This window comes from Apium graveolens, chromosome 6, assembly GCF_009905375.1.
Source record: "Apium graveolens cultivar Ventura chromosome 6, ASM990537v1, whole genome shotgun sequence".
In the NCBI taxonomy this organism is placed as follows: domain Eukaryota; kingdom Viridiplantae; phylum Streptophyta; class Magnoliopsida; order Apiales; family Apiaceae; genus Apium; species Apium graveolens.
Window position 1 is genome coordinate 15,697,880 of NC_133652.1, and position 72,089 is coordinate 15,769,968.

General features: G+C 34.9%; 3 protein-coding genes, 1 long non-coding RNA gene and 1 other non-coding gene across 6 annotated transcripts; 2 read left to right on the top strand and 3 right to left on the bottom strand.

Moving 5' to 3' along the window:
- Positions 1 to 29,249: 29,249 nt before the first annotated feature.
- LOC141664669 (uncharacterized) lies at positions 29,250 to 30,257 on the bottom strand. Its single transcript, XM_074470622.1, has one exon. The coding sequence runs from the start codon at positions 30,255 to 30,257 to the stop codon at positions 29,250 to 29,252; it is 1,008 nt and encodes a 335-aa protein (XP_074326723.1).
- Positions 30,258 to 31,515: 1,258 nt separating this feature from the next.
- LOC141668011 (uncharacterized) lies at positions 31,516 to 33,351 on the bottom strand. The gene is made up of 3 exons (XR_012552860.1): positions 33,027 to 33,351; positions 32,850 to 32,930; positions 31,516 to 31,750 (listed from the first exon to the last, which is right to left on the bottom strand). It is a non-coding gene; the product is annotated as an uncharacterized LOC141668011 (long non-coding RNA).
- A 3,861-nt stretch (positions 33,352 to 37,212) lies between these two features.
- LOC141667135 (uncharacterized) lies at positions 37,213 to 38,620 on the top strand. The gene is made up of 3 exons (XM_074473511.1): positions 37,213 to 37,433; positions 37,529 to 37,658; positions 37,847 to 38,620. Exons 1-3 carry the CDS (start codon positions 37,298 to 37,300, stop codon positions 38,463 to 38,465), a joined length of 885 nt encoding a protein of 294 aa, XP_074329612.1. The 5' UTR covers positions 37,213 to 37,297; the 3' UTR covers positions 38,466 to 38,620.
- Positions 38,621 to 39,501: 881 nt separating this feature from the next.
- On the top strand, positions 39,502 to 43,454 carry LOC141668423 (uncharacterized). Of its 2 annotated transcripts, XM_074475308.1 has the most exons (8): positions 39,502 to 39,646; positions 39,761 to 39,852; positions 39,940 to 40,094; positions 40,622 to 40,821; positions 41,307 to 41,777; positions 41,886 to 41,965; positions 42,051 to 42,085; positions 43,295 to 43,454. In XM_074475308.1, the coding sequence occupies exons 3-5, from the start codon at positions 39,953 to 39,955 to the stop codon at positions 41,499 to 41,501; spliced, it is 537 nt and encodes a 178-aa protein (XP_074331409.1). In that variant the 5' UTR covers positions 39,502 to 39,646; positions 39,761 to 39,852; positions 39,940 to 39,952; the 3' UTR covers positions 41,502 to 41,777; positions 41,886 to 41,965; positions 42,051 to 42,085; positions 43,295 to 43,454. The 2 variants fall into 2 exon arrangements, with proteins under 2 accessions (XP_074331409.1, XP_074331408.1); XM_074475307.1 differs by having other exon boundaries at positions 41,307 to 41,965.
- A 1,659-nt stretch (positions 43,455 to 45,113) lies between these two features.
- LOC141669945 (small nucleolar RNA R71) lies at positions 45,114 to 45,221 on the bottom strand. Its single transcript, XR_012554197.1, has one exon. It is a non-coding gene; the product is annotated as a small nucleolar RNA R71 (small nucleolar RNA).
- Positions 45,222 to 72,089: the final 26,868 nt, after the last annotated feature.

Sequence of the window (72,089 nt, forward strand, 5' to 3'; positions counted from 1 at the left end):
ATATCTGTAAAATATAAATGGAGCAGACTGGAGCATTTTTCTCTGAACAGTGTCAAGCCTAAAAATTCTATCTGGAAGAAGATCAAGAATATCATGCCTCAGAAGAATTATTAAGAAGCTTGGAGTTGAATAAATCTATTTGGTGTAAAACATTCTAAGTCAAGATCTCTACAAGTCACAGAATTAGTGTTATAGAGAAATCATTCAGGAACTCCAGAATGACTTATCGAGAAGTCATTTAAACTCTAGAGAGTACCGACAGATGAGTAACATCTACCCGACGGATGAGCAATATCTACTCGACGGATGAGGAATGTCTACTCGATGGATAAACCATCACTACTCGACGGATAAGCAACATCCACCGGGTGTAGAGAACTCAGGAATTGTCTGTCGAGAACTCAGAGATATCGACAAGTATACATTCATTAGAGAACTCTGAGTTATTGATAAGCCAAAGTCCATTAGAGAACTCTGAGTTATCGATAAACCAAAATTTACTAGAGAACTCAGAGTTATCGATAAGTCTAGGCAACAATGAAGTTTCAGAGATATCGACAAGCCAACATGCCTATCGAGATGTCGAGTTCTCTACGGCTTAATTGGAGATCTCGAAGTAAAGAAATTTTTCTAAGTACAGAATTGCAGAATAGTTCAATATCCAAGGTTGCAAATCAACAAACAATTCACACAGCTGGATTGACAAGTCTACAAAAAGCAGCTTGAGAGATGTGCAAGATCAACGACAAAGATTAAATGACAGAGGAGATTAAAGTAATCACGGGAAGCTAAAGATATACTAAGCCAGAAATGGAAGATTTGCTTTTCTATAAATAGAAATGACAAGTGACAGTTTAGAAAAGCTAATAGCATGTTTATTATCCACCATGTAAACCAGCAGTTAACTGAGTTATAAAGTTAACACTGGTCCTCTAGTTAAGAAGTGAAGAACAATCAGATTAAAAAAGTTGTGTGTTCTCTCTCAAGAAAGAAGCTAAGTTCTAAAACAAGAACTTAGAGATTTTGTAGCAAAACACTACTTGATTTTAAATATAAAATTAAGTGAGTTTTGAAGATCTTTGTTTTACATATTTGCTCAGCTATTTATGTTTAACATCCATTCCACTAAATCATTAACAACAACCAACTGCTAAAGCCTAAGTCAATCAAAAAACAAACATTTAAGCCAAAATACATTCACCCCCCCTCTGTGTTGTATTCATACCTAACAAAGGTGCCTTCCAAATCTGTTCCTCAAACACCATATGAGATATGGAAAGAAAGGAAACCGAGTCTTAAACACGTTAAGATTTGGGGATGTCCAGCTTATGTCAAGAAAGTTGACCCAGATAAGCTGGAATCTCGATCCGTAAAATGTCATTTTGTGGGATATCCTAAAGAGACTTTGGGGTATTACTTTTACACCGATCATCGGGTGTTTGTCTCCAGACATGCTACCTTCTTGGAAAAGGAGTTCATCCTTGAAGGAAACAGTGGGAGCAAAATTGAACTTGATGAAGTTCAAGAAGCACAAACTACTACGGATCAAGTGGAAACACCTGTTCAGACTGAACAACCTTCTGTGGAACAGCCCATTCATAGGACAGGGAGAGTGTCTCGCCAACCTGAGAGGTATTATGGCCTTGTCATTAAGAATGATAATGAGTTGTCAATCATTGATGATGACGACCCTGTGACCTATAATGAGGCTATGAGTAGTGTTGACTCAGAGAAATGGCATAGTGCCATGAAATCCGAAATGGAATCTATGTACACCAACCAAGTATGGACTCTGGTTGAGGCGCCTGAAGGTGTTAAGCCGTGCAAGTGGGTATACAAAAGAAAGATTGGAGCAGATGGCCAGGTGGAGACCTATAAGGCCAGGCTTGTGGCAAAAGGATTCAAACAAAGGCAAGGGATTGACTTTGATGAAACTTTTTCGCTTGTAGCCCTGTTAAAATCAATTCGGATTTTGCTTGCGATTGCTGCTTACTACAACTATGAGATCTGGAAAATGGACGTGAAAACGGCCTTTCTCAATGGGGAACTTGAGGAGGAAGTGTATATGACACAGCCAGAGGGTTTTCTTTCCAAGGGAAATGAACACCTAGTGTGTAAGCTGCTGCGAACCATATATGGTTTAAGGCAAACTTCTCATAGATGGAACATCCATTTTGATGAGACAATCAAAGAGTTTGGTTTTATCAAAAATATAGATGAATCATGTGTCTACAAGAAGGTTAGTGGGAGCACGGTAAAATTTCTTGTATTGTATGTGGATGACATACTTCTTATAGGAAATGATATACCGATGCTACAATCAGTCAAAGTATGGCTATCAAAGAACTTCACCAAGAGGGACTTGGGAGAAGCATCCAACATTCTCGGTATGAAGATCTATAGAGATAGATGTAGAAGAATGATAGGTCTTACCCAGGGTACATACATCCAGAAAGTGCTTAAAAGGTTTAGCATGGAAAACTCCAAAAGAGGTCTCATACCGATGAGCCATGGAGTGTCCCTTTCCGAAAAAATGTCTCCTAAGACACCTCAGGAAAGAGAGCGTATGAGTAAGATTCCTTATGCTTCAGCAATAGGATCTATCATATACGCGGTGTTGTGTACAAGGCCTGATATTGCTTATTCAATTAGTGTGACGAGCATATATCAGTCCAATCCAGGTGAAGACCACTGGAAAGCAGTGAAAAACATCCTTAAGTACTTGCGAAGGACTCAGGACATTTTTCTTATTTTTGGTGGTGAATCTGAGTTGAAAATAGAGGGTTATACTGACTCTAGTTTTCAATCATAAAGTGATAGCAAATCCATGTCAGGGTACGTGTTTACTCTGAATGGTGGTGCGATTAGTTGGAAGAGTTCCAAACAGTCTACAACGGCTGACTCCACAACGGAAGCAGAATATATAGCTGCAAGTGAGGCTACAAAAGAAGCCGTTTGGATGAGGAAATTTGTTTATGAGTTGGGAGTTGTTCCTAGCGTTGAAGAGCCTATTATGTTATATTGTGATAACAACACAACAATAGCACAAGCCAAGGAACCTAGGTCTCATAGAAATTCCAAACATGTCCTGCGGTACTTTCATCTGATTAGGGAGATTATTGAAAGAGGAGATGTCAACGTCGAGAGAGTTGACACACATAACAACGTAGCAGACCCACTCACAAAGCCACTTTCTCAGAGTCACTTTGATCGTCATAAAGACAAGATGGGTATTAGATACCAGAGTGATTGGATTTAGTACAAGTGGGAGATTGAAAGAGATATGTCCTAAGTCTAATCATGTATAAGGATTTAGGAATAACTTTTATGTAATCTGTTTTGATTTCATTGATATTAATAAAAGACTTGTTTTATTTTTATTGCGGGCTCTATCTATTTAAATGTTTAAATAAGATATACCATAGTTTAGAGTAAAGCTTTTTATGGATTGTGACGAGATCATAATAATGAGACCTAAAAGATGATAACTCTAAACTTAAATAGTTCCTGGTCGTAGGATTACTAACTGGTTATTAATAATCCGCAAAGATCGGTACATACTATGCTTGCTTCATTGTGAAGGATGTCTGTTCTCATAGACATTTGTGTGGTGACACTATAGCTAGTATGTAGGTGCTTATTATAAAATAAGTTCACTGAACATGACTCACACAGCTGAACAACTGATGGAGTTCACTCACGTGTCAGCAGTTGTTCACATAGTGATAGTTGTACAAGTATCCTTAGACTTGAGGTCATCATAGTCATCTTGTGTATACTGAACTATGCTTTGGTTTAGTTCTTAGTCTCAAGGGACAATTATAAGGGCTCTACTGGGTAAAGGAATTTGTACACGAAGATAGTGTATGATCAATAAAGGATCTACCCCTTCCAGTGTAGGAAGAGAATGTTCAATGCTGATCCACTTATGTTAGTTCAGGAATCTCTGGCCAGAGTGAATGAAATTAGAAAGGAGTTTTTAATTTACATTAAATAGAACTAAGCATAGTGAATGGGAAAACAAGTGATTAAATAAGATAGGTTTGACACAAGTTCCATGCCTTGTATTTAATCGTGACATTGCAGGGTAGAAGGAATTTATTGTACGGTAACTACTCACTGAATATGTTCTTGGTATTCTAAGCAGTGAATTCGTATTATCCGGATAGTCGCGATATGCTAAGAAGTATCCCTCACGATGTAAAATAAATATGATCAATTAATTAATTAATCATATTTAATGAATTAGAGAATTTATATAAATAATGATAAGATAGTTTTATTATTATTTATTTCTACTACCGGCTTAATATTGAACCTACAGGGTCACACCATAAAAGAGAATGATTTAATGGTGGAGGAATTAATTAATAATAGTTGATAATTATTTATTTATGAAATAAATAATTAATTGGCAAATTTATAAATTGATTAAATGAGATTTAATTGATTATAAATTAATTAAGAAAAGGTTCTTAATATTATTAATTAAGAATTTAATTTTTGGAAATTAAATCAAGTGAGAGAATTATTTCTAAAGAGTTTAGAAAAAGGATTAATAATTAAAAGGTGTTTTAATTATTAGTGAGAATAATAAAGGGTTAATAATAATAATATTTTATGGGAAAATTTTCAGCTGAAAATTTTGCCTATAAATATACTATTATAAACCCTATTTTTGCCTAAACCAAAAAGATTCAAAAAACCCTAATTCTCTCCATCTCCTCCTCCTTCATTACATCATTTTCTTGGTGGATACCGGTGGAGTGCTTCACACTTGAGGAGCAGCTGCTAGGGATTTCCGTTCATCGTTCTTGGATCGCTATTAAAGAGCTCCATCTTTCCATTAACGTAAAGCTTCTTAAGGTAAACATACTGAACTACGAATTAAATATTATTTTTCGCATGGATCCTGCGGAGGGTTTCGGTTTTTTTTAAGATTTAAATTTACGTTTTCGTTGCGTTTATGTGCTAAAAACCCTGCACCAAGTGCATTGCTGGTATTAAGTAATATGCATTAGAAAAGCAAAATAAAATTTTCTTGGTGACTTTTCACATTCTCTGATTACTGGAGAAATACTCTGATAACAGCATAAATTATGATAAGCAGTCGTGACTCACTTACACTGAGAAGCCACTGTTAAAAGGAATTTTAAAAGATGCATAAAATGAGCACAAAACAATTGAGGTGGACTCATGCATGAACTCATTCTATAGTATACTTCAGAATAATGACAGATTTTGAACAAAGTTCTTAGTTATGCCTTATTTCTAAGATGTACTGAAGTGAATCAGACTTTACTCTTTGTCTGATATTTAGCTTAATGCACACACTTACACTCCATATGAATGATGAAAATTACTGTGGTGATAAATGTTGTTTTAGATGAACAGTCTAAGTGTCAGTTGCATAAATTCTGAGGACAAGTTCTGATGGAAGTTCTGATGATTAAGTTCTGATGAAACCATATCAGTATTTGTGTGAAGAATTACAGAAATAAAAATTCACTTTTTGAGTTAAGGAGCCATATTCTGATGACTTTTAAATTCTGATAATAATCAAGTTCTGATGCTGACGTGGCGGTATTTATTTACTTGGTTTATTTTTGGTCATTACTTGAACGGTTATATTTTCTCAGAATATTGGTTTATATGAGATAAAGCAGTAATAATCATTTGTTTAGTGGGAACAGTTTTTTCTTAAAACTGAACGTGCAATGTAATCATTACTTATTTACCGTGCCCATTAACTTTTGCCTTAACTGCTGCATGGCTGACAGGTGTAAAGGTCTGTTCCACTTCTCATTAACTGCTGTCACGTGGGGTGTCTAAGTAAAATAGATAAAAGATTTTCAAATCTTCTATTTTCATTTTTATTCTACTTACGCTCTCTCTTTTCTTATTCTCTCTCACATTTTTTGACGGTTTTCTTTACAGACATTTTCTCAAACACCTTACAGGAATTCTAATTTCTCACTTATTTCTGATGGCGCCCAATGATTTAATTGTTGATGGAGCCAAGTTTGTACCAAATAACTATGCTGCAATCTTGAATAAGGCTGAAGCTCCATCAGATTTGCACTTTGTGCAAGATTTGTTAGCCAATAGTGAGATTGGGTATGCTTTGACCCAACCCCAATCTATTTCAAGCCAACAAGTGCTGACATTTTGGCGTAGTGGGCTTTTTGATGATGGTGGTGCTACTGGTACTTCAAGCATTATTTTCACATCAGGAGATGTTGAGCATGTGGTCACTCCTGGAGCAGTTCGTAAAGCTCTCCACTTACCTGAAGGTTGCAAATTCTCAACAGTGGAGGGTCCTGTCTTACAGCAACTTATGGCCAGTTTGGGCTATGAGAAAAGTTTGGGAAAACTGGGTCAACTAAAAAGAGCAAATATCAGAAAAGAATGGAGCTTTTTCTTTGATTGTATCACTAAGGCATTCGCCAATAAGTGCTCCAACTTTGATGTTATTCCCATCATGAGTCAGCAAATCGGGTATGCCCTTATTCATCAAACTCATTTTGATTTTGCAAGTGTTGTGCTAGGTTTCATAGGGGATAGGATGACAGAGGATAGGAATGTAGTATACTTTGCTAGATTCTGTCAGCTTATATATACTTTCTGTTGTGGTTTGATGAACCCCAACCTACCAGTGATTTAATTCCACCCTTTAAGCTTGCAAAAGGGCTTTTGATGACTTGTTAAATGCTGATAATAAGAAACAAGTACAGAGACCCTTACAGATTCCTTAGTCTGTAAAACAATTCTTGGTAAATGCTGATCCACAAACATACACATATGTTTACCCTGATGTCCAACCCACCAACACATCACAGCCAACACAAAAGCCATCAGAACATACCATCTCTCACCAACCTCAAACTTCTCAACTTCAACCGACTCAACCCTCCATCAGGACATATTTCAAACCAACACAGTCATCTCAACCTCAACCTTCAGCACATCCAGTGAAGCCTTCATCTTCCAAACCCAAGAGGACTAAGATAGTACCTCGGACTCAACAGAAGAGAAGGAGAATAGTTCTGAGAGATGAGTCAGATACTGAGGAACAGGTTCCAATATCAGAACCTGTTGTTATGGAAGCTGAGAAGACCTCTTCTCAGAAAGATACTGAAACTGGGAGTTCTAGGCCCCTCAAGAGGCTTAGAAAGCTAAATTCTGATGATGAAGCTCCCAAAGTCTCAACTTCAGCAAAGAGACTTAAAAAGCAAAGAGCCAGGAGGGCTGTAAGTGAATCATCGCACTCTGAGGAAGTCCTGGAAGCAGCTAAGGAAGGGGTCAATAATCTCTGATCTCAACATAACCTATAGTCATTGAATTACTTCCCACAGCTGAATCAGACTTTACTCAAGCTCAACAGTCTCCTATTCAAGAGCAAGAGGATATTCCAAAGCAAGTGTCTAAACCTCCCGTGCCTCCTATAATTGATCCTATACATGTTGAAGACCCAGGTACAAGTGCTGAAATTGATATTCATAACTTGATTGTGTCTGAGGTTCTGTACTTGGAAGCTCCACCAACTCAACTCACTCCACCAACAACACCAATTCAAGATACTGATTTCAATGAAGATATTCCAAAAACACCCATTCTGAATCTGGATGATGAAAATCAGATTTTAAGTGAGCATCAACATTTGGATGTTGATCAGAACTTAGTTGCATATCAGAATTTAGAGGATGATGTTGAAGCCTCTATAGCCTCACATACTGTTATTCTATCAGAGGATGCTGATACTGCAGGCTCTGTAAGTTCTGATGCTGATAATGCTGAACTTACTGGTGAAGCTGCTGCAAATAGAGATGCTGATGCAGCTGGTCCTTCAGGACATGCTCCTCAACAAGCTCGATGCAAAGCTGATTTAATCAAGAAGTTTGTTAGAGAGGATGCACCAGTTTCTTGGAGTGAAACTCCTAGAGGAAAGGAGTGGACTAAGGAATGGAACTCAGTTAGTTTTGTTCCTACTGAAAAAATTCTTGCTGAGCAACTTGCCAAAGCTGATGAAATGCTGATAAATGATGATTTCAAGGCACAACTGAGAGTTACGGCTATGAGTACTAGGCACCTTCAAGGTCAACACTCAATAACTCATGACAAGGTGAATAAAATTCAAGAATCTCTGATCCAGCAAGATATGAATATAAAATTGGAAAAGAACAGATTTTTCAAGCCAGCCTTTGACAGAATTGGGTATATTCAAAAGACTCAGGGGAAAGCAACAAGATCAGATTTCTGAAATTCTAAAAAATCAAGCTTCTCAGCAAACTCAACTCAATGAGATCTAATCCTTAGTGGAATTGCTTGTCTCTCTTCTTTTACCTGCTGATGCCAAAAAGGGGGAGAAAGTGATTAAGTCCAAATGCAAATCTATTTAGACACTGAAAGGAAAGGATGATGGAAATGATGACCAGGGAAACTCTAACAAGGGTAGAGGTCAAGGTCAAGGCAAAGGATTTTCATCAAGTAAAGCTAGAATTACAAGTCAAAGAACAAGTTCTGATAAATGATAAGTTCTACTGAACATCTGGAACTTGATGAAGAGATTTCAAAGAGATTATTTCTCAAAGAAAATCCTGGAATGGACTTTGAAAGTCTAAATGGAAGAAGAAGCTAGACTTAAAGCAGAAAATGTCAACTCCAAGTCTAGAGCTTCTGTTGTTAAAAAGAAACTTCCAAAACCTAAGGACATTGTGATAAAAGAAAAGACAAATTCTGAGGCAACCAAAGCCAAATCACAAGTGGAGATAGATCCTAGATCCAAGGGCAAAGAAAAAATTGGTGAACCTGTAAAGGTATATATGCTAGTCATGGATCTGAAAGAAAAATCTGATGAACATGCTAGTCTTACTCTGATGAAAAAGAAGATTTCTCAACCAATCTCTGACATGGCTCAAGTTGTTCAGAGTCAAGATGTAGTAAGTTCTGATATGAGAGTGAAGCAAGCAACCTCTGGCATAGCTCAAGTTGGCTTGATATCAGAAGATAAGGAAAAGGAAACCTCTGACATTGCTCATGTTAAACCTTCAAAGATGCTACTACAAGGATTCACAAAAGCTCAACAGACTCAACCTTTGAAGAATATATCAAGTGGTTTTGAAGCAAGAGTTGTTACAGGAAAGGAAGCAAGAGATAAATCAGGATTGGGTAGTTCTAAAGAAAGGAGAGTACACAACACTACCAATGATCCAACTTCCTTGAGTGAACCAGGTGTAGGAGCAACTCCTGAGAGATTGAATCAACTTGCATCTGTACAAATAGTTTACCATTCTGTTTTGAAAGAAGACATCATGTTATACTTTATGACAGATGGAAGGGTATTCTAGATCAGGGAAAATGCTATTCCATTGAAGTATTTTGAAGAACTGGAACATGTGTTATTTCTACTTCAAGTAAAAAACAGATCAACAGATGGTGCTGCAGGTTATTTAAAATCAAATATTCAAAGACAGAAGAAGCTTTACTTTGTAAAGTCTGACATCCCATACTGTCCTAAGTACAGATCTCACAATGGAGAAATTGTTGAAATGAAGCCTAATACTGCTAAAATCATTACTACATTTTCTGGTATTAAGGGACTTGAATTCAATCTAGAGTCTGATAAAACCTATATCATCAGACTAGATCAGGATATAAGGAAAGCTAAAATAAATGAACTCAGGGCTGTTATTTTTCAAACTGGTGAAGATACAGTTGAATTGAAGAATGCTAAAAGGAGAATGGTCAATGAACTTGAATATGCTAAGAGATGTCTTTTGAAGAACTATCTCAAAACAACTCCTGATATCAAAGAGATCAGAAATTAAAGCCAAGTCAAAGATCTACAACTGCTTAAATTCTGAAGGATATACAGACTGAAGCTGAAATCAAACTTTAAGGATGGTAAAGCTACACGGACTGTAAGTTGTAGTTATCTAGTCAAATTCTCATGCATTTGTACTTAATGTATTTGACATCTTCAAATATCTGTTAAACTTGTATATTATGCTAATTTACAAGTTGGGGGGAGATTGTTAGATATATTTGTGATGACATGTCTAATATGATTTGTGTTTAGTTTTCAGATCTTACTTAACAGGACAAATCAGTACTTAACTAGAAATCAGTACTTATACTGAAGTTAGGACTTAAGATATCAGAACTTAAGTTGTCAGAACTTAAGTTATCATGAGATATTTATCAGGAGATAATATCAGGACTTAAGGAGACTTTGAGATAAGGAAGGCGGCTGATTGAAGGAAAGAAGATCGAGACAAACATAAGAAGAGATATGCATGAAGAAGAAGAATTCTATAAGGAATAGAATACTTGGAAGAAAGATAACTGATTGATATATATTAGGAAGCAGAATTATATTCGATATCAATTAGAAATTATCTTGTAACTGTGTAGTATATAAACACAGACATAGGGTTTACACTATATGTGTTATCTTAATCGAAATTAGTATTCATTGTAACCCTAGCAGCTCTCATGGTAATTTGTTCATAATTGAGAGAGAACAGTTCTTTGTAACAGAGTTTATTGTGTTGAATAAAATCTGTGTTCTATTACTTTAGTTCTTATATTCGATTTGATTGTAGTAAACACTGTATTCAACTCCTTCTACAGTGTGTGTGACCTAACATCTTCACAAAAATCATCTCAAGAAGATCTATAAACAAAAGTACTTCATCTCCAAAAAGGAGATTATATTTGACCCAAGTTCATGAGTTATCCAATTATTTTTATTATTGGATCTTGGCTAACAATTATTCGTGCACATAAAATATTACGAAGTAAAGTTAAATCCCTTATAACATCTTTAGTGTTCCGGGGGATTATTACTCGATCTATAAACACTTCGTAATTTGTCAAATATCAAAACAGATTAAGTTCACGAGTTAGCTAATTACTTGCACTTAATTTAATTGGATCTTGGCTAACACATTTCATGCACATAAATTATTACGAAGCATAGTTTTAATCCCTTTTAACATCTTTAGTGTTCCGAGGGATTATAACTCGATCTATAAACACTTCGTAATCATCCGTTAAATTTTAGGACAAATCAAATCCACGAGTTAGCCAATTAATTTCACGCTATTTAATTGGATCTTGGCTAACACATATTGTGTATATAAACAATTACGAGTCATATCGTATAAGCCCCTTCTAACATCTTCAGTGTTCCGTGGGGTTATACTACGATATCTATAAAATACTCGTAATTATTCATCCAAACTTCGAAAGCACAATCTTAAGCCAATTACTTGCACGTAACTTATTTGGATCTTGGCTAAGACTTATAAATCTTATAAACCGTGCTTGAAGTTAAAATAGTATACTTTGACCTTATAATCGTCAATATACTAGTATACCTTAAAACCTTAAGTTATATACTTAAAGGTAAACTAAAACTCCGAGGTTGTAATTAAAGTATTCTTCGATCTATAAATACCTAATCGAAAGAAGAAGAATACTGAAGAAGTCATAAGCCATAAGTGCTTTATATAAAAAGACTCTCATATTACTCCACCTATCTAATTTAATCTATAAAGGAGTAATTTATAATATACTTGAATATCTTGTATTATCCTAAGTCAAGTATAACTAATTAGTTTTAATATTCTTATTCGAATATTATTCTACATGTGAGCTAGTACCGTAACATACTAGTTCAAAACAAACCTTTCACTACTTGTTTTGCTTCGTGGATTGTCTTATTAGTTTTGTAGTGAAGTGAAGTGACGTGAGGTGATTCTCGTTCGAAGATCTAAGTCCTAGACGTACTAATGGGGAGTTAGTAGTCTTCGCACCGTGAGGAAGAGGAAAGACCCAAGACCGGATCACTAAGATCCAAGACCAACAAAAGCTAAGGAAGCCAAGTCCACACAAAGGTTCTACAACAACTTTAAAGAAATAGTGGGGAGTTATTGTCTAAGATAAGTTGTGTAGGTATTACATTTATTTTGAGTTGGTGACCCTTGTGTTACGCACGAAGATAAATACTTGTAAGGGTGTAAAGGCTTCTCCACCTATTAAAGAAGCGAGTTTATTTTAAGGGAAAATCCCGAGTCCGGGAGAGGAGCTCGGGGACTGGAGTAGGGGTGAGCGAATCTATTAGAGCTTGCGTCATCGCGAACCAGGATAAAATCGCCGTGTAGTATTTTCTTTCCTTGCACTTCATTTTCTGCACATATAAACTGCATAATCACTCGGTAAAATTTTAAAAATGGATAATTTATTTTAAAAATGCCATCACAATTTTTAAATTCATAACTAAGCTATTCAACCCCCTTTTAGCTTAAAATAGTCCTCGGACCTTACACAGAACCTTGCGGATAAGGTGATTCCTCAAGATGTGGAGAATGATACACAACATGAATACATGGCTACTAAGCCCAATATAATATCAACGACCCAAAATAACGAGCCCAAGGCTCCAGAGAACAACTTCACGAGACCCACACCAGTGCGAAAACAACCCAAGTGATTAGAAGGGTTTGAAATATGAAACATGAATGTAGCATAAATATTTGTCTAGATTGTATTAGGAGATCATGAATAATTATGAACATGTTGTAATATACTAGTAATAATGATAACTATAAAAGAGCTACTAAATTAGAGAGTAAGAGTGGAGGGAAATATGAGCATAGAAAGATTTGTTCGGTGCAAAGTTTTCATTCACAGATGCAATCTATTTATAGTAAAACAAAGGGAGCAAGTATTAAATGCAAGGCAACAATTTCTACAAATCTATGCATAGCCTAACTATTGCAATATTGACTAACTATATGACAATCAATTTACAACACTCCCCTTTGATTGTTATGATAGTATGGATTATAGATTGCCTCGTTAAAACCTTGTCAAAGAAAAACCCAGTGGGATAAAAACTTTGGCGAAGGAAAAAGAGTACAATCTATCTTTTAAAAACTAATCATTCTCTGAATTTTGTTGCAACAAATCCTTGAGTCGACGCATTCCAATATTATGTCGTAATTTACCAAATGTTGAATTCGGTAATGATTTCGTGAATAAATCTGCAAGGTTGTCACATGATCGGATTTGTTGTATATCAACTTCTCCATTCTTTTGAAGCTCGTGAGTGTAAAAGAATTTTGGTGAAATATGCTTCGTCATGTCTCCTTTGATATATCATTCCTTAAGTTGATCAATGCAAGCAGTGTTGTCCTCAAACAAGACAGTAGGATTTCTTGTGATATCCGGTAATCCACATGATTCTTGAATATTCTTGATGATAGCCCGCAACCAAACACATTCTCTACTAGCTGCATGAATTGCAATGAGTTCCGAGTGATTTGTTGAGGTTGCCACTGTAGTTTGCTTCATGGATTTCCAGGAAATGGCTGCACCGCAATATGTAAATACATATCCAGTTTGTGATTTTCCAAAGTGAGGATCTGACAAATATCCAGCGTCTGCATATCCAATCAGCTGAGATGTTGAGTTTTTCGGGAAGAATAACCCAAAATCAATTGTTCCACGAAGATAATGAAATATATGCTTGATCCCATGCGACCAGACTGTTTCAGTCCATACAATGATCGTTGAAGTTTAATGGAGTATATATGACGAGGTTTTTTGAACTCGTCCATTTTTAACCCTTCTGGGATTTTCATAAAAATTTCACTATTAAGTGAACCGTAAAGGTATGCAGTAACGACGTCCATAAGACGTGTTCCTAATTTTTCTTTAGATGCCATACCTAATATAAAACGAAAAGTAATTCCATCCATCACTGGCGAGTATGTCTCTTGATAATCAATGCCAGGCCTTTGAGAAAACCCCTGTGCTACAAGTCGGGCTTTATATCATAATTTCATTCTTTTCATTTCGTTTTCTTATGAATACCCATTTATTTCCAACAGGGTTCACACCGATTGGTGTTTGGACAACAGGTCCAAATACTTCTCTTTTACGCAGTGAATTTAATTCTGTTTGGATTGCGTCTTTCCATTTTGGCCAGTCTTTTCTTCGACGGCATTCATCCACACTTTGTGGTTCATGATCAGAATTTATGTCTACATCCAATGCTGCGGAATACACAAATACATCATCGATTATGGCTTTACTTCGATCCCATAATTTCATATCATGCACATAATTTATTAAAATTTCATGATTGTTTAATCCCGTATCTTCAGGGACTGGAATCTCTTCAGGAGATAATACCACTTCAGGGATATTTACTTCTTCTGGAGCATGTGCCACTTCAGGGGCAATTTTCTTTATTTTTCTTTTTCGTGGTGCAACATCTTTTGCACCGACCGGTCTACCACGCTTCAGGCGTGGCTTTGATTCTGTAACCAATTCTTTTGTATCTGATTTTTGAATTGGTATATCTATTCTAGCTGGAGTATTTACTGCAGGTATATGAGATTTAGTTATATTTCTAGAATCGTTAAATGCGTCAGGCATTTGGTTTGCGATATTTTGCATATGAATAATTCTTTTAACTTCAAGTTCGCATTGACCAGTACGTGGATCTAGAAAATATAATCCTGACGCATTCTGTTAGGTCACACTTTCACTGTAGAGGGGTTGAATACAGTGTTTATTACAATCAAATCAAACTTCAAGAACTTATGTAACAGAAAACAAACTTTATTTAAACAATAAACTCTGTTACAATCTGGAACTGTTATCTCTCAGTGATGAACAAAATATCACGAGAGCTTCTAGAGTTATAATAAATAATATTCTCGATAATGATAACACATCTAGTGTAAACTCTATTTCTGTGTTTATATACTACACAGTTACAAGATATTCGCTAATTGATATGGAATATAATTCTACTTCCTAAAATATATCAATCAGATATCTTCTATTCCAAGTATTCCATTCTTCACGGAATTCCTTCTTCATGCATATCTCTTCTTATGTTTATCTTGATCTTCTTAACTTTAATCAGCTACTGTCCTTATCTGATCGTCCTTCAGCACTTAAGTTCTGATATCTATCTCCTGCTAACATAAGTACTGATATCCCTTAAGTTCTGACTTCCAGTACCTTAAGTTCTGACTTCCAGTATAAGTACTGATCAGTTAAGTACTGATTTGTTCTGTTCAAATAAGATCTGAAATCTAAACATAAAACATATTAGCCATGACATTATCAAATATATCTAACAATCTCCCCCAACTTGTAAATTAACAAAATATACAAGTTTAACAGATATTTGATGATGTCAAAAACATTAAGTACAAATGCATGAGAAATAGACAAGATAACTACAACTTACAGTCCTTAAAGTTTTTACCAATTCAACTTCTGATAACAACTTCAACCTGTATTAATATCAGAATTTAAGCAGTTGTAGATCTTCGACTTGGCTTTATCATTTTCTGATCTCTCTGATGTCAGGAGTTGTTCTGAGATAATTCTTCAACAAACATTTCTCAGCATATCTGAGTTCATCAATCATTCTCCGTTTGACATCTTTAAGCTCTGCAGTATCTTCACCAGTTTGAAATATTGCAGCTCTGAGATCATTAATCTTTGCTTTTCTCAACTCCCGATCTAGTCTTATGACATAAGCTTTGTTAGACTCTAGATTGAATTCAAGCCCCTTAATACCAAGATATGTTCTGATCTGTGCAGTATTAGGCTTCATATCAACAATATCACCATTGTGATTTCTGTACTTTGCAACATATCTGCTGTCAGACTTAACAGAATAAAGTCTTTTCTGTCTCTGAATCTGTTCCTTTAAGTAGTTTGCAGCAGTCTCTGTTATTCTGTCATCCACTTGAAATAAGAATAATACATGCTCCAATTCTTCAAAATACTTCAATGGAATGGCATTTTGTCTTATATGATAAACCCTACCATCTGTCATGAAATACAACATGATGTATTCTTTCAAGTAGGTATGGTAAACCATCTGTACAGATTCTAGTTGATTCAATCTCTCAGGAGTTGCTCCAATACCTGGTTCACTCAAGGAAGTCGGATCATCAGTAGTGTTGTGTATTCTTCTTTCATCAGCACTTCCCAATCCAGTTTTATCTCTAGCTTCCTTTCCAGTAACTACTCTTGCTTCAAAACCACTTAAAGTAGTCTTCAAAGATTGAGTCTGTTTTGCTTTAGTGAATCTTGGTAGGAGTGTTTTAGATTTATCTTCTGATATCAAGTTAACTTGAGCACTGTCAGAGGTTACTTGCTTCTTCTGAATATCAGAACTTACAATTTCTTGACTCTGAACAACTTGAGCCATGTCAGAGGTTGTTTTAAGAATTTTTCTTGAAGTCAGAGCAAGATTATGTTTTCCATCAGTAATTTCTTCTTCCTCAGGAGGTACATAAGGCTTGATAGGTTCACCAACCTTTTCTTTACCCTTGGATCTTGAATCTATCTGTGGTTGTGATCTAGCCAAAGTTTCTTCAGTATGTATCCTCTCTTTGATCACAATGCCTTTAGGTTTTGGAAGTAACTTTTTACCAGAAGCTTCAGATTTAGATGTGACTTTCTCTGATTTAAGTCTGGCTTCTTCTTCCTTTAAACTTTCCAAGTCCATCCCTGGATTTTCTTGAAGAAATAACTGTCTTGACATTTCCTCATCAAGATCTAGAAGTTCATCAGAACTTATCCTTTTACCAGCAGCAGAACTTATTCTTTTACCAGTATCAGAACTTGTTCTGTGACTAGCTTGTCTTGATGTAAATCTTCTACCTTGACTATGACCACTACCCATTCCAGAGTTTCCTTGGTCATCTTTTCCATCATCCTTTCCTTGCAGTGACTTTTTGGTTTTGCATTTGGACTTAATTACTTTCTCCCCCTTTTTGGCATCAGCAGGTAATAAAAGAGAGATAAGTAGTTCCACTGAGGTCTGGATTTCAGTAAGTTGCGATTGCTGAGAAGCTTGATTTGTCAGAATTTGATCAATCTGAGCTTGTTGCTTCTCTTGAGTTTTCTCAATATAAGCAACCCTGTCAATGGTAGGTTGGAAGAACTTTTTCTTATCAAGTTTCCAAACTTGTTCCTGTTTAATAAAGTTCTCCTGAATCTTGTGTAGCTCTGCATGAGTGTTGGAATGAAGACCTTGTAGATGTTTAGTACTCAATGCAGTGACTCTAAGCTGGGTTTTAAAATCATCAGAATTTAACATTTCATCAGCTTTAGTCAAGTGCTCAGCAAGATGTAAAGCATTTGGAACACATGAAACTGAGTTCCATTCCTTAGTCCACTCCTGTCCTGCAGGAGTTTCACTCCAAGGTACTGGTGCATCCCTGATAACAAACTCCTTTAGCAGTTCAGACTTAGGAAGAGTCAGTGGAGGAGTATGTCCTGAAGGACCTGCTGCATCAGCATTTACAGTTGTAGCAGCTTCACCAGTATCTCCAACATTTGCAGCATCAGAACTTAAAGAATCAGTATCTTCTGATAAGACAACTGTATGAGTAGCAATGGAGGCTTCAACATCCTCTAATTGCTGATCTGATACTAAGTTCTGATCAACAGCCATATCCTGATGCTCACCTAAAATCTGATCATCATCTTGATACAGAGAAGGTGTTAGTGATAACTCAGGAGTTTGAACAGCATCAGTAACAGGTGTTGTGGAAGGATTATTTGCTGTTGGAGCTTCTAAGAAAAGTATTTCAGGCACAACCAAGTTCTGAATATCAATTTCAGCACTTGTGCCTGGATCAACAAGAGATAAAGAAGGTAAATTAGCCTTGTCAGATACAGGTTCCTGAAATGGAGTTGATGGAGAAGAAGTGACTGGAGCAAATTCCTTGTCTTGTGAGATCAGAGATTCCTGATCCCCTTCCTTAGCTGCTTCCTCCTCAACATCTGAAACTGGCCTCTGTGCCCTCTGTTTCTTGTACTTCCTTGTTGATTTGGATTCCTTGGGAGTTGCAGGAACAGTCATTCGTCTAAGCCTCTTGAGAAGCCTAGAACCCCCAATTGCAGAATCCTTCTGAGAAGTTGCCTTCTCAGCTTCATTTATCATAGGTTCTGAAGAAGAAACCTGATCTTCAGAATCTGTTTCATCTCTCAAAGTAATCCTCCTCTTCTTCTGAGATGTTTGAGGAACAGTCTTTGTTCTCTTTGGCTTAGAGGATGTAGGCTTCACAGTAGGTGCTGAAGAAGAAGGTTGAGCAGTCTGTGAAGTGGAGAGATATGATTTGAGATAAGTTCTGAGGGTAGGTTGAGTAGAATGAGAGGTAGGGACTGAGGTTGATGGATTTTGGTTATAGTGAGTTGGTTGAACATTTGAGTAAATAGATTTGTAAGTAGCTGGATCAGCATTTACCAGAATCTGTTTCACAGACTGAGGAATCTGTAATTGTCTCACCATTGATTTCTTTGTGTCAGCATTTATCAGGTCGTTAAAGTATCTTTTTGCAACCTTAAAAGGTGGGGTTTGAGTGCTGACTAACTGGGGTTCAGCAGTACAATACGTATAAATAAGTTGACAGAATCTAGCAAAATAAACAACATCTCGATCCTCTGTCATCCTATCCCCAATAAAACCAATTATTCCAGTTGCAAAATCAAAATGAGTTTGATGGATAATAGCATACCCGATGTGCTGACTCAGAATTGGGATAGCATCATAATTAGAACATTTGTTCCCAAAAGCCTTGGTGATGCAATCGAAGAAGAAACTCCATTCTCTTCTGATATGAGCCCGTTTCAACTGTCCAAGTTTCGTCAGACTCTGTTCATATCCCAAATCAGTCATTAACCCCCGAAGTTCTGATTCCTCTGGTATAGAGAAGGTACAATCTTCTGGAAGATGTAATGCTCTTCGTACTGTACCAGGAGTGACTACATAGGAAGAATCACCCACTTGGAAGATAATACTGGGAGTTCCTCGTTTACCACCATCATCAAAAATTCCAGTCCTCCAGAACCGCAGAACTTGTTGACTTGAAAATAATTCAGGCTGAGTTAAGGCGTACCCAACCTCACTATGTGCAAGAAGATCTTGCACAAAATGCAATTCAGATGGAGCGTCAGCATGATCAAGAATTGCAGCATAGTTGTTTGGAACAAACTTTGCTCCATCAATGATTAAATCCTTTGGTGCCATGTGAAAAAAATATTGAAATTCAAGTATGCCTGTTAGGTGTTTGAGATAATATCTGTATGAAAACAACGGAAATAGTAAAGTGAAGGAGAGTAAAAGTAAGAAGAGAGATAGAAGATGAAGAAATTAAAAAGATTAAAGAAATCTTCTCTCTGCTGTACTTATACAAAAGAAATATTACCGTTGGACACCTGTCAGACATGCAGTAATAACGGATAGTTACTGGGCTCGTGAAAACAGTAATCATGACTTACCCATTTGCCGAGTTTCAAGGAAAAACTGTTCCATTTATCAAGGGAAACAATTCAAATTTTAACCCGTTATCACTGATTGGATTATTTTGCACTGCAACATTAATATTCTGAAAATGAATCATGTTAAAAATGACCGAGATAATTTCGATGAATAAGTGCTGACAAAGAATCAGAACTTAAATCAGAACTTAAGACAAAATTTAAATGGTCATCAGAATATCAAGCAGGATTTAACAACACAAGATAAAATAACTCAGAGACAAAATCTTGAAGTAAAAACAGTTTTCATTAATATATCAAGTCAATACATAGATGAAATAGAAATTACATCAATACAAGATTTTCCCTAAGCTTCTAATCCTAACGTCAACAGCTTTAGTCCTAGCTAAGAAGCCTGACAAAGCCGAGGATGAAGAAGAACAGGAAGAAGACGAGATTAAGTCATCTTCCTCTTCCTATCTTCGACAAACAAGATGGCGAGTCGAATGATTCGCTCTTGCTGACAGATACGACTAAGGTGAAGGTCTCTTCGAACGGCCACCAGATCACGTTTGATAACCTCTGGAAATTGAATCCAGAGATTGTGAGGGATGTTGGTGATAGGGTAGGGAGTTGAAATTCCATTCAAAAAGACATGCACAGTCTCATCACCGTAATTGTAGAACCAGCCAAATTCAGCCATTTGTGACAGTAAATGAAAAACAAGACTGAATTTGTGATACAAGTGTGATGAGAAGACTAATGTGAAGTGGTTGGATATATAGGCATGAGAATGCCAGGAGACGCGAAGATATTGAATGCAGACAGGTAGAATTAATTCTACCTCGTCTCCCTAGACTTTGAAAAAGAATAACAGTCATTGAAAAAGGAATGTGCACATGGAACAAGAGTGAACTGTTCAAGGACGAGTGCCATTATGTTTTAACCATAGACTATTAATCTTCCACTTCAACATTTTGAAATTAATCTGAGACTGTTACCAAAATTTACTCACAGATAAGTCAAGTAAAGGGTTAGACTGAAAAGTCAGAACTTAGACCTATACCAGAACTTAACAGTCATCAGAACATAATGTCTTAACTCGAACAAGGAATATCTATCTTAGTAAATACTCATACAAGTTCTTAGTTATGAACGTCAGAAATTAATCATCAGAACGTGTAACTAGAACTTGTCCTCAGAATTTGTGCAGAAGTGACACAATGACTGTTTATCTAAAATAACATAGACCACCACAGAAATTTCATCATTCATATGGAGTGATGTGTGTGTGCATTAAGCTAAATAACAGACAAAGAGTAAAGTCTGATCTACTTCAGGACATCTTAGAAATAAGTCATAATTAAAATTTTGCTAAAGAGCTGTCATTATCCTGAAACCTACTGATAAATGAGTTCATGCATGAGTCCACCTCAACTGTTTTTGTGCTAATTTTATGCATCTTTTGAAATTCTATTTTACAGTGGCTTCTCAGTGTAAGTGAGTCGCGACTGTTTATCAGAATTTATGCTATTATCAGAGTATTTCTCCAGTAATCATAGAATGTGAAAAGTCACCAAGAAAATATTTTGCTTTTCTAATGTATATTTACTTAATACCAGCAATGCACTTGGGTCGTCCCTTTCACATTTTTACTCTAGATCTCAAAGGAGTACCTGATATTATTCTTTGATTATTGCTCTTCTTCTTTTGATAAGTGAGGTTTATCAGCACTTAGTACATTCAGCAGTTTTACTAGAATCAGAACTTAAACAGAGGAGTAGCATTATTCTAATTTGTGACTTAGTAATAAGATATACAAAGTAAACTTAACTAAGCTCAGTTATCAGAATTTGCTTGTGTCATAAGATTTCCACAGAAATAACTACTTCTTTCATGGGATCATTTGTTTATTGAAGACTAGTGGGTCAGTATCTAGCACTGTTATCCTCATAGGATAGAATAGTTACTGAAACAGACATATCACTTATCAGAGTTTAGACACATATATAAGACAACAGTCAGTACTTGAAGACATTTATCAATTAATGCACAGAATATACAAAGAGATTAATTCTGTAAATACTGATCATAAAGTCTGATAACATAGAACAAGTTTAAGCAGATTTAGAGAAAGAACCTGAAATCATTCCAAGTTCATTTACCAATTTTGAAAAGGTAGCTTCACACAGTGGTTTTGTGAAGATATCTGCTACTTGTTGATCTGTGGGAACAAAATGCAATTCCACTGTACCTTCATCCACATGTTCCCTGATGAAATGGTACCTGATGCTGATGTGCTTTGTCATAGAGTGTTGAACTGGATTACCTGTCATAGCAATAGCACTTTGATTATCACAGTAAATAGGGATTTTGAAATATGTTAACCCATAATCCAGTAACTGATTCTTCATCCAGAGAATCTGTGCACAGCAGCTTCCTGCAGCAATATACTCTGCTTCTGCAGTTGATGTGGAAATTGACTTTTGTTTCTTGCTATACCAAGAAACCAATCTGCCTCCAAGAAATTGGCAGCTTCCACTTGTGCTTTTCCTGTCAATTTTGCAACCTGCAAAATCTGCATCTGAGTAACCTATTAATTTAAAATCTGATTCTCTAGGATACCATAATCCTAGATCAGCTGTTCCTTTAAGATACTTAAAGATTCTTTTTACAGCTGTTAAGTGAGGTTCTCTTGGATCTGCTTGAAATCTTGCACAAAGACAGGTAGCAAACATGATATCTGGTCTACTAGCAGTTAGATAGAGAAGTGAGCCAATCATACCTCTGTAATCAGTAATATCTACTGAATTACCAGTATCCTTATCCAGTTTTGTTGCAGTGGCCATGGGAGTGGATGCACTTGAACAGTCTTGCATTCCAAATTTTTTTAGCAAGTTTCTGGTGTACTTAGATTGACAAATAAAAGTTCCTTCTTCACTCTGCTTGACTTGAAGGCCCAGAAAATAACTAAGTTCTCCCATCATACTCATCTGATATCTTGACTGCATTAGATTGGCAAACTTTTTGCAAAGTTTGTCATTTGGAGACCCAAAAATGATATCATCAACATAAATCTGGATCAAAAGTAAGTCCTTGCCATGGTTGAGATAGAACAATGTTTTGTCAATAGTTCCTCTGTTGAATCCACTTTCCAGAAGAAACTGAGCTAAAGTCTCATACCATGCTCTAGGAGCTTGCTTAAGTCCATAAAGTGCTTTATCAAGCCTGTAGACATAATCTGGATGTTTGGAATCTACAAAGCCTGGAGGTTGTTCAACATATACTTCCTCTTCCAATTCTCCATTGAGAAAAGCACTTTTCACATCCATTTGAAAGACAGTAAACTTTTTGTGAGCAGCATAAGCCATGAATATCCTTATGGCTTCTAACCTAGCAACTGGAGCAAATGTTTCATCATAGTCAATTCCCTCCTGTTGAGAATATCCTTTTGCAACCAGCCTTGCCTTGTTCCTTACAATTATGCCATCACTGTCAGTTTTGTTTCTGAATACCCACTTTGTACCAACAACCGATCTATTCTTGGGTCTTGGCACTAAGGTCCAGACTTTGTTTCTTTCAAATTCATTCAACTCTTCCTGCATTGCTTGCACCCAATCAGCATCTTGAAGAGCTTCTTCCACTTTCTTTGGCTCAGACTGAGAGAGAAAAGAATTGTAAAGACATTCATTCGAAGTACCTGTTCTAGTTCTGACACCTGCCTCAGGATTTCCAATTATTAAATCAGGTGTATGTGATTTTGTCCACTTCCTTGCAGATGGAAGATTTTCTCTAGAACTGGATGCTCCCCCATAATTCATGCTGTCTTCGATTTCATTTTCTGATGCTCCCCCTGAAACTATGCTCTCTGAGTTGGATCCTTCAGTATTTAGATTTTCAGCACTGTCAGTACTTGGCTTATCAGAACTTGACGAATCAGAATTTGACGAGCCAGATGTATGTTCTGATGCTTCTTGAGATGTAATAAAATCTTGAGTATGCTCCCCCTGCAATGGTGCATCTTCCTTTGACGTAGTCACCACAGTTTCAATAACATCAGAGTTTAATCCATCAGAATTTACAGTATCAGGACTTAGACTGTCAGGACTTGAGGTATCAGAATATGAATCTTCATTTTCAAATCTCAGCTTATCATGATCAATGCAATCTTCAAGTCCAGTGATCTTCTTGTCATCAAAAGAGACATTGATAGATTCCATGACCACTTTTGTTCTCAAATTATAGACTCTGAAGGCTTTTGTAGAAAGTGGATATCCTACAAAGATTCCCTCATCAGCTTTTAGATCAAACTTGGATAGCTGTTCAGGATGAGTCTTGAGAACAAAACACTTACATCCAAATACATGAAAGTATTTGAGATTTGGCTTCTTGTTCTTCACCATCTCATATGGTGTTTTTCCATGCTTGTTAATGAGTGTTGCATTTTGAGTAAAACAAGCAGTCTGCACAGCTTCAGCCCAGAAATAGGTTGGAAGCTTTGCTTCTTCAAGCATTGTTCGTGCAGCTTCAATTAGAGTTCTATTCTTCCTTTCAACAACTCCATTTTGCTGTGGAGTTCCAGGAGCAGAAAATTCCTGCTTTATTCCATGATTTTTGCAGAACTCTTCCATTATCAAATTCTTGAATTCAGTGCCATTATCACTCCTCAAAATTTTCACAGAATCTTTGATCAATTTATCCAGATGTTTGACATGATCAATCAGGATAGATGTAGTTTCACTTTTTGTGTGCAAGAAATACACCCATGTGTATCTGGTGAACTCATCTACTATGACCAACGCATATTTCTTCTTTGCAATAGACATGACATTCACTGGACCAAATAGATCAACATGAAGTAGATAGTAAGGCTCAAGAATTGATGATTCAGTCTTGCTCTTGAACGAAGATTTTCTTTGTTTAGCCTTCTGACATGAGTCACAAAGACCATCAGGAACAAACACTGATTTTGGCAGTCCTCTCACATGATCTTTCTTGATCAGTTCATTTATCTTGTTGAAGTTTAAATGAGAGAGTTTCTTGTGCCAATTCCAGCTTTCTTCAGTTGAGGCTCTACTCACTAAACAGATTGCAGAACCATCAGAACTTGTTGAAAGCTTAGCTTCATAAATGTTACCACGCCTGAATCCCTTCAGAACAATTTTTCCTTTAGATTTACTAACTATTTCACAATGTTCTGCAAAGAAATCAACATGATAACCTCTGTCACAGATTTGACTTATACTCAGTAAGTTGTGTTTAAGTCCTGAGACCAGAGCTACATCTTTAATAATGACATTCCCAAGATTGATATTGCCATATCCCAAAGTTTTTCCAATGTTGCCATCTCCATAAGAAACACTTGGGCCAGCTTTCTCCACAAAGTCTGATAGCAGGGCCTTATTTCCAGTCATATGTCCTGAACATCCACTGTCCAGAACTAGAATATTTTTCCTGTTGCCCTGCAATCAAAAAGACCACTAATTATTAGTTTTAAGGACCCAGACTTGCTTGGATCCTTTGGCCTTTTTAGGTTTGTTAACATTTGCAGCGGATTTAACATCAGATTTTATGTTAACAGTTTTCTTATCAGACCTTATACTAGAAGGAACAACAGAAACTTTCTTTAAAGAAGGTTTTATTTGATAATAATCATAGTACAAACTATGATATTCCTTACAAGTATAAATGGAATGCCATAAACTACCACAATGAAAACAAGGATTTTGTGGTTTGTATCTAACAGACTGACTCTTAACTCCTGACTTTGTAGATAAGGAGTTAATATTCTTATTCTTCCTGCAAAAAGAAGCCAGATGGTTAGAACTTCCACAGTTATGACATGCTTTCCTAGGAGCATCAGGAACAGATTTATAGTTATTGCTTTTATTCACACCTTCCTTTCCATTCCTGTTTTTCCTAGGTGATTTTACCTTGTTTGCATCCTTAACATCTTTCAGCTTATGCTTAAGCTGCTTCTTCGTCATTAAGCCTATGTTAACTTCAGCTGTCTTTTCCTGTTTTAGTTTGTCAGAAGCTAATTCCTTTTTAACTTCTGATTTCTCATTTTCGGATTTTTCAGTTACAAACTTAACAGGTTTTAACTTCGGCTTTTGCTTATCAACAGGCTTAATTTCTACAGTTCCTTTTTCATTTTCTCCATAGCCTAAACCCTCTTTCCAGTTTCCACTGCTTAGCAAATTTTGAGTTGTTTTGCCAGAGTTAGTCCAAGTTCTGATAATCTCTCTCTCCTTTTCTAACTCAGTTTTTAGAGATTCATTCATTTTTAGCATTTCATCCCTAATATAAAAAGCATTATCTCTATCCTGCTGAGTTTGATGAAACATGACTAACTCTTTTTCTAAGAAATCATTTCTTTTCTTAAAAGCAAGATTTTCAGAAGTTAATCTTTCACATGTTAAAGTTTGATCTCTATAACTAACAAACATGGTTTTAAGATATCTTCTCAACTCATCAATATCATCAGTATGAAAAGCATAAGTGGTCTGAGGTACCTTTGTTTCAGCAGCTTCAGAACTGCTCTCAGAACTTGATTTATCAGCATTTGCCATCAATGCATAGTTCTCCTCACTTTCAGAGTCTGAGGTGTCTGTCCAGCTTTTCTGCTTTGTGACAAGAGCTTTGCCTTTGTCATTCTTGATCTTCTTGCAATCAGGAGATATGTGGCCTTTCTCACCACAATTATAACATTTAACATTAGCGTAATCTCCTCTGTCAGACTTTCCTCCTTTTCCTTCAGATCTTCTGAAATTCTTCTTATCAGAACTTATGCCTTTCCTGGAAAACATCTTTCCCTTCCTGAACTTCCTGTATGCAATCTTTGTGATTCCTTTCACCATAAGAGCACACAGTTTCATCATCTCCTCATCAGCATCAGTTTCAGGCAAGCTTTCAGAATCTGAGTCATCATCACTCTCAGAACTTGATGACTCAGTATCAGATTTTATGATAAGAGCTTTACCCTTATCTTTCTTTGAGGAAGGTGGTTTGGGGGATTCCTCTTCAACCTTGAGAGCAACTGTCCTTGACTTTCCTCCTTTTCTCTTGCTTCTTTGTTCCATCTCAAGTTCATGGGTCTTGAGCATTCCATAGATTTCATCAAGAGTTGTTTCATCAAGATTGTAGTTGTCTCTTATTGTTGTTGCCTTCAAATCCCAACATTCAGGAAGAGCTAACAGGAATTTGAGGTTTGTATCTTCAAGATCATACTCCTTATTTACTAATGACAAGTCATTCAAGAGTTTGACAAATCTATCATATACATCAGTCAATGACTCATTAGTCCTAGAGTCAAAGTGTTCATATTCTTGAGTGAGTATTGTCTTCCTGTTCTTCTTAACTGTTTCAGTTCCTTGACACCTTGTCTCCAGTGCATCCCATATCTCCTTAGCAGTCTTGCAGTTGATTACCCTGTTTGACATTACATTATCAATGGCACTATGCAATAAGTGACGTACCTTGGCATCCTTAGCAATAGATGCTATATCTTCAGCAGTGTAATCAGTCTTTTCCTTTGGTACGATCATTGCTGCTTCACCTGCAACTACGACAGCGAGCTTGGTAGGTTTGTGAGGCCCTTCCCTGATTCTATTAAGGTATTCTGGATCTGTTGCTTCCAGAAACATGGTCATCCTTACCTTCCATATGGGATATTCAGATGGTCTCAATATGGGAACTCTGATAGTCTCATATCGACTCTGAGTTGATATCTTTGATGATTCCTCAGTTTTGGTAGGCTTAGTTGGAGTTTCTGTGTCAGACATGATTTTGTTTGGATCTTTAACTGTATGTGTGTTAACAGATAGCTCTGATACCACTTGTTAGGTCACACTTTCACTGTAGAGGGGTTGAATACAGTGTTTATTACAATCAAATCAAACTTCAAGAACTTATGTAACAGAAAACAAACTTTATTTAAACAATAAACTCTGTTACAATCTGGAACTGTTATCTCTCAGTGATGAACAAAATATCACGAGAGCTTCTAGAGTTATAATAAATAATATTCTCGATAATGATAACACATCTAGTGTAAACTCTATTTCTGTGTTTATATACTACACAGTTACAAGATATTCGCTAATTGATATGGAATATAATTCTACTTCCTAAAATATATCAATCAGATATCTTCTATTCCAAGTATTCCATTCTTCACGGAATTCCTTCTTCATGCATATCTCTTCTTATGTTTATCTTGATCTTCTTAACTTTAATCAGCTACTGTCCTTATCTGATCGTCCTTCAGCACTTAAGTTCTGATATCTATCTCCTGCTAACATAAGTACTGATATCCCTTAAGTTCTGACTTCCAGTACCTTAAGTTCTGACTTCCAGTATAAGTACTGATCAGTTAAGTACTGATTTGTTCTGTTCAAATAAGATCTGAAATCTAAACATAAAACATATTAGCCATGACATTATCAAATATATCTAACACATTCCATGTTATGTCAGGATTAACTTTATTTGAATGTTTATCTCCCCCTAAGGGAGGAAACATAGACTCGTCAAAATGACAATCTGCATATCTTGCGGTAAATAAGTCTCCGGTTAGAGGCTCCAGATATCTAATTATAGATATGGAATCAAAACCAATGTAGATACCTATTCTTCTTTGAGCTCCCATCTTCGATCTTTGTGGTGGAGCAATCGGTACATATACAGCACATCCAAAAATTTTGAAGTGAGAAATATTAGGAACTTGACCAAGTACCAGTTGTAGCGGAGAATGTTGGTTGTAGGAAGTTGGTCTAATCCTAATAATATTAGCAGCATGAAGTATTGCGTGACCCCAAATAGATGTAGGTAATTTTGCTTTCAACAACAACGGTCTTGCAATAAGTTGGAGTCTTTTGATAAAGGACTCGGCTAACCCATTTTGTGTATGTACATGAGGAACTGGGTGTTCAACTGAGATTCCTACAGACATGCAATAATCGACAAAAGTTGCAGATGTGAATTCGCCGGCATTATCTAAACGAATTGACTTAATGCAATGATCTGGGAATTGAGCTCGTAATTTGATTATTTGGGCAAGTAATTTTGCAAAAGCATCATTACGAGTTGAGAGAAGACAAACATGAGACCATCTAGTTGAGGCATCGATTAATACCATGAAGTACCTAAATGGGCCAGATGATGGGTGTATAGGTCCACATATGTACCCTTGGATCCTTTCTAAAAAAATGAGATTTCAAGCTGAACTTTAGTAGGGGATGGTCGAGTAATCAATTTTCCTAAAGAACATGCTGAACATGGAAGGTCATTGTTGGAAAGAACTTTAAAATCTTTAAGAGGATGACCAGTAGAATTCTCTATAATATGATGCATCATAGAGACGCCAGGATGACCTAATCTTTCATGCCAAAGTGTAAAAGATTTTGGATCTATGAGTTTGGAAGCAACGCCATTGTGTGATTCAATAGTTCTAATTTTCATTATATATAATCCTGAGGAAAGTGAGTGAAACTTTTCTAAGATTTTCTTGTTGCTAGGATTAGCGGAAGTAATAAGAAGATATTCTCTATCAGCCTCAGAGGTAGTTTCGATGTGAAAATTGTTGAGTCGGATATCTTTAAAACTAAGAAGATTTCTAGTAGACTTACTATAATATAATGCATTTGAAATGTGTATGTGGGTACCGTTAGGTAGGACGAAACTAGCTTTTCCAAAACCTTCGATTATATTAAATACGCCGGAAATTGTTCCGACTTGAGCTTTGGTTTTGGTTATTTGGGTAAAATACTTTTGGTTCTGTAGAATCGTATGAGTTGTACCACAATCAGCAATGCATATATCTTCAGAATCCATTCTGTATATAATTAAGAAACATAATTTATTTGATAAGAACATATCACACTACATAGTTCAAACAAATTAAAGCACACAATACACACTACTATAATAATTATATAAAACTAATCTTCAGCCTCCCATATGGGAGTTTCGTTAGGTTCATTCGGACCATTAATGCTTATTCTTCCAGTTGTGATTCTCGGAAAATCATCTATGTTATTGTTGGCGAAATTTGTTTCTACCATTTTCTCTTTTGATTTTTGAGAAGATTGGTATAACTTAACAAGATGATCTGGAGTATGACAATTACGTGTCCAGTGCCCATTCATGCCGCACCTATAGCAAACATTTTCAGTTTTTCCTCCTCGTGATGCCTTTCTTTTACTTTGTGATTCAGATTTCCACTTCCGGTGACCAGAGTTGTTATATGGACGAAAATGCCCGTGGCTCCGACCTCGTCCACGGTACCGCCCTTGGCCCCGTCCACCTCTATACCCTTTTCCACGTACATTCGGCTGGAATGACATGTTATTTATTTCAGGTAATGGGGCAGATCCTGTTGGACGGGATTGATGATTCTTAATCACCAATTCATGATTCTGTTCAGCAACGAGGAGAGTTGATAGAAGATCCCCGAACTTAGTAAATTTGCGCTCCCTGTACATCTCTGCTAAGTTGATATTATTGGGGTGAAAAGTTGATAGTGTTTTATCGATTTTTCTTTTTTCCGTAACTTTCTCACCACACATAATAAGCCTAGAACTTATTTTGAACAAAGCAGAGCTATATGCTCGGACACTCTTAAAATCCTGAAGTCTTAAATTAGCCCAATCATTTTCAGCTGCAGGTAGATAAACTAGTTTCTGGTGATCGAACCTATCCTTTAGATTTTCCCATAAAATAAAAGGATCCTCGACTTCTAAGTACTCAAATTTTAAATCTTCATGCATGTGGTGTCGGAGAAAAATTATGGAGGTAAAATTTTCTTTAGCCGTGGATTTATTTTCTGCCTTTATTGTATCGCTTAATTTCTTTGAACCCAAGTGCAACTTTACATCTTGTACCCATGATAAATAATTATCGCCAGAAATGTCCAAGGAAACGAACGACAAGCTTGTAATATTTGTCATACTAAATCTGAATTAACACGAAAATTATTAAATTTTAATTCATCAATGTAAATATTACATAAAATCCTACTTAATCGGGTGCGTTAACAAGTATGCAATAATCAATGCATATATCATTATTATCATTGATATTATAAACAGATCTATATATAAAATGACAAATGGATTTTCACCCGCCATACGGACGTCTGCGTATGCAGATTATCTCCGACCAATAATAAATTAAAGTGGACAATCCTGCATAAGTTAGTTAGGGGCAAAAAGTTATTATCCGATAGTTATGCAATTTATAAATTAAGGTTCCCACTATACTTCGGTATTACCCAAAATTAAATGGTACCGTAAAATAATTTTAATAGGCGGTGCTCCGGCCATATATATTTAAATTATTAGTAGAGGGTATAACTATGTCTACTTCGGTCATAGATATATAAAAATTATATGTAGAGGGTGTAACCACGTCTACTCATATATATGCATTTTTAAATTAAAATTATACCTTCTCAGTTTCGGCAGTACTTCGTGCTGATAACGTGTTGTAATATACTAGTAATAATGATAACTATAAAAGAGCTACTAAATTAGAGAGTAAGAGTGGAGGGAAATATGAGTATAGAAAAAATTGTTTGGTGCAAAGTTTTCATTCACAGATGCAATCTATTTATAGTTAAATGTAAGGCAACAATTTCTACAAATCTATGCATAGCCTAACTATTGCAATATTGACTAACTATATATGACAATTAAATAGAAAAAATTGTTTGGTGCAAAGTTTTCATTCACAGATGCAATCTATTTATAGTTAAATGTAAGGCAACAATTTCTACAAATCTATGCATAGCCTAACTATTATTGACTAACTATATATTACAATCAATTTACAACAGAACAAGACTTTTCTTTCTCTTCTTTATTATTAAGTTCTAAGGAGTCTGCACTCACTAAAGAGTAGGGCTGTTCACGAACCGAGCTGTTCGCGAACAAGCTCGAGCTCGGCTCGTTAAGGGCTCGGTTTGGCTCGGCTCGTTAAGGGCTCGAGCTCGAGCTCGAACACAAAAAGTTGTTCGTTAAGAAAACGAGCTCGAGCCGAGCTTTTAGCATGTTCGGCTCGAGCTCGGCTCGAGATCGGCTCGAGATCGTTCGGCTCGAGTTCGGCTCGTTAGAGCTCGAAAAAAATGTGAAATTTTCAGATTATTTTTTATAATACTGAACCTGCTTCCTAACAATTTTAAATTAAAGTTACAAAAATCATGTTCATCAGTTCTTCCATCCACATTCCCACCTCAAATTAAAAGAAATGTTTACATCATTTGTCTGAGACAAAACCATAACAAACTTTAAAATAAGCATAATAAAACAGCAGGCCACCATTCTTTCAAGTTTGAAGTATCAACTAAGTTGAATGATTTTTAGATTACATCTCAAACATTCAAAACCAAAATAGCCAGTTGCAACAGCTCCAGCATGACATTCTCAACTCCAGCTTGATAGACCTGTTCATCATTATAAGATAAAACAAAGATTAGGAAACTCAAATAATAAATTCAAATCAACTCCAGTATACCCTTAACATTATACAAAAATATGATTTAGCTTCAAGTTTTGGATTAGAATAACCACCTGGAACATTTTTGTTAAGAACATTTTGTTGTTAGTTCTTCTTTGAGTATAAATTCTTTTACTATTTAAACACTTTAAACTAACATATAATTTACATTATTCTCTTGTAAAAATAAATTTATTTAATTACTCAATAGAGCTCTAAGCTATAACTTGAAATATTTAATCTAGTATTAATGCCTTTTACCGAAATTACAGTAATACTACTTATGATAATTTTACTTCCAAAAAATGAATGTATTCTAATGACTCACATAAAACTCACATGTAAAACAGAATTACTCCCTCCAGTTCATGGATACATTCATACATACTATTAAACAATCTATTACAACTTGTTGTAAACAAAAAGTGACAGGGAACCACAACAATATTAATATGTGCAATCTGTAATATGAAAGTCGTAAGTTGCAAGGCTGCTTATCCTGGGAAATTTAACTTTATTATCAAAAATATAAAAAATTGCAGAATCTCTAGTAACTAAAGAATGGTTACCATCATTAATAGTAGAAATGATGAACTAGCTTATTACAATATTCCAACTATTCATAGTAACATAGTCTACTCGCACACAGAATTGATAAATTAAATTTACCCAAAACAACAGATCCAGAACCATATAAATTTCACACAAATTCTACTGGTTCTCCCATTGAATCTTTAAATTATCTAACCAAGTATCCATCATAATTTATGGCAACACATCAAAGCAATAATTCATTATATCAAACCTAAATATAAATAGATATTATAACAAAAAAATATCAAAATTAGATAAAAATCAAGAAGAAATATTGTACCATCTTTCGTGAGATGCCAAAGTATTCAGAGGAAAACTGAAAAGCAAAGATGATAACAATATATCTGATGGATATAGTCATTAGCATCTATTACAGTACTAGCAAGTATTGTTGATGGCAACATGTAACGAACCACAGTAAGAAAAAATAAATAAAGGACTCGTAAATTTACCTGTAAAATATAACGCGTTATGGTTTCTGCCCAGTTTCATTTCATTTAATCCAAATGTATCACAATTTCCTTGTCGTCCTCCTGAAAACATTTTAAAGGTCAAATTAAAAGCATGTTCGACATAAAAAAACACAATTATTAAGTATATATTACTTATCAATTCAGTTTCAAATATACCTGTTTAGATTTTTTCAGGCCATACAATTCGCGCACCCAATCTGCTCCGCAGAGCAACACTTCAACAGTTTCGGGCTTCAAGCAGGAGCGGTGCGGTTCAATCACTCTACTACCAGCACTGAAGGTAGACTCTGAAGCTACAGTGCTAATAGGAATGCTCAGAATATCAGATGCCATTTTCGATAAAATAGGAAATTTTGCAGAGTTTCCTTTCCACCAAGCTAGAACGTCGAACTTTGCACTTGGAACAATAATTTTCTCACTCAGGTACTCCTCCAGCTCTGACTTTGTGGGCTCAACAATGCCGCCACTTTCTCGAATGAAACTCTCGAATGAAACTCTCGTCTGAAGTAAATTTAGGGATTTGATTTTAGTTTTGGGGATTTAGGGATTGAGGCGGCGAATTGAACAGAAAGATGAGAAATTTGGGAATGAATGGCTTTACAGTATAAATGTATAATAATAGGGTTTTTGATGGGTTGGGCTTAGATTATTTGGGTGAAGCCCAATATAGCTTGAATTTAAATTAATCTTTATTGATGTTTCGATTTTTCTTAGAATTATTTATAAATAATCTAATCGTACATATGTTAATATCTATATATTTTAGTGAAATGATAATTTTTTTATAAATAAATAAATTTATTTCGTTTATTATTTTGACAATCAACCAATTGGTGTTTTGACTAGTACTTGTAACTAGTGTTTAGTCTCGTATTAACGTTTTGATTTTTTTAAAAAATATTTATAAACAATCTAACCGTACGGATGTTAAGATCTATATATTTTAGTGATATGACAAAAGTTTTAGAAAAAAATAAATGTATCTGATTTGTTATTTTAATAGTCAACCAGTGTTTTGACTTGTATTTGTAATTAATGTTTAGTATCGTATTAATGTTTCGATTTTTTTAAAAATATTTATGAATGATCCAACCGTACGAATGTTAATATCTATATAATTTAGTGATATGACAAAAATTTTAGAAAAAAATAAATGTATTTTGTTTGTTATTTTAATAGTCAACCAGTGTTTTGACTTGTACTTGTAATTAGTGTTTAGTATCGTATTAATGTTTCGATTTTTTTAAAAATATTTATGAATGATCCAACCGTACGGATGTTAATATCTATATAATTTAGTGATATGACAAAATTTTTAGAAAAAAATAAATGTATTTTGTTTGTTATTTTAACAGTTAACTTGTGTTTTGACCTTTACTTGTAACTAGTGTTTAGTCTCATATTAATATTTCAATTTTTTTAAAATATTTATGAATGATCCAACCGTAGGGATATTAATATCTATATATTTTAGTGACATGATAAAAATTTTAGAAAAAAATAAATTTATTTTGTTTGTTATTTTGACAATCAACCAATTGTTTGAAAAGTACTTGGAACTAGGGTTTAGTCTCATATTAATGTTTCAATTTTTAAAAAAATATTTATGACTGATTCAACCGTACGGATGTTAATATCTATATATTTTAGTGACATGACAAAAGTTTTAGAAAAAAATAAATGTATTTGGTTTGTTATTTTAACAGTCAACCGGTGTTTTGACCTGTACTTGTAACTAGTGTTTAATCTCATATTAATATTTTAATTTTTTTAAAAATATTTATAGATGATCCAACCGTACGGATGTTAAAATCTATATATTTTAGCGATATGACAAAAAAAATTAGGAAAAAATAAATGTATTTGATTTGTTATTTTAACAGTCAACCGGTGTTTTGACTTGTACTTGTAATTAGTGTTTAGTATCGTATTAATGTTTCAATTTTTTTAAAAATATTTATCAATGATCCAACCGTACGGATGTTAAGATCAATATATTTTAGTGATATGGCAACATTTTTAGAAAAAAATAAAAGCATTTGGTTTGTTATTTTTACAGTCAACCACTGTTTTGACCAGAATTTTTAATTAGGCTCGGCTCGGCTCGGCTCGATTCGGCTCGGCTCGATTCGGCTCGTTTTGATGGAGAAAGCTCGTGTTCAGCTCGTGTTCGGCTCGGTTCGACTCGGCTCGATTTTGTTCGATAAAAGCTCGTGTTCGGCTCGTTCGTTAACGAGCTCGAGCTCGAACAAGAGTTTTTGTTCGTTAAGAAAGCTCGGCTCGGCTCGGCTCGTCAGAAAAAAAATTAAAACTCGGCTCGGTTCGATCAAAACTCGGCTCGGCTCGGTTCGTGAACAGCTCTACTAAAGAGTGTTGCTTTGATATGTTCCATTGTCAATATACACGTGAGCGGGTCATGTCTAACTGTAGTCTGTGAAATAAACCTGATATATGTTTTTTCATTGGCCGTAAGTAATACACACGTATATTAATTATTAGTGGCTGCTAATAAAATAGGTCATAAACAAAGACTTCGTTGAAATTATTGGAGTAATTGTTAGTCATAAATCTCCTGCTTCTGTAGGGTTGCCAAAAAATTACCACATACTCATAAGCCATCTGCTCTGTTTTAAGGAATTACTGGGATTTATATAAAAAAATCTGATTTTGTAAAATTAAGTATAAAATTTAAGAAATCTTATGTAAAATAAAGAAACTTAAAAATTGAAATTTTATATTTTTACTAGAAGTTACAAGCCAAAAATATACCTATATTTGGAATTAAAGACTTCATGGTAGGAATTTATTTGTCATTAAACATTAATATATATGTATAAAATTTACGGTTTTTACAAGTAAATATTGGTTGGAGATTTTTATGGATAATTACTTCCAACTAACTTTTAAACTTTAAGTTTTTTTTTATTTTACAAACAGTAGCATCTTACCTCGTAATAGTTAATAGTCTAGTTTGGGTTAGATTCAAGCCCATTCTAAGAAATTTTTAGAACAGATATTAATTTATAAGCTTATAAATCATATTTGTCAATAAAAATAGTCTTCTTTATAAATATTCCATCCTATATTTATTAATCCTTTCAAAAATAATATAACTTTTTGCCAAATTTCTATATATATATATATATATTCTACCAAACTATATTCATTTTTTTATCTTCATAATTTCTCGGTACAAATGTCAGAGATCGAGTGAAATGAAAAAAGTAGTACTAATGTAGAAGTCTAAACGAAATTGTACTAGTTAACCCAAATACTGTCGATTTATTTAAATATAATATATTTTTTACCTTAGAGGTCGCATTAGTCAATAGCCATCTATAGCTGTGAAAACATTAGCTATTCAGAATAACATGTGGAAAATAAAAATAGGTCACAAACATAGACTTTGTTAAAAATAATAATAGAGTAATTATTGACCACATTTTGAAGTTCGTCTTTTTCCCCTCCAAACGTACCAAAATATCATTTGGTTAAAAAATATTATAAAAAAGTAATCACAATTAATTTTTTTCTATCGAGCATACTATTTCATTAGAGTTGTTGGAGTCTATTTATATTCTACAAATAAAATATAATTTAAATTATTACAATATATATTATTTTTCGAATAATATTTTATAAATATCACCATTTTATTAAAAATTTTGTAAATATTAGGAGTTGTCCCATATCGGAATGCTAATAAATAAGTAGTCAGATAACTCCATTAAGATGAGGCTTTTGGGATGTGTCCGATAATAAATTTGTGCGGGCTCGGCCATAGCCGATAATATCATATGAAATTAGGCCTGTTTAGCAAACCCAATAAATAATATCAAAACATCGGGAATGTCTGGCGTGTGAAGAGAGAAATTATTAGGAGTTATCCCGCATCATTTATGGGAGGGACATATTGCTAGATTATAAGCAGCTAGATGAACTCCATTAGTATGAGATCTTTTGGATATGGCCAATATAAATCCGTGCCGACAACAGTAAATTGCATATATTTTACAATTAGAACATTGTAAAATATATTATTATACAAAACATAATTAGTGTGCAAAACATAAATGGTTTGCAAAATATACCTGTTGTACTTGTAAATGTATGAAATTTGTATGATTTTATTGAATTAATAATATTTGTAAAAAATGTTATGTAAGATGACACATTTTACCTGATATTTTATTGCTGAACAAATATGAATTCCAATCACTTCAATTATAAGCTGAACTCTATATAATTTTTTTTAATTATCCGTTTGTCTACATAATTAGAAAATTCCATTGGTCTTCCGGCCAGCGCCTATATATATAAGGGGAGCTGATTTGGTTGTTAAGGTGATATATCTAAGCTTCTCTCTCTGCTCTATCCTATTTTCATGCATATATGTATAATTAATTATATAATTTGAGCAGATTGAAATGGGAAGGAGACCATGCTGTGATAAAATTGGGTTGAAGAAAGGTCCATGGACTGGTGACGAAGACCAGAAGCTCCGGAATTTTATTCAAACCAATGGCACTCAATTTTGCTGGAGATCTGTTCCACAACAAGCAGGTACATATAGTTCTTACATATATCGAATGTGCATGTCTGGAAGAGATTGAAACTTAGGGAATCTTGATACTGATTGCATGAATTACGTACTGCAGGTCTAGTAAGGTGTGGTAAGAGCTGCAGGCTGAGATGGACAAATTATTTAAGACCGGGTCTTAAGAATGACCTCTTATCTGAACAAGATGAGAAGCTTGTCATTCATCTTCACTCGCAATTTGGCAACAAGTATGTCTTTATTTTATATTATCCACACATGCTGACGTGCACCATGTATGTAGTTCATGTTTGTGAATGTACTATGATAATGCACCACCGAAAACAACAGTACTGGAGCTAGCCTTTCCGTGTTTGCTAAACTTTTGAATTATCCACATGAGTTCATTTTTGTTATCATTATTTTGTTATTTTGACAGATGGTCCAAGATTGCTTCTCATTTGCCTGGGCGAACTGATAATTATATCAAGAACTATTGGCATAACCACATCAAGAAAAAGTTAAAAAACATGGAAATCGACTCTCTCACTGATCACAGACCACTTCTCACTCATCCTCCCACAGATGATCATCATAACATATCCCGAAAAAAATCTAGGAAAAGTAGAGCAAAAATGCATGATGAAGATAAAGATGAAGAAAATGATGACGAGACTTCATTTTCGGTCAACAATCTTGATTATCTGGCGGTGGGAAGCTTAACAACGGACACTGGATTTTCAGTCGACGAAATCCCCTTGATTCAACCCCATGAAATCCTCATCCAACCTGCGTGTGATCATCTATCATCTCATAATTGTTCTCCATCTTCTTCTAGTTTACCTAGTAGTCCAAGTACATCAACCACAGATATTTCTTCTTCACATATCAACCTGATGAATGAAAATTTGAAGTGTTTGCAATATTGGCACAGCAATGACCCATGCAAAGACTACAATGTGATTATACGTTTTTCAGACGAAGGTGATTTCACCGATTGGGATTGGTTGCCAGAGCCAGCTAGGCAGCTAGCTATTGAGAGCAACATGGCCCCCTAACTTAATCGGCCCAAAAAAATTTTGTGGGCATGTTATATGTATCTTCATGTCGGAACATGTATACAATTGTCTATCAAAATATTTACTCATTTTTCTCAGATAAATTTTGTAAAGTTTGATTCTTTTTCATCACTATCTCCTCATTTTTATTAACTTTATGATAATTATTGTTATACAAATTCTGTTAGACGGCCCTGTTAATTGGTTGCCTAAACATGAATATATAAGTATATAAGCCAATCCCAATAAATGAAATTCAGCTAAAGTCTAATAAATAAGTGAAAATACTCCTTTTAAATATGACTATGCCCAATAATAAAAATATACTACATCCGTCTCACTAGATTTTTTACATATTTTTTTTCATGTTGGGCATGCATTTTAAGGTTAATATAAAGTATAGTTCTATAATTTATTTTTAGAATTTTCCTTTTTTCATTAAAATTTAAACATTATATTTTGATTCAAAAGAAAAAAAATATTTAATATTAAGCACGGGAGCCTTAAAATGCGTGTCAATCTCAGTCTCTCAATGTAAATAATCTAGTGGGATACTAGGCCATAACTGAGCTACTGTAATACAAGTGTTATAAGGAACGTTATATTAGCTAATAAATTTGTGTCCTATTGTAACACTTTTTAATTAGTGTTACAATAAATATAAAGCTAGTGTTACACAAAAATGTCGGTGTTGCACAACATGTAACACCACTTGGTGTTACAATATTTACTTTTTTAATTTTTAAACATATTAGAGGGAAAAAAATCATAGATTAGTATTAAAATTATATTCTGGTTTATTAGTGAATGAAAAATGTAATATATTAGTATAATAAAATTTATAAAAATAAATTACACATAAATGTAAAAGTTTCTTTGTTTGTTTTTATTTAATATATAATATTTTAATATTTAAAATTAGAAAGTAAAATATAAAAAATAAAAAAATGAAACATGAATTGGTAGATGAATTATTGGCGTCCATCTTTCCCCCTAAATGAAATATTATACTTACAAAACTCACCTCGGACAAACATACCCTCTCTAATCCGACTCTCCCCTCTCTCTTCACCGACCACCACACTCCGCCTCTCTGCAACCTGACCGCACCGTCTCTACAACCTTGTTATATGTTTAAGGGCTCAATTAATTAATTAGTTGAGGCTTGTTTTTCAAATAAGGTCTTTGATTTTGAGTTTAAAAAGGGGTTTCTTCAATTTTGAGTTTAATTAAGACTTTTATTTACTTGAACTTCAACTAATCGCTCTCTATTTTTATTTGCAAGGATTTTTCAGATCTTTGATTTTGCAGTGTGATTGTGGAAGCATTGAAAGTGGATAGTCTTCAGAAGTTTTGTTCGTCGTTGAAACCCATCCACCGTTGAGTGGTATTAATTCTTCTTATACTGCTTTCAAACCATCTATTTCTATTCAAAATGAAAGGAAATAGACATGTTTTTGTCTTTTTATTAAAGGAATTTAAATCAAATGGAGGGTGAGGAGAAGAGGGATTATTATGAGTTTGGAGATGTCGGTGTTACGGATAGCGTGGTGGATTTTGTTAGAGATGTTGTTATGCATCCCGAGACTTGGTTGGATTTTTCTTTGACTGATATTGATGACGAGGAAGGTGATTTCCGTAATATTAGTTTGTGTTTGCTTTTTTTTACTACGTTAAATGAATATTTAGTACGGTTAATTAAGCTGATCAGATTGAGTAATCGAGTTTATTCAAGATTTTGCTTACTCTTTTAAGTCAAAGGAAATGATTAATTTAGTTAATTTGAGTTGTGTTAATTGCATTTTTGTAGAATTTGAGGTTAAAAATTATGGTCTTGTTGTATTACATGTTGATATCATGATATGAGAATTCAATTTATATGATAGAACTATTGTATAGAAAAATGAACGCCCTATACATTTGAGTTGGTATATATTGTTCTAATTTAATTTATAAAAATTAAAAGCTTTTAAATGTGGGTGTGTCAGAACGCATCAGTGAAAATTGCATCAATCCCAACTCGTAAACATTGTCCTCGCTATAAAATATAAAAAAGACAATAGCTACCATGAAAAGGGGTTGTTTTGTATAAATGTTCCATGCCTGCAGCTGCATATATACTTTTTTAGTTTTACTGAGTAATTTTGTTTTAGCAGATTTTGATATGTCTGATGCTCTGCAAGAGCATGCACTGGCTGTTGAGCGACTTGTGCCAAGATTGAAATCTCTTAGAATGGAACTTTTTCTAGGTTATATGAGTGAGACTTGCTTTTGGAAGATATACTTTGTAATTTTGCATCCTAGACTTGATCCATATGATGTTCCACATGATGCTGAAGTTTTATCAACGAGACAGGTAAGTCGGTTTTGCATAATGTTGAATTAGTTCTTTTTGTTTTAAAGTGTCTTCCATATGACAAGCTGTAGTTTGGAAACAACATATCAGTGCCTCATTGTCTGATTTTCAAGTGTCTTTCATCTGACAAGATGGTAAGAGTCTGATTTTCAAATTGTGACTTACTACCTTTTTATTAGTTTTATAGGCATACGGTGTGTTAATAGTAAAGACTAAAGACGAGTTTAACATGTCATTGTGTGTTTCAAGTGGATTGAAAACTATTTTAGTTGACTTAAACTATTATCAGGACCATTTTTTTAAAACAAAAATAAGATAGAGTAGTTGAGATGCTGATAGAGGTTGCTTTTGGGCTTCTATTTGAATCAGTTATGTGACTACTTGAGCTTATTTAATGTGGTCTTTGTTGCTTTATTATTTCATTATAAGCTTTTATTGAGAAGTGATCTTTTCAGAATATTTTGTCAAATGCTAACTATTTTCAGATTATTATGATGAATCACGATCGAGGTCGCCGCCCAACTCACAAAGTGTGGCATCACGTTGAACCATCTTCTTCACCTTCAACTCCTACGTTTGCTAGTAACTCATCACTCATTATAGGTTTACATGCATTCGAATTCTTAACAACCTTCAACCCATTACTTACAAATTATCCGCAACTTTACCTATATATGTAGTACTCTTTTTTCTTTTTTTTAATTATTAAATATAAATACCAATAACTAAAGCTACCTCTCATAAAAAGAAACATAGCTCAGAGAAACTATTTGACATCTGCTTGAAGAAACCGGGGGCTCTTAAGTTAAAAACTCCATTACATGTGCTTAACAGAGAGAAAAGGAATGGAATCCAGGCTTGAATATCTTTCGATTTGTCAAATGTTATCTTTCAATTTGTCAAATGTTAAAAGCTCCAGGCTTCTGAACCTTAGCGCCAACATACAATCTATCTGGGTACTCGCAAAAAAAGGAAGCTTTTTAATTAATTTATTATCTACTATGTCTGTCCTGCCAATATATCCTGTAGACTGATATTTTTTAAATTTGTTATTTACAACATAGGGTTGTTTTTCCTCCGATTTATCCTAGCATTGGTGGCAATGATCTACTTCCTTGTGTTGGAGAATGAATGTATCCTTCAAGTGCGTTACTCTTCTTGTTATAATTTCTATCTCACATTCGTTTTTTTATTTGTTCAGCGCATTAGATAATCCTGAACCTTTTCAGGGGTGATTTTGGCATTGGAGGAGGAACTCACGTAGGTATGTATACCTCTAGACTCTATTTTTATTTATTTATAAGCTTCAAAATTTAAACTCTAGATGTGCATTTAACTGTAATCACAGCACCAGATCATCCAATGGAGCCAATTCAACTACATAGGAAATTTGAAGTCTTTAAAGTAACAATAAGCTTTAAAAATGTAAATTTTACCTATGTTCCTTGATTGAAACATGGGTGTTCCACCAGGTGCTCGTTTTGATCCATATGGTCCCTCCTGATGATCCTGGTTTTGCACATTATCTTTTGTAATTTTATTGTGTATAAAATCTTGTTCCATCTAAAATCTGGATCCTTACTGAAATTACATGACTTATCTTCTTTGAGATTGAACACGGGATCTAGGTTGAACTCAAGGAAAAATAAATTGTCAACTTAGGAATGTTCTGCAGGCTCAGATAAGTGAGACAGAACTTCGTGTGCACGTCGAGGGTGGTTTAGCTCATTTTCGTGGTATGTTCCGTATGAAAGCAGAGGTTGTAAAGACTGATGTCTTCCATGTAATGCATGGCATGTACACATATCTTTGCGAAAACTAATATGTTCATATATAATATTGTACTTTTGTCGTAGTTGTTGATGGTGGAGATTAGACACATATACTAGTGTAATATATATTTATATATAGTATTACATTATATATGCTAGCGTTGCTTAATTACAAAAACTGATGTTACAACAGATTAAACAGACGGTTACAATAGGCTATATGGGACCCACATGTGGGGGTGTGGGTACTTATGCAATCTTGATCAAGCTATTATATCACTCATTTTGCGTTACATTTGGGTCATTTAATGTTGCAATAATTACCTATTGTAACATTTTCTTCTTTGTTATAATAGATCAATGAAGTGTTATATTAGGGTACCTATTGTAATGCTCGTGTACATAACGCCCCTTGGTGTTACAATATACCTAATATAACACTTTTTGGGCCTATTATAATACCATTTAGGCATTACAATAGCCCACTTATGGAGTAATAGGAGTATGTCCTAATGAAATGTAGAAGAAAAAGAAATCAAGTTACCACACTTGAAAGTGCGGGGATGCCTTGTAATGAGCGTGTACTTTATCTTAATATTATTCCTGTATTTTGGTTATTTTGTATTGATTTGGATTTTTATTAAATAAATAAAATCAGATTTCGAGTTTAATTTGATTAAAGATCGGATTTTATGGGTCAGCTACGCAGTCTACACTGTTTGGGTCATATCTGGAGTTCTAGAAGTCCGATTCTGACGATTCAACAGCCCATGAAAATCTTATGAGAAGAGCTTCAAATCAGAATTGGTCTTGATTTTATATCCCAGCCGAATCATCCCAGAATCTGAGTCAAAAAGTTAACTACGAATTTCCACTTTCTTGAAATTCAATTCTAATTGGGAAATCTCTTTGTATTTACTTTAATTCATTAAAATTACTTTCATTAGATATATTACTATTATTATTCAGACCTAATCTGATTATTGTAGAGCTAGACCGAGTACAAGAGATAGACATGTAGTACAAAGAGAGAAAGAAGAAGCCTGAGGACGGAGACACAACCATTGAAGACGTTCACTTGGATTGTTTATCTCCATCTTTTTGTTTAGAATTCTCTCCCTATTTATTTTCATTATGAATATGTGTTATAAACTCTTGGATGCTTTGGTGATTTTCATTATGAACTAATTTGATTAAAGTTGGGATTTGTATGGAACCCTACCATGGGATTATTGGTGTTTTCTTAAAGAGTACTGTATGCAGTTTTATGATTTACTCGTTCAAGTGCTTTTAATGCTTATACTTGTTTTTGTTTGATCGACTTGAGTAGGTTAAAGAATTAATTATAATACCGAGAGATTTATAATTAATAGACATAAAACTTGCATGGTGCATGCTTATATCTTTTGATTATAATATTGTTACAGTATATAGACATATATCGTGACCATGCATAGCTTTCTGAATTGGTGCATAATTATATTTTGAAAAGTAAACTAGCATAGATATATGTTAATTTGTTGATGGGAAATATACCATAGTGATTACGAGAGAAACCTATGACCATTGAATTCTAGCTAGTGAACTATGAATTTGCTAAAGTACTACGCAACTCTTTTACCGATATTCACGTGTTAGGGGGAAGTAATTATCTAGACTTATCTTCTCATATTTGAACTTTTCAAGATTCTCTGAGCTAGTAAAATTTAGTGTTAATTACTCTTTATTAATCAGTTAGTTATAAAAACCTTCAACACCTTTTGTGCTCGATAACTGAATTGTTAGATAATTAATTGTGATTTACACAAATTTACAGTCCTTGAGGTACGATAACTGGTATTACTAATATATTACTTTCTTGAGATTGTGTACATTTGCACATCTGAATTTTATGTAACAAGTTTTTGGGCGCCGCTTCCAGAGACTGTTTCAGTTGCTTCTGTACTAACGGGAGTAATTATTGTTTCTTATCAGGTTTTTTTGTGTATGAATGAAGAACCCTCATGATTAGTTGCTTTTTGATCCTGAACTTGGGAGAACTTTTAAAGCACGAAGAAGAGTGCAACGTGAAGTAATGGAAATAATTATTGTCATGGGTGAACTAGTTAATAACCAGGATGTGGTACCCAATGGCATGGTGAAGGATGATAGAAATAGTGTTATCGGCTGTATGGGAAACCTCGTGTTGATGAGTTGAATTCTGGAATTATCAAACCAACTATTCAAGCAACACAATTCGAGCTAAAGCCAGACATGTTTTAGATGTTACAAACTATTGGTCAGTTTATTAGAATGGCTATTGAGGATCCTCATCTTCACCTTCGGTTGTTTGTCGAGGTTTGTGATTCTTTAAAGCTTTCTGGAGTCATGGATGATGCTTTTAGATTAAAGATTTTTCCATATTATGTGCGAGACATGGCAAGAGATTGGATGAATTCTATTGCACCATCTTCGTTGACTACTTGGAATGATTTGGCAGAGAAATTTCTAATGAAATATTTTCCTCTCACCAAGAATGCAAAGCTCCGTAATGAGATTAATTCTTTTCAGCAAATGGATGATGAATCTTTATATGAGATATGGGAGAGATTCAAGGCATTACTGAGAAAAAAGCCCACGTCATGGCCTGCTCCATTCCATTCCGATGAAGACATTTTATAATGGTCTCAATGCTCATACAAAGTTGGTGGTGGATGCATCAGCAAATGGGGCTCTGTTGGCTAAATCAAACGATCAGGCATATGAGAATCCTGAGACAATTGTAACAAATAATTATCAGTGTACAAATAATAAAGCTCAAGCTGGAAAAAGCGTAGCTGAAATTTATGAGGTTGATGCAGTAACCTCAATGTGAGCTCAAATGTCATCAAATGAGAATATGCTAAAGAGCTTGGCGATGTGAGGTAACCAATCTACGGGGCATTAAGTGAATTTACAGGTTAATCACATCAAGAATATTTTATGTGTGCATTGTGGTGAAGAGCATACTTACGGTAATTGTCCTTCAAATCCTAAATCTGTTTTCTATGTTGTGAATCAAAATAAGGGTGGCCCTTATTCAAACGCTTACAATCAATCATGGAGACAACATCCTAACTTTTCGTGAAGAAATCAAGGGGCTACTTCTGGAAATTCAGCAAATGCTTTTAGGCCGAATAATCTTCCTGGATTCTCTCAACAAGCTCAACAATAGTTGCCTCAACAAGCAACTCAATCCTTTTCTCTTGAAAATATTTTAAAAGCGTACATGGATAATAATGATGCACTCATCCAAAGTTAAGAGGCATCATTGAGAAACTTGGAGAATCAAGTTGGACAGCTAGCTAATGAGCTAAAAATTCGACCACATGGCACTCTCCCTAGCGATGTTGAAAAGCCTAGGAATGGGCATGTTTACCATGACACTGAAGAACGGAAAAGTCTTGGAGAATGCTAAATCTAATTTCAAATAAGGTGCGTCATCTACAACGGAAATGAGGAGAAAATTTCTGACAATGGTGGTATTCAAACTTCTAAGGTTATTCCAACACTTCAACCACAACCACCATTCCCTCAACGGTTTCAAAAGCAGAAGTAAGATGTTCAGTTCAATAATTTTCTGGATGTTCTAAAACAGCTTCACATCAATATTCCACTTGTTGAGGCTCTTGAGCAAATGCCTAACTATGTGAAATTGATGAAGGACATTCTTAGGAAGAAGTAATGATTGGGAGAGTTTGAAATGGTAGCTCTAACACAAGAGTGTAGTTCATTAATGTAGAATAAAATATCACCAAAGACAGAAGATCCAGGGAGTTTCACTATCCCTTACACTATTGGAAATTCTTATTATGGTATGGTATTGTTGGATTTGGGAGCTAGCATTAACTTGATGCCTATGTTTGTATTCAAGAAACCGGGAATTAGAAAAGTTTGACCTACAACGGTCACTCTTCAAGTAGCAGATAGATCTCTTACTCATCCTGAAGGAAATATGGAAGATGTTTTGGTCAAGGTAGATAAGTTCATCTTTCCTGCTGATTTTATTATCTTGGATTATGAGGCAGATCGAGAAGTTCTCATTATCTTGGGTAGGCCCTTCCTTTCTATAGGAAGAATGTTAATTCATGTGTAAATTGGAGAACTAACCGTGAAAGTTTAAGATGATAAGGTGTTAATATTTTCAAGGAGATGAAATATTATAATGATGTAGAATCTTGCTCAGTAATCACTTTGGTTGATGACCTAGTTTCTGAAAAACTAGAGTTCAATTCTTCACATGACCCTCTGGAGCAACTAATTCTTAATACATCTGAAGATGAAGTTGATGATGTTGATCACTTAGCCTGGTTGGAAGCTAATTTACAAGGTATAAGAACTAAAGGCCGCTTTGAATCACTCGAGCTATCTTCAAGGGAATTCAAGATTCCAAAGCCATCTATTGATGAAGCACCGAAGTTAGAATTGAAGGCTCTTCCTTTTAATTTGAAGTATACTTATTTGGGACCTTCCTCTACCTTACATGTTATTGTCTCTGCGGAACTGTCTGATGCACAAGAAGAGAAATTGGCAGAGACTCTTAAAAACACAAGAAAGCTTTTGGGTGGACTATTGTAGATATTTGAGTTATTAGCCCTTCTCTTTGTATACATAAAATTTTGTTGGAAGATGGTGCTAAGGGGTCCATTGAAGGACAGCGTCACTTAAATCCTATCATGAAAGAGCTGGTGAAGAAAGAGATTATCAAATGGCTTGATGCAGGTATCATTTATCTGATTTCTGATAGCTCATGGGTTAGTCAAGTACAATGTGTGCCTAAGAAGGATGGACTCACTGTGATAAAGAATGAGAATAATGAGTTAATTTCAATCAAAATAGTCACTGGTTGGAGAATATATATTGATTATCCAAAGCAGAACAAGGCCACTAAAAAGGATCACTTTTCATTGCCCTTTATTGATCAAATGTTGGACAAACTTGCGGAAAGAGAGTACTATTATTTTCTTCATGGGTATTCTGGTTAAAATCAGATAACCGTAGCTCCAGAAGATCAACATAAAACTACATTCATATGTCCCTATGGTACTTTTTCCTTTCAAAGGGTGTCATTCGGCTTATGTTATGCTCCTCCGACTTTTCAACAATATATGATGGCTATCTTTTCTAACATGGTTGGTGAATTTATAGAGGTGTTCATGAATGATTTCTCTATATTTGGAGATTCTTTTAATGATTGTCTATGCAACTTGGGTAAGGTGTTGGAAAGATGTGAAGAACTTAATCTTGTACTTAACTGGGAAAAGTGTCACTTCATGGTGAAAGGAGGCATCGTATTGGGTCACAAAATCTCAAAGAAGGAAATTGAAGTTGATAGGGCCAAAATTGAGGTTATTGAGAAGCTACCTCCTCCTACTTCAGTCAAGAATATTCGAAGTTTTCTTGGGCATGAAGGTTTTTACAGACGATTCATCAAGGACTTCTCCAAAATTTGTAAGCTACTTTGCAAGTTATTGGAGAATGACACTCCCTTTCAGTTTGATAAGCATGTTTAAAGGCTTTCGAAGAGTTAAAGTAGAGATTTATTTCAGCACCTATCATTATTGTACCAGATTGAAGCTTGTCATTCGAATTAATGTATGATGCTAGTGATTATGCAGTGGGAGCAGTGATGGGGAAAAGAAAGAACAAGGTATTTCATCGGATATACTATGTAAGTCATACTTTAATAGGAGCTCAACTGAATTATATGGTGATTGAAAAGGAGCTTCTTGCTGTTGTGTTTACCTTTAATAAGTTTCACTCTTATCTTGTGGGCACAAAGGTGGTTGTCTTCACTGACCATTCAGCCATAAAGTACTTAATCACCAAGAAGGATGCAAATCCACGTTTAATCGGGTGGGTTATTCTGCTTCAAGAGTTTGATATTGAGATACAAGACATAAAAGGTATTGAAAAACAAATAGCCGATCATTTATCAATAATGGTGTACAATGATGAATCTCACACTTTGGTTTCCATCAAAGAAACATTTTCAGATGAACAAATGTTTCAGGTACAAATCTCTAATGTTACTCCATGGTTTGTTGATATTCTAAATTACTTAGCTACTGGATAAATGCTACCAGATTTATCAAGTCAACAAAGGAAGAAATTCCTGCATGATGTGGAATTTTATTTCTGGGATGAGCCTTAATTGTTCAATAAAGGTGCAGACCAAATTATTAGAAGATGTGTTGCTGAATTTAAGATGCAAGATATTCTTTTCCATTGCATTCTTCTCCTTCTGGTGGACAACGCACTGCTGCAAAGGTAGTACAATCTGGTTTCTTTGGGCCTTCTCTGTTTAAGGATGCTTATGCATATGTTTTTAGATGTGATCAGTGTCAAAGGGTTGGTAATATCTCAAGAAGAAATGAGATGCCATTGACAAATATTCTTGAAGTCGAGTTATTTGATGTGTGGGACATTGACTTCATGGGACCATTCCCTCCTTTTTTCAAAAATGAATACATCTTAGTGGTTGTTGATTACGTCTCTAAATGGGTGGAAACTGCTGCCTATCCCACCAATGATGCAAAAATTATCGTCAAGTTCTTGGAAAAACACATCTTTACTCATTTCGGAACCCCAAGAGCTATAATAAGTGATGAAGGTAGACGCTTTGTGAATAAATTTTTGGCTAATACTTTGCCAAAGTATAATGTGCGATACAAGGTAGCTACCGCATATCATCCTCAAACTAATGGGCAAGATGAGTTTTCTAACAGAAAAATCAAGGGTGTTCTTGAGAAAGTTATGAATCCGAATTGAAAGGATTGGTCTACGAGGTTAGATGAGGCTCTATGGGCTTATCGCACGGCATACAAAACTTCTTTGGGCATGTCGCATATCGCTTGGTTTTTGGAAAGGTGTGTCATCTACCAGTTGAGCTCGAATACAAAGATTATTGGGCTCTCAAAAATCTAAAATTTGACATGCAACTTGCTGGAGGAAAGAAAATGCTACAACTTAATGAGTTGGATGAGCTACGATTCTTCTCTTATGAGAATGCTAAACTTTAAAAGAAGAAGATAAAAAATGGCATGATAAAAATATCCAACCTCGAGTGTTTGAAGTGGGGCAACAAGTATTATTATTCAACTCAAGGCTAAGGTTGTTCCCAAAAAAGCTAAAATATAGGTGGCCAGGTCCGTTCACAATTTTGAGAGTACATCCCTATGGAGCTGTATAATTATATGATAATCAAGGCGGGGAATTTCAGTTTAATGGACAAAGATTGAAGTTGGCTTGTACAGTGCATGAACATGCTATTGGAAAAGTATGTTCATGCCAAAATGGCAGAATCTGGCAGTAGCATTAATGTGATCATGCAGAGTATTGCATGGTCTTGCAAATATGGGGAGTCATCATAGCGACTTAAGACAGGAAGGAGCATGATCATGCGATCTAAAAATCATTCATTATAACACTTCACACAAAATTTATCAAGGTATCTTGTGGGAGTAAAAATAAATACAAAAATAAACTAATCTTCTAAAAAATATATACAAAATTTAAATAATAATGATAACAATAATAATAATAATAATAATAATAATAATAATAATAATAATAATAATAATAATAATAATAATAAGTTACATACCAACATATTGGATTGCCTCCCACGAAGCGCAGTCGTTAACGTCATTTAGCCGGATATCATTCTCTATCAGGGCTCCAATAAATCAAGTAAGATTTTATCACGTACAACCTCACCTCCAACGTTGTCGTTCACAAAAAAAAATTGTTTTCTTTGGATTTTGAACCTAGGTCCTCAAGCATGTTGGAGCACACTGTGATCCGCTCCACCAATAACTCAATGTGCTAATTGTTGTTTTCTTTAATTAATAAACATATCTTTGACATGAAGCTTTAGCAAATTGCTAGGAGGCGAGGGCAAGCTTCAACAATAACTTTCGGCGGGCATTTCATGCAGCATTATGGGAGTATTTTTAACCTTTTTTTGTATTTTTGCTTTGTCATAGATTTTGTTTAGAATCTTTTTAGTTGTATATTTCATATATGTTGTTCATTGGGGACAATGAACCACTTTAGTGTGGGGAGGGGTTTCCAACATAAAAAAACTTTTTCTTTGTAGGATAATTTTTAATTTTTTTCTTTGAGATTTTTTTATGATATTAAAAAAATATAAAATCCAAAAAAATAGAAAATTAAAAAAATGATTGTCTTGTCAATATAAAATTTTAATAGGGATAAGTATACACCATGTAGACTTATTTTTCGTGTGTCATATGTAGACCTGGAAATTCGGATAACCGGTTTGGTTTCAGATCAGATCAATTTCGGATCAGATTTATTTTCGAATTATGATATATTTGAAGACCATTCGGATCAGATCGGATGTGCTTCATTTCAGATCTAATTCAGATTAAAATCGGATAAAATTCGGATTAAGATCGGATACAATTATTTTTGGATTAAATTCGGTTCGGATATTTTCGGATCATAACTTAATTATTTTTTCAGTTTTTGAGATTTAAAAATATCTTTTTTATTTAATTTAGTCTTTTTAACATTATATAATGTACTTTTACAAAAGAATATGATTAAATAAGTATGTTATCATAAACATAAAATTATTTAAAGTATAAATTTTGCTTATTTCGGGTCATATTCGGTTCAGGTAATATATTATTCGGTTTTAATCGGTTCAAAGTTATAATCGGATCTTGTATTTCGGATCATTTTCGGTTAAATTTTCGGTTCGGGTATTTTTCGGATCGGTTTAAATCGGTTTTCGGATAACTATCGGATTGTATGATTTGGATCTCAGATCGGATCTCGGTTTCATGAATTCCGGTTCGGTTCTTCGGATCCAGACCCATTTTGCCTGGTCTAGTCATATGTATGTCTCCTTAGCGCAAAATACCTTATACATGATGATATTTTGCACGTGCTTGCAAAAATTTTAAAACTTGAATGTACGCCATTGTCAATTTTGACGAGTATAACATGCTATTATCATGTGAGGTCTTGGGCTTAATTTATGATTGATGCATACTTTTATCAATTAATAATTTTTTGTGGTGAACTTTTCGTCATTGTGCATGTTGCTCTAGAACTTGCTTTTAACCAGGTTGTGTGTATATTTATATTGTGTATGTGTAAAAATGATAAAGGCGACAGGATTAAACTATTTTTCCTAAACAGTACCTAAAAAGTAATCCTTAGCGAGCCCCCTTGAGCCTATAACCTTTTTCTTCTTATATCACCAAATAAATCTTGAGCTTAAATGTTTATTCTTAACTTGATTGATTAGTAGAGCATTATGATGTATGTTTGGGATGGGTAAATTATAAGTGTGGGGATTTCTTTGTTGAAGTGGGATATTTTGGTGGGAATCAATTACTTGATCTTCGAAAAAAAATGAAAAAAAATTATGCATTGCAACAAAGTATAAAGTACTCATTTGAGATCAATGGGTAATAAGTGCATTATCATATGAAAGGAACGATCTATGTACATGTGCTGGTATTAAGTACAATGTCTTGGTGACTTTTCACTGTCCTTGATTACTGGAGAATGACTTGACTTTGGAAAAAAATAAAAGGATTTTTTTTAGCAAGAAGAAGATCGAGTAGAGTTTGTGTTCATTGGTTTATGTAATGTGAAAGTAGGAAGGTTCGTGATTGCTTTTCATATTGGGTGTTATAATTAAAAGTGAACACTATGCTCTGATAGTTATCAATTTCAACCACGTGTTAGCCTATTTATTTATTATCCTGCCCATCACCTAAACCTTGTTACAGCCCTCGACAAAGACCTTTTGATTTATACTTGCACGAAGTCTAGAGACTTTGGTAAAAAAGCAAGCTTATAGTAGCACATGTGCATTTGATTGAACTTGAGTGATATAGTTACACCTAAACACTTGTGTGCTTTGAGTGTTTGTGAGGTTATTCTTCTATCCAAGGCATGTTATTTTCTTGTTGATTGAGACTTTAATGTTATTCATGATTATTTTAGTCTTTTGGGACTATATGTGTGTGTTTGCATAATTGTATTGGTGTGTAAAGTCGAGAAACTGCATTGCATGACATCTATGAGCTATTACATCAATAATTTTTATGTGTGGAGTGCTTTGATATATTTCATGTTTGAGACTTGGCAGTCAGAAATTAAATTGGAAATTTTGTGGGTACACTCACTATAGGCCGTCACAAGACCTTACTCGTCCACTAAAGCTACCTTGAGGTTTAAAGGGCTTGTTGCATATGCCAAATACAACCGTGATCACCTCTGGCAGTGGTACAAGAAATTTGGGACTTAGTATTTTTCTTTTATTCTTTTCCAGAGGGCGTGCAAGATGCTAAGTATGGGGATGTGATGAGCGTGCACTTTATCGTAATATTATCCCTATATTTTGGTTATTTTACATTGATTTGGATATTTATGTAATAAATATAAATATTTTATTTTAGGTATCAATGAGATATAATAAAGGAAGGTTTGGAGTTAAAAAAATCAGATTTGGAGGTTAATTTGATTAAAAATCGGATTTTATGGGTCAGCTGCGCAGTCTACACTATTTGGGTCATATATGGAGTTCTATAAGTCCCATTCTGACGATTCAACAGCCCATGGAAAGCTTATGAGAAGAGCTTCAAATCATAATTGGTCTTGATTTTAGCCCAGCTGAATCAGCCCGGAATCTGAGTCAAGAAGTTAACTACGAATTTTCACTTTCTTGGAATTCAATTTTAATTGGGAAATCTCTTTGTAATTACTTTAATTCATTAAAAATACTTTTATTAGATATATTACTATTGTTATTCAGACCTAATCTGATTATTGGAGAGCTAGACCGAGCACAAGAGATAGACACATAATACACAGAGAGAAAGGAGAAGCCTGAGGACGTAGACACGGCCATTGAAGACGTTCACTTGGATTGTTTATCTCTATCTTTTTTTAGAATTCTCTCCCTATTTCTATTCATTATGAATATGTGTTATAAACTCTTGGAAGCTTTTTTGATTTTCATTATGAACTATTTTTATTAAAGTTAAGATTTTTATGGAACCCTATCATGGGATTATTGGTGTTTTCTTAAAGAGTACTGTATGTAGTTTATGATTTACTCGTTCAAGTGATTTTCATGCTTGTACTAGCTTTTGTTTGATCGACTTGAGTAGGTTGAAGAATTAATTTTAATACCGAGAGGGTTATAGTTAATAGACATAAAACTTGAATGGTGTATGCTTAAATCTTTTGATTATAATATTGTTACGGTATAGACATATATATAGTGACCATGCATAGCTTTGTGAATTGGTGCATAATTATATTCTGAAAGGTAAATTAGAATAGACATACATTAATTTGTTGATAGGATTTATACCATAGTGATTTCGAGAGAAACCTATGACCATTTAATTCTAGCTAGTGAACTATGAATTTGCTAAAGTACTACACAACTCTTTTACCGACATTTACGTGTTAAAGTACTATGAATGTGCTAGTATAATTTAATGTTAATTACTCTTTATAAATAAGTTAGTTATAAAAATCTCCAACACATTTTGTGCTCGATAACTGAATTGTTAGATAATTAATTGGGATTTACACAAATTTACAGTCCTTGAAGTCCTTGAGATACGATAACTGGTATTACTACTATATTACTTGCTTGCGGTTGTGTATACTTGCACATCTGAATTTTACGCAACACCTTGCAAAGGTACTGATACCTACACCTAAGAAGGTGAAGATTGGTCTGAAGACTGTGAATTGTATCTTTATTGGATATCTTCCATATAGCACTGCATATCGGTTTCTTGTTCATGAATCTAAGTCTCCTAATATTTAAAAGAATACCATTATAAAAGCAAGGAACGCCTCCTTCTTTGAGACGTTTCCCTGCAATCCAGGAAATGAATGTCTTATAACGTCGTGTGAGTGTAAAAAACATGACAACGACCTGATGATTATTTCGTAAATGGAAATAATGACAATCTGATGATCACTTCTAGATCGAAAATGATAAAGTGAACGATGACTGATGATCGTTTCTCGATTGGAAACGATGCCGACTAATGACGGTGATAATGGAGTTTTATAAGAGATTGACGTAAACCAAGGACAACAATAATGATGAATTTAAGAAGAATGTGAAAAATGCAATAATAATGACATTAATGACAGAGATGACGACAAGGACAAGATGATGAATACGAGGATGAAGATCTGACCAGAATGAGAAAATAGATTCAAGTAGTTGATTAAAGAGGATGATTCAGAACGAGAAAACTGATTCAAGTGGCTGATTAAAGCAGGTGATTCAGAGAACGTGAACGAGAAAACTGATTTAAGTGGCTGATTAAAGCAGGTGATTCAGAGAACGATAAATTGATTCAAGTGACTGAGTGGACGATCATACCTTATCCATCTCACCACGAACTCCGTTGTTCAAAACCTCTTTCAAAGTGTAACCTGCCACTGGAAAAGAAAGGCAAAGGCATCAAAAAGAAGAGGAAAGAAGAGAAGAAAAAGGACAATACAAGGAAAAAAATGCATATAAATGATCAGTTATAGCACAAGTCTTACCGTTATGCTCCTCCAAAAATTTTGGATTTTTTAACTGCAAGTGAGTATAAATCGACCTTGAATCGTGAAACCTATCTAAATAATCATAATCATATTTGTCCAAACTATTAAGGCGGTCGATAGTTGCGTTACTAATCTTTCCACACAACCTCACAAAATCCAAATCGGGCCCACCAATGTACAACCACTTAGGGTGATAACCTGGAAGATCTGACACTAACTATCTTCATTCTCCTATGTCGATTGAGTATCGAAATAAAATTTCCCCTCGTGGTATCGAACCCCGTAGATAGAAAAGAATAGTTTAACCGACGATATTCTATTTTTATCATAACACAAAGTTACAAAACCGCTCAATTGCGCAATAGAGTTCGGTGCCAGCTGTCCAACACCACACCATATGGCTTCATACATCGCAAAATAGAAAGGATGCATGGGCAATCAAAGGTCGTAATAAAACAGAATCAACGGGATGACATGCATGTCGTACTCCGGTATCATCCACGCCTGATCACTGGTTGACGGAATTCGATGACGATACCCATTACTAAAATCAACATAACTATCTAGAGTATCTGTAATATCCCGTAATTTTTAGAATTCGATTAATAAAAGAATAATATAATAAAAAGGATTAAAAATAGACAAGGACTAGGATTTAAAATTGAATTAGACTAATGAGCCTAAAATTTGGATCCAATTCTAATATGGATAACTTGTAGGTTAAGATATGGGGTTTTGTATCGTTATAAATACATCCTATTCGTCTTCCTCGTTTTAATTATTAAAATTCGTAGGGGCTTTTCTTCAAAAATCAGCAATCTTGTAAAATTCGTAGTAAATTCATCGTGAGTCGGAATTCAGTGATTCTGGACTTTTCGGAGAGGTCTTTTCGTTATCTTCAACTTTCGTGTTTCGTATTTTCTAATATAACGTCGTTTAGTAGGTCAAAAAGGCTATATTCAGATCTGGTCAGATTTTTAGGTAAGTTTTTGATCGATCTTACTAGTGTTTTCAAAATTGTGTATTATGCGTGTATATTTGATTATCAAAATATGGGCTAAGTGATGATATATTTGAAAGTATTATGTGTTATAGTATATGTATTATTATATATATGTGATGTCTGGACGATAATTTGAGATCTTTGATTTGTGCCATGGTTTGTGAAAATATCGAATAAGAACTTAGGACCGCAGTCACCGGATTGTAGTGACAGTTTTGAGAAAATTTAGGACCGTTATCACCGGGTTGTAGTGGTCTTGGCATGAATTATGGATTTTGAATTATTGTTGTTTATGTGCTATGTGTATCGAATAAGAATAAGAATGTGTATCGAAAGTGTGTGTTTCGTATATCGTATCATATAGATTATCGGTGTATTTTGTTATATGTGTGTGTGTTACTTGGCCTACTAGTTGGATCGATTGGTCTCTTGCTGGGCTGTATAGCTCATTCTTACAATATCAGGTTTCGCCTAAGAGTTCGAGTTGGATAGCATTGGAGTTCGAGGATCTTAGTATTGGAGTAGATTGACTTTTGGACCGCTTCCGTTAGCTGCGCCTTTGTAATTGTCACCTTTGTAATAGAGATTTTGGATTAATAATTGTATTAGAATTTAGTTTTGTATTTAGAATTAATAGTCCAGATGTGCGGGCTGTTACAGTTGGTATCCAGAGCAGGCTGTCTTTCGGAGTGTATTAGGTATGGGACTAGTACATTCCCTAGGATTCGATATTGTGGACCATAGTTTGACCTTTGGTAGATCAGGGGGTAGATGTGTCTCGAACTTTAGGATTGTTGTGAATTTGGGGACCAAATTCTTTTTAAGGAGGGTAGTATGTAATATCCCGTAATTTTTAGAATTCGATTAATAAAAGAATAATATAATAAAAAGGATTAAAAATAGACAAGGACTAGGATTTAAAATTGAATTAGACTAATGAGCCTAAAATTTGGATCCAATTCTAATATGGATAACTTGTAGGTTAAGATATGGGGTTTTGTATCGTTATAAATACATCCTATTCGTCTTCCTCGTTTTAATTATTAAAATTCGTAGGGGCTTTTCTTCAAAAATCAGCAATCTTGTAAAATTCGTAGTAAATTCATCGTGAGTCGGAATTCAGTGATTCTGGACTTTTCGGAGAGGTCTTTTCGTTATCTTCAACTTTCGTGTTTCGTATTTTCTAATATAACGTCGTTTAGTAGGTCAAAAAGGCTATATTCAGATCTGGTCAGATTTTTAGGTAAGTTTTTGATCGATCTTACTAGTGTTTTCAAAATTGTGTATTATGCGTGTATATTTGATTATCAAAATATGGGCTAAGTGATGATATATTTGAAAGTATTATGTGTTATAGTATATGTATTATTATATATATGTGATGTCTGGACGATAATTTGAGATCTTTGATTTGTGCCATGGTTTGTGAAAATATCGAATAAGAACTTAGGACCGCAGTCACCGGATTGTAGTGACAGTTTTGAGAAAATTTAGGACCGTTATCACCGGGTTGTAGTGGTCTTGGCATGAATTATGGATTTTGAATTATTGTTGTTTATGTGCTATGTGTATCGAATAAGAATAAGAATGTGTATCGAAAGTGTGTGTTTCGTATATCGTATCGTATAGATTATCGGTGTATTTTGTTATATGTGTGTGTGTTACTTGGCCTACTAGTTGGATCGATTGGTCTCTTGCTGGGCTGTATAGCTCATTCTTACAATTTCAGGTTTCGCCTAAGAGTTCGAGTTGGATAGCATTGGAGTTCGAGGATCTTAGTATTGGAGTAGATTGACTTTTGGACCGCTTCCGTTAGCTGCGCCTTTGTAATTGTCACCTTTGTAATAGAGATTTTGGATTAATAATTGTATTAGAATTTAGTTTTGTATTTAGAATTAATAGTCCAGATGTGCGGGCTGTTACAGTATCCCACGACGGCTCCTGCTTAACATAATGACTTACATAATTAAGACAAGACTTATCTGAAAATTCTTCACGACCCAAACGTAAACTTTCTTCGATAACTTGTGCCCTAAATGCCAGTGTACGAGGACTCAAAGGGGGAGGACGAGACATGCCCTCAGGAACTCCAGAAAAAAGTTCATCCTCATTCATGAAGTCAAAAGATTTACACTGTTCTAAGCCGAGAATCTCTACCCATCCAAATTCAACCACGACTCTCGGTCACCCTCTTCAAGAGGTCTTTTTCCGGGGTTACGATCAAAAACGGTTTGCACATAAGAGGAAGAACTAGAAGTGACCATGATAATTCATGCAAGACTATAAGAAAGATAAAGACTACCCTACTAGACCCTAAAAATTGCTAACTTTAAAGGCAGAGAAGAGAGAAAACTTACAGGGATATGAGGAGAAGAGTGACCGAGAGAGGGATGAACTCCAGAGCATCTGAAAACCCCTTTTTGATGGGCGGAAAAGAAACCGAACGGGCAATCAACATGCATAAAAAAACAAGAAATGCAAGATATATATATATATATATATTAAAAAAACAGAAAGAGAAACAAACAAAATAACAATAAACTACAAATCGTATCCCATGATTGCCCCTTACTTTCTATCTTATGTTTTATTTTATTTTATTTTATTTTACGCACTAACTTTAACTATATAATTTGCATTGTTATTCCTTTTGTCCGATTTTCAGAAATCAAAATTGTTAGGTCATACACACTGTAGAAGGGGGGTGAATACAGTGTTTACTACAATCAAATCGAATATAAGAACTCAAGTAACAGAAAACAAATTTTATTCAATATAATAAATTTTGTTACAATATGGAACTGTGCTATCTCAATAATGAACAAATTATCACGAGAGCTGCTAGGGTTACAAAGAATAATAACTTCGATAATGATAACACTTATAGTGTAAACCCTATGCCTGTGTTTATATACTACACAGTTACAAGATAATGTTCTAATTGATATGGAATATAATTCTGCTTCCTAAAATATATCAACTAGTTATCTTTTCTTCCAAGTATTCTATTCTTCATAGAATTCTTTCTTCATGCATATTTCTTTCTGTCTTAGTCTCGATCTTCTTTCCTTTCAATCAGCCGCCTGTCTTATCTGAAAGTCATCTTAAGTCCTGATATTATCTCCTGATAAATATCTTCTGATAACTTAAGTTCTGATAACTTAAGTTCTGATATCTTAAGTTCTGTCTTCAGTATAAGTGTTGATTTCCAGTTAAGTACTGATTTATCCTGTTAGGTAAGATCTGAAAACTAAATACAAATCATATTACACATGACATTATCAAATATATATCTAACAATCTCCCCCAACTTGTAAATTAGCATAATATACAAGTTCAACAGATATTTGATGATGTCAAAAACATTAAGTACAAATGCATGAGAATTTGACTAGATAACTACAACTTACAGTCCTTTTAACTTTACCATCTTAAGTTCTGATAACAGCTTCAGTCTTCATACACTTCAGAATCTAAGCAGTTGTAGATCTTTGACTTGGCTTCAATTTCTGATCTCTTTGATATCAGGAGTTGTTCTGAGATAGTTCTTCAACAAACATCTCTCAGCATATTCAAGTTCATTGACCATCCTCCTTTTAGCATTTATCAATTCAGCTGTATTTTTACCAGTTTGAAAAATAGCCGCTCTGAGATTATTTATCTTAGCTTTTCTTATCTCCTGATCTAGTCTGATCAGATATGCCTTGTCCGACACTAGATTGAATTCCACAACCTTATAACCCACAAAAGTAGTTATGATCTTAGCAGAGTTAGGCTTCATTTCGACAATATCACCTTTGTGATCTCTGTACTTGGGACAGTATGTGCTGTCAGACTTTACAGAATAAAGCTTCTTCTGTCTTTGAATTTGAGACTTCAAATAACCTGCAGCACTATTTGTTAATCTGTCTTTCACTTGAAGTAGGAATAGAACAAGTTACAGTTCCTTAAAATACTTCAGTGGTATAGCATTCTGCCTAATCTGGTATACCCTTCCATCTGTCATAAAATATAAAAAGATATGTTCTTTCAAAAAGGTATGGTAAACCATTTGTACAGATTCAAGTCGAATCAATCTTTCAGGAGTTGCTACAACACCTGGTTCACTTAAGGAAGTTGGATCATTGGTGGTGTTATGTACTCTTCTTTCATCAGAACTACCCAATCCAGATTTATCTCTTGCTTCATTTCCTGTAACAACTCTTGCTTCAAAACCACTTGTTGCAGTCTTCAAAGGTTGAGCATGTTTAGCTTTGGTGAATCCTGGTAGGAGTATCTTTGAAGGTTTAACATGAGCAATGTCAGAGGTTTCCTTTTCCTTATCTTCTGATATCAAGCCAACTTGAGCTATGTCAGAGGTTTCTTGCTTCACTGTCATATCAGAACTTACTACATCTTGACTCTGAACAACATGAGCCATGTCAGAGGTTGTTTGAAAAATCTTCTTTTGCATCAGAGTAAGATTAGCATCTTCTTCATTATCAATTATTTCTTCATCCATGACTGGCATATAAACCTTTACAGGTTCATCAACTTTTTCTTTGCCCTTGGACCTTGGATCAATTTCCACTTGTGATTTGGCTTTGGTTGCCTCAGAATTTGTTCTTTCCTTTATCACAATACCCTTAGGCTTTGGAAATTTCTTTTCAACAACAGAAGCTTTAGATTTTGTCTTGACACCTTCTGCTTTGAGTCTAGCTTCTTCTTCCTTTAGACTCTCAAAGTCCATTCCTGGATTTTCTTTAAGAAATAACTCCTTTGAAATTTCTTCATCAAGTTCCAGATGTTCACCAGAACTTATCCTTTTACCAGTATTAGAACTTATTCTTCTCCCAGTATCAAAACTTGTTCCTTGACTTGTAATTCTAGCTTTACTTTATGAAAATCCTTTGCCTTGACCTTGACCTCTACCCTTGTTAGAGTTTCCTTGGTCATCATTTCCCTTCAGTGTCTGAATAGATTTGCATTTGGACTTAATCACTTCCCCCCCCCCTTTTTGGCATCAGCGGGTAAAAGAAGAGAGACGAGCAATTCCACTGAGGATTGGATCTCATTGAGTTGATTTTGGTGAGAAGCTTGATTCTTCAGAATTTCATCAATTTGAGTTTGTTGCTTCTCCTGAGTTTTCTCAATGTAGGCTATTCTGTCAAAGGCTGGCTTGAAAAATCTGTTCTTTTCAAGTTTAACATTCATATCTTGAAGGATCAAGGTTTCTTAAATTTTGTTCACCTTGGCATGAGTTGTTGAGTGTTGACCCTGAAGGTGCCTAGTACTCAATGCAGTAACTCTCAGCTGGGCCTTGAAATCATCATTTATCAGCATTTCATCAGCTTTTGCCAGATGCTCAGCAAGAATCTTTTCAGAAGGAACAAAACTAACTGTGTTCCATTCCTTAGTCCACTCCTTTCCTTTAGGAGTTTCACTCCAAGGTACTGGTGCTTCCCCTGTAACAAACTTCTTGACTAAATCAGCTTTATTAACTGTTTGTTGAGGTGCATGTCCTGATGGACCAGCTGCATCAGCATCTAAATTAGCAGCAGCTTCACCAGTAGTTTCTTCATTGGCAGCATCAGAACTTGTAGATCCTGCAGTATCAGCATCCTCTGATAAAGTAGTAGTATGTGAGGCTATAGAGGCTTCAACATCATCCTCTAAATTCTGATCTGCAGCCAGGTTCTGATCAACATCTAAAATTGATGTTGTTGGTGGAGTGAGTTGAATTGGTGGAGTTTCCAAGTACAAAACCTCAGGCACAATCAAGTTATGAATATCAATTTCAGCACTTGTACCTGGTTCTTCAGTATGTACTGGATCAACTATAGGTGATATAGGAGGTATAGGCATTCTGTCTTGAGCAGTTTCTGGTTGTGCAGAAGGAAGTGATTCAATAATAATTGGTTCTGTTGAGATCAGAGATTCCTGATCCCCTTCCTTAGCTGCTTCTACTACATCCTCTGAATTTGACTCAACTATGTCCATGTGAGCTCTCTGTTTCTTTAACTTCTTCAAAGGTGGAGACACTATAGGAGCTTTATCATCAGAATTTAACTTTCTAAGCCTTTTGAGGGGCCTAGAACTCCCAATTACAGTATCTTTCTGAGAAGAAACCTTCTCAGCTTCTACAACAACAGGTCTAGATATGGGAACCTGTTCCTTAGTTGTTTCCTCAAATCAACATAATTTAATCAAAACATTCATCACAAAATAAAATTAAAAGTCGATGAAGTAAAGATTAATAAATTGCAATTAAACATGCACAATCACATAATTTAAGAAACAAAGAACAAATCTTGCAATTAAAGAAAATTTCATTGATATATCAGATGATTACATTTGATGAAATTTAACAATTACATGCAAAAATTACAAGATAGTCCTATTCTACGATTCTTAACATCAATAGCCTTAGTCCTAGTCTAAGAAGACCTAACGACTACTTCTTCTGCTGCTGACGAAGAGCACTGCATGACGGATGATCCGTTCTTGCTGACGGAGAGCTTCTCTCTTTTCCTCTTTCAACCTATCAAGATGGAGGTAATACTCCATTGATAAGAACAAGAGTTTTGTATGAACCTCTTGTGGAACTCAGTTTCAAAGCTCGTCAGGAATGGTGGTGACATACCACTCATGTTGTCATTCATCACAACTCAACTCGATGTTAAAGGTTTCATAGTTCAGGAACATGTTGAAACGGACCATTTTTGTTGATATGAATAAAAAGAGAGTGAATTTGTGAGAAAATGAAAGATGTTTTGGCTGGAATGAATGGTCGGTTTAAATAGCCAATAGAATACCAAGGGACGCGAGGACTGGTTAAAAATTACAAGTAAAAATAATGACCCCTCGACTCCCTAGACTGATGTATAATAATAACAGTCAGTAAAAGATCTAAAGCCAGAGTTAATGGGCACGGGATATAATAATAATTACTGTGCACATGCAGTTTTTCAAGACACTACACGCTAACCACTAACCCATAATGATTATGACTGTTTTATCTCACATTAACCAATATTCTGTAAAAATATTACCGTTCAGGTAATGACCAAAAATAAACCAAGTAAATAAATACTGCCACATCAGCATCATAACTTGATTATTATCAGGATTTAAAAGTCATCAGAATATGGCTCCTTTACTCGAAAAGTGAATGTTTATCCATGTAATTCTTCACACAAATATTGATATGGTTTCATCAGAACTTCAATCAGAACTTGTCCTCAGAATTTATGTAATCTGACACATAAATTGTTCATCTAAAACAATATTTATCACCACAGTAATTTTCATCATTCATATGGAGTGCAAGTGTGTGCATTAAGCTAAATATCAGACAAAGAGTAAAGTCTGATTCACTTCAGTACATCTTAGAAATAAGGCATAACTAAGAATTTTGCTCAAAATCTGTCATTATTCTGAAGTCTACTTTAGAATGAGTTCATGCATGAGTCCACCTCAACTGTTTTGTGCTCATTTTATGCATCTTTTGAAATTCTATTTTACAGTGGCTTCTCAGTGTAAGTGAGTCACGACTTCTTATCAGAATTTATACTGTTATCAGAGTATTTTTCCAGTAATCATAGAGTGTGAAAAGTCACCAAGAAAATTTTATTTTGCTTTTCTATTGCATATTACTTAATACCAGCAATGCACTTGGGTCTTCCCTTCCACATTTTTACTCTAGATCTCAAATGAGTACCTGATATTTATTTCTTTTCTTTTCTTTTTCTTTTGATAAGTGAGGCTTATCAGCACTTAGTACATCCACCAGATTTACTAACATCAAAACTTAACAGATAAGAAGCATTATTCTAGTTTATGACTTAGTAATAAGATAGACAAACTAAAATTAACTAAGCTCAATATCAGAATTTGCTTGTGTTAAAAGATTTCCACATAAACAATTACTTCAAACATGGGATCTTTAGGATATTAAAGACTACTAGGTCAGCATCTAGCACAGTTATCCTCATTGGATTGAATAGTCACAGAAACATTCATATCACTATCAGAGTTTAGAAATACACATCAGACAACAATCAGCATTTAAGCAAATTTTAATTTAAGCACAAAATACACAAAGATAGTAATATCTGTAAATACTGATCATAAAGTCTGATGTATCAGAACATAAACTAAGCAGATTTAGAGAAAGAACCTGAAACCATTCCAAGTTCATTTACCAATCTTGTAAAAGTAGCTTCACACAGTGGTTTTGTGAAGATATCTGCTAGTTGTTGATCTGTTTGAACAAAATACAATTCCACTGTACCTTCATCCACATGTTCCCGTATGAAGTGGTACCTAATGCTGATGTGCTTTGTCATTGAGTGTTGAACTGGATTACCTGTCATAGCAATAGCACCTTGATTATGACAGTAAATATGGATTTTAGAAAATTATAACCCATAATCCAGTAACTGATTCTTCATCCAAAGAATCTGTGCACAACAGCTTCCTACATCAATGTATTCTGCTTCTGCAGTTGATGTAGAAATTGACTTCTGTTTCTTGCTAAACCAAGAAACCAATCTACCTCCAAGAAATTGGCAGCTTCCACTTGTGCTTTTCCTGTCAATTTTGCATCCTGCAAAATCTGCATCTGAGTAACCTATTAGCTTAAAGTCTGATTCTCTAGGATACCACAATCCCAGATCAGATGTACCCTTAAGGTACTTGAAAATTCTTTTCACAGCTGTTAAGTGAGGTTCTCTTGGATCTGCTTGAAATCTTGCACAAAGACAGGTAGCATACATGATACCAGGTCTACTTGCAGTTAGATAGAGTAGTGAACCAATCATACCTCTGTAATCAGTAATATGTACTGATTTATCAGTATCCTTATCCAACTTTGTTGCAGTGGCCATAGGAGTGGATGCATTTGAATAATCTTGCATTCCAAAATTCTTCAACAAATTTCTTGTGTACTTAGATTGACAAATAAAAGTTCCTTCTTCATTCTGCTTGAATTGAAGGCCCAAAAAATAGTTAAGTTCTCCCATCATACTCATTTGATATCTTGACTGCATCAGCTTGGCAAACTTCTTACAAAGTCTGTCATTTGTAGAACCAAAAATGATATCATTAACATATATTTGCACCAAAAGTAAGTCCTTTCCATGGTTGAGGTAGAACAATGTTTTGTCAATAGTCCCTCTGTTAAATCCACTTTCCAGAATAAACCGAGCTAAAGTCTCATACCATGCTCTTGGAGCTTGCTTAAGGCCATAAAGTGCTTTATCAAGCCTGTAGGCATGATTGGGAAATTTGGGATCTACAAAGCCTGGAGGTTGTTCAACATATACTTCCTCTTCCAATTCTCCATTAAGAAAAGCACTTTTCACATCCATTTGAAAGACTTTAAACTTCTTGTGAGCAGTATAAGCCAAAAATATCCTTATGGCTTCCAATCTAGCAACAGGTGCAAATGTTTCATCGTAATCAATTCCCTCCTGTTGAGAGTATCCTTTTGCAACCAACCTTTCTTTGTTCCTTGTAATTATGTCATCACTGTCAGTTTTATTTCTGAACACCCACTTTGTACCAACAACAGACCTGTTCTTTGATCTTGGCACTAGGGTCCAGACTTTATTTCTTTCAAATTCATTTAACTCTTCTTGCATTGCTTGCACTCAATCAACATCTTGAAGAGCTTCTTCCACTTTCTTTGGTTCAGTCTGAGTAAGAAAAGAATGATAGAGACATTCATTTGATGTAGTTGTTCCAGTTCTGACACCTGCATCAGGATTTCCAATAATTAAGTCAGGTGTATGTGCTTTAGTTCACTTCCTTGCAGATGGAAGGTTTTCTCTAGAACTGGATGCTTCCCCATGATCCATGTTATCTCCATCAACATTTTCTGATGCTCCCCCTGAAATTATGCTCTCTGAGTTGGATCCTTCAGAATTTGAGTTTCCAGAAATATCAGAACATGAGTTTCCAGAATTATCAGAACTTGGCCCATCAGAACTTGACGAATCAGAACTTGAAGAGCCTGTTATAGATTCTGGTGCTTCTTGAAATATGGTTGGATCTTCAGTATGCTCCCCCTGCACATGTGCATCTTCCTTAGGCATAGTCACCACAGTTTTAATGACATCAGAGTTTAATCCATCAGAGTTTGCAGTATTAGCATTTAGACTGTCAGGATTTACGGGATCAGAATTTAAAACTTCATTTTCGAATCTAAGTTGATCATGATCATTGAAATCTTCAAGTCCAGTAATCTTCTTATCATCAAAAGAGACATTGATAGATTCCATGACAACCCTTGTTCTTAAATTGTAGACTCTGAAAGCTTTTACGGAAAGTGGATATCCAACAAAAATTCCTTCATCAGCTTTTAGATCAAATTTGGATAGCTGTTCGGGATGAGTCTTAAGAACAAAACACTTGCATCCAAATACATGAAAATACTTCAGATTTGGCTTCTTTTTCTTCACCATCTCATATGGTGTGTTTCCATGCTTGTTGATAAATGTTGCATTCTGAGTAAAACAAGCAGTCTGCACAGCTTCAGCCCAAAGTAGGTTGGCAACTTTGCTTCATCAAGCATAATTTGTGCAGCTTCAATAAGAGTTCTATTCTTTCTTTCAACAACTCCATTTTGCTGTGGAGTTCCAGGAGCAGAAAATTCCTGCTTTATTCCATGGTCTTTGCAGAACTCTTCCATGATCAAATTCTTGAACTCAGTGCCATTATCACTTCTTATGATCTTCACAGAATCTTTGACCAATTTATCCAGTTGCTTGACATGATCAATAAAGATAGATGTAGTTTCACTTTTTGTGTGCAAGAAATACACCCATGTGTATCTGGTGAACTCATCCACTATGACCGTAGCATATTTCTTCTTTGCAATAGACATGACATTCACTGGACCAAATAGATCAACATGTAGTAGGTGTAAGGCTCTAGAATTGATGATTCAATCTTGCTCTTGAATGAAAATTTTCTTTATTTTGCCTTCTGACATGAATCACAAAGGCCATCAGGAGCAAATACTGATTTTGAAGTCCTCTCACAAGATCTTTCTTGACTAGTTCTTTTACATTCTTAAAATTTAAATGAGAGAGTTTCTTGTGTCAATCCCAGCTTTCTTCAATTGATACTCTACTTAACAGACAGATTGCAGGACCATCAGTACTTGGTGAAAGCTTGGCTTCATAAATGTTACCATGCCTGTATCCTTTCAGAACAACTTTGTCTGTAGATTTGCTTACAACTCCACAGTGTTCTTCAAAGAAATCCACATGATAACCTCTATCACGGATTTGACTTACACTTAGCAGATTATGTTTAAGTCCTGAGACCAGAGCTACTTTTTCAATGATGACATTCCCAAGATTGATATTGCCATATCCCGGAGTTTTTCCAATGTTGCCATCTCCATAAGAAACACCTGGGCCAGCTTTCTCCACAAAGTCTGATAGCAAAGCTTTATTTCCAGTCATATGTCCTGAACATCCACTGTCCAGAACTAGGATATTTTTTCTGTTGCCCTATAATCACAAAGACCACTAATAATTAGTTTTAAGGACCCAGACTTTCTTGGATCCCTTGGCATTTTTAAGTTTGTTAACATTTGCAGCAGATTTAGCGTCAGAGTTTATGTTAACAGTTTTCTTATCAGAATTTGCAATATCAGACTTTGCGTCAGAACTTACACTAGAAGGAATAATGCTAACTTTCTTTACAGAAGGTTTTATTTGATAATAATCATAGTACAAACTATGATATTCATTACAAGTATAAATGGAATGCCATAAACTACCACAATGAAAACAAGGATTTTGTGGCTTATATCTAACAGACTGACTCTTAACTCCTGATTTTGAAGGTAAGGAGTTTATGTTCTTATTCTTCCTATAAAAAGAAGCCAGATGATTAGAGTTTCCACAGTTATGACATGTTTTTCTAGGAGATTTAGGAACAGGCTTATAATTGTTACTTTTGTTCACACCTTCCTTTTCATTCCTATTTTTCCTAGGTGGCTTTACCTTATTTACATTCTTAACATCTCTCAGCTTATGTTTAAGCTGATTCTTCGTCATTAAGCCTATGTTAACTTCGGTTGGCTTATCCTGTTTAGGTTTGTCAGAAGTTAATTTCTCCTTAACTTTTGATTTCTCAATATCAGTCTTTGCAGTTACAAACTTAACAGGATTTACATTTGGTTTTTGTTTGACAAATATAGGCTCAGTTTCTACAGTTCCCTTATTGTTCTTATCATCTCCATAACCTAAGCCCTCTTTCCAGTTTCCACTACTAAGAATATCCTGAGTTTTTCTACCAGAGTTAGTCCAAGTCCTAATAATCTCTCTTTCCTTTTCTAACTCAGTATTTAGAGATTCATTCATTTTTAGCATTTCATCCCTAACATAAAAGGCATCATCTCTATCTTTCTGAGTTTGATGGAACATGACTAACTCTTTTTCTAAATAATCATTCCTCGTTTATAAGCAAGATTTTCAGAAGTTAATCTTTCACATGTTAAAGTTTGATCTTTATAACTAATGAACATGGTTTTAAGATATCTTCTCAACTCAGTAATATCATCAGTATGAAAGGCATAAGTAGTTTGAGGTACCTTTAAGTCAGCAGTATCAGAACTGCTATCAGTATTTGCCATCAAGGCATAGTTTTCCTCATCATCTTCTCATCAGGGTCCATCTCAGGTATACTTGATGACTCAGTATCAGACTTTGTGATGAGAGCCTTGCCCTTGCCTTTCTTTGAGGCAGCAACTTTGGGACTTTCCTCCTCAGCCACAAAAGCAACTGTCCTTGACTTTCTTCCATTCCTCTTGCTTCTTTGTTCCATCTCAAGTTCATGAGTCTTGAGCATCCCATAAATTTCATCAAGAGTTGTTTCATCAAGATTATAGTTATCTCTTATTATTGTGGCTTTCAAATCCCATCTTTCAGGAAGAGCTAACAGGAATTTAAGATTTGAATCTTCAATATCATACTCTTTGTCAACTAGTGACAAATCATTCAAGAGTTTGACAAATTTGTCATATAAATCAGTTAATGACTCATCAGGCTTTGAGTCAAAGTGTTCATACTCTTGAGTGAGTATAGTCTTCATGTTCTTCTTGATTGAATCAGTTCCCTGACACCTTGTTTCCAAAACATCCCATATCTCTTTTGCAGTCTTGCATTGAATTACCCTGTTTGACATGACATTATCAATGGCACTATGCAGCAAGTGTCTTACATTTGCATCCTTTGCAATCGATGAGATATCTTCAGCAGTGTAATCACTTTTCTCCTTTGGTACAGACTTTGTTGGCTGACCTGCAACTTCCATAGAGAGTTTGGTTGGCATATGTGGTCCTTCATTAATCCTGTCGAGATATTCTGGATCTGTAACTTCCAGAAACATAACCATCTTCACTTTCCATATGGAATACTCAGAAGGTTTCAACATGGGAACTCTTATAGTCTCATATTGACTATGGGTTATGGTTTTTGGAGGTTCTTTAGTTTTGGTGGGCTTGGTTGGAGTTTCTTATTCAGACATGATTGTTTATGGATCTTAAACTGTATGTGTGTTAACAGATCTGCTCTGATACCACTTGTTAGGTCACACACACTGTAGAAGGGGGTTGAATACAGTGTTTACTACAATCAAATCGAATATAAGAACTCAAGTAACAGAAAACAGATTTTATTCAACACAATAAACTTTGTTACAATATGGAACTGTCCTCTCTCAGTGATGAACAAATTATCACGAGAGCTGCTAGGGTTACAAAGAATAATAACTTCGATAATGATAACACTTATAGTGTAAACCCTATGCATGTGTTTATATACTACACAGTTACAAGATAATTATCTAATTGATATGGAATATAATTTTGCTTCCTAAAATATATCAACTAGTTATCTTTTCTTCCAAGTATTCTATTCTTCATAGAATTCTTTCTTCATGCATATTTCTTTCTGTCTTAGTCTCGATCTTCTTTCATTTCAATCAGCCGTCTGCCTTATCTGAAAGTCATCTTAAGTCCTGATATTATCTCCTGATAAATATCTTCTGATAACTTAAGTTCTGATAACTTAAGTTCTGATATCTTAAGTTATGTCTTCAGTATAAGTGCTGATTTCCGGTTAAGTACTGATTTGTCCTATTAGGTAAGATCTGAAAATTAAACACAAATCATATTACACATGATATGATCAAATATATCTAACAAAATATTCGAAGCAAATCTAAAAATTTTGCTCAAAATAAGTAGGGGGATAAATGTTGGATCATGAATTTAAAAATACCGTATATATCGTATATTTGATAAATATGTGGGTAAATCAAATAGGTAGAGAAAACGTTTTATGGTAAAAATCGATACGAACACAGACCGTGACTTGAGATATACTGTATGGCGTAAGCTCAGCCACACAGCAATAATATATAATATTAATTCATTCTATCCGTCTCTAATCAGCCTTACACCCCTTTATCACCAATGATTGGCACAAAGGAGACGAAAAATTACAACCTACTGTAGGCTTCCCATTTCTAGCCATATTTGGTAATACCAGATATGTCCCTATAGTCTCAGATTATTACAACCCCGCTGTCCAATAGCGATGGACTGATAAACGAGCAAAGGAAAAATAACAGCAAAGCAGGAAATAACATGTGCAGTGTAGTGATCAGCTGAGCTGCATTCATTCCTTATTATATATAGTATGCCTGCCTAGAGATTAGCCTAAAGCAATTTCTTGCCATTTTTGGTCAGTTCAATTCTTGCACCCTAAGATCTGGTGCTGGCAATGTAAATTAACCCAGAACAGGTCGTACATTGTGTGCAGCGCCATAAGAACACATTCTTTTATTAAGTTCCGTTAGATGAGGCCAATAATGTCGTGAAAAACTCTATATAGAACAATGTCCATCTTTCAACTGTCTTATATAATAGGACCCATAATGTCAATCATTAGGTGTTGAAGTTGGACCCTTAAGTGCTGCATGCAGACTCGTCATTATCTTGCATCCCATAGCAGTATGGAACAGAAAACGCATCCTTGTTGCATATAAAAGTCTAAAGCAAACAAATGGTTCGATATTTTTCCTGCAATTTTTGTTTCTGTTGATGGTATCCTGTAGAATATTAGCCCAGTACTCGGGCCTTGTATATAGTTTGCAGCAAATCTATGACAAGGTAAGCATGCAGTGAACTGTTCTACATATAGATGATTTACAGGTAAGGGATAATATTAATATCCACATTAATTTCTACTTCTAGTGATAAAGGACCCATTTTCTCATCCTGTCGTATTCCGGATCTTCTAGGCATTAAGAGTAGGAAACAGGAGTACTGCAGAATCGTTTATCGTCTTAACCCTTAGCTGCAGCTGACCAGCTTAGTATATCTGTGTGTGCGCGCATCTATATTGGTGTTTTATATGTTGGTGTTTTACATGTATCTAATTGAAAAATTAAAGAAGTTGATGCATTTTTCATGTTCTTTTACGGGAATTTGTTCCTGCATGCAATATCAGGCATCAGCTAGCTGCGAAGTCACTGAATTATCAACATCGCGGGTCATGGCGTACCTTTGACTTTCTTGTTTACCCCGACCCCGTTAATTTTATTTTTGCTAAACTCAGTTTTGAAATTCTGATCAATCAATGACCAGGTCCCCCACTATGGGCGTATTTGGCAACAGCCTGGTAAGGCACTTATCTTTTATATTTTATAAGAACAAACTTATACTCATTATGTTCAAAGTTAACGACAGCGTCTCCAACCACATTAGGTAAAATATTTAGTTAAATCACCATCATCTAAAATTTTGTTAAACCTGTATATATATTTCAATGATAGTAACTATAAAAATTAGTTATATTCAAAAATATTATATTTTTCCTATTTTTCAGGTTCTCATATAC

Coding starts and splice junctions, on each gene's coding strand:
- LOC141664669 (XM_074470622.1), bottom strand. CDS start 30,257: ATGACAAATATTACAAGCTTGTCGTTCGTTTCCTTGGACATTTCTGGC.
- LOC141667135 (XM_074473511.1), top strand. CDS start 37,298: ATGGGAAGGAGACCATGCTGTGATAAAATTGGGTTGAAGAAAGGTCCA. Junction 37,434..37,528: donor ATCTGTTCCACAACAAGCAG/GTACATATAGTT, acceptor TACGTACTGCAG/GTCTAGTAAGGTGTGGTAAG. Junction 37,659..37,846: donor CACTCGCAATTTGGCAACAA/GTATGTCTTTAT, acceptor TTATTTTGACAG/ATGGTCCAAGATTGCTTCTC.
- LOC141668423 (XM_074475307.1), top strand. CDS start 39,953: ATGGAGGGTGAGGAGAAGAGGGATTATTATGAGTTTGGAGATGTCGGT. Junction 40,095..40,621: donor TGATATTGATGACGAGGAAG/GTGATTTCCGTA, acceptor TTGTTTTAGCAG/ATTTTGATATGTCTGATGCT. Junction 40,822..41,306: donor AAGTTTTATCAACGAGACAG/GTAAGTCGGTTT, acceptor AACTATTTTCAG/ATTATTATGATGAATCACGA.